The sequence below is a fragment of the Miscanthus floridulus genome, chromosome 13, assembly GCF_019320115.1.
Source record: "Miscanthus floridulus cultivar M001 chromosome 13, ASM1932011v1, whole genome shotgun sequence".
Lineage (NCBI taxonomy): Eukaryota > Viridiplantae > Streptophyta > Magnoliopsida > Poales > Poaceae > Miscanthus > Miscanthus floridulus.
The window spans coordinates 27,542,960-27,615,048 of record NC_089592.1 but is presented as its reverse complement, the minus strand read 5'-3'; the positions used below and the strand labels follow the sequence as shown (position 1 = coordinate 27,615,048).

Sequence of the window (72,089 nt, the reverse complement as noted above, 5' to 3'; positions counted from 1 at the left end):
TGCATGAAGAGTTAGTTGAGAGGCCTAAGTACCATAATGTGATTGGAACAAAGTGGGTCTTTCAGAACAAGCAAGATCAAGATGGAATAGTTGTAAGGAACAAAGCAAGATTAGTGGCTCATGGTTACACTCAAGTTGAAGGTCTTGACTTTGGAGAAACATATACCCCAGTTGCAAGATTGGAAGCAATTAGAATCCTGTTAGCCTATGCTTGTGCCCACAAATCAAGTTGTACCAATTGGATGTAAAGAGTGCATTTCTAAATGGATACATCAATGAGCTTGTGTATGTTGAGCAACCTCCTGGTTTTAAAGATGTGAAGAAATCCAACCATGTCTACAAGTTGAGAAAGTCTTTGTATGGTTTAAAGCAAGCACCAAGAGCATGGTATGAGAGATTGATGGATTTCCTACTCTCTAAGGGATTCAAGATGGGAAAGGTTGGCACCACTCTCTTCACCAAGAAGCCAGGCAATGACTTGTTTGTGTTGCAAATCTATGTTGATGATATCATATTTGGATCAACCAATCAAGATTTTTGTGAGGAGTTTGGAAAGATGATGGCAAGTGAGTTTGAGATGTTCATGATTGGAGAGCTTAGTTACTTCCTTGGTCTACAAATCAAGCAATTAAAGAGTGGCACATTTGTGAGTCAAGGCAAGTACATCAAAGACATGCTCAAGAAGTTTGGCATGGATGATGCTAAAGCCATTAGTACACCAATGGGGACAAATGGAAGTTTGGATAATGATGCTAGTGGCAACATGGTGGATCTAAAGATGTATCGGTCTATGATTGGAAGCCTACTCTATGTTACCGCATCAAGGCCGGATGTGATGTTTACTGTATGCATGTGTGCTAGATTCCAAGCCTCACCAAGAGAAAGCCATTTTAAAGCAACCAAAAGAATATTGAGATACTTGAAGCATACACAAAATGTTGGATTGTGGTATCCTAAAGGAGCAATATTTGAGTTGATTGGATATTCGGACTCCGATTATGCAGGATGCAAAGTTGAGAGAAAGAGTATGTCAGGCACATGTCAACTATTAGGAAGATCACTTATGTCTTGGTCATCAAAGAAGCAAAATAGTGTAGAACTTTCAACCACCGAAGCGGAGTACATTTTGGCCGGTAGTTGTTCTGCACAATTACTTTGGATGAAGGCTACTTTGAGTGATTTTGGAATTAAGTTCAAGCAAGTGCCATTGCTATGTGACAATGAGAGTGCCATCAAGCTCACTAACAATCTGGTTCAACATTTAAGAACAAAGCACATAGATATCCGACACTATTTCATAAGAGATCACCAACAAAAAGGGGACATTTGTATTAAGAGTGTTGGCACCGATGATCAACTTGTCGATATCTTCACCAAGCCACTTGATGAGAAGAGGTTTTGCAAGCTAAGGAATGAATTCAACATACTTGACTTCTCAAATATGTGTTGATGCAACCCATATATGACATGCCTCTCCTTCGAGCAAAGCAAGGTAAAGTTGATTGACATATCATTCATCCATTGCTAAGGACTTGTATAGTGCATCTAGTCATTCCTATCATGTCTTAGGCTCATTCATGAAAATTAAATGAATTTGATGCTTGTATGGTACCACTATTGCTTGTATGCTTGAAATGATCTAGTGGTAGCATATGACATGTTTGTGGGCTTGTGAACCTAGTGTTTAATCTAAAAAATAAGTTATAAGTGTTCAACTCAACATGGTGCATGATAACCCTTATTTGGAGGTGTGAAGAAGCTTGCACTTGGATCAAACCGAGTTAAATATCTTTTGCAAGTAATCTAGATTGAACCAAATTGGAAAAATGATCCTCATTTCACATGGTTTCACACAACCTATCTAAGATTTAAGCTCACCTTTTGTGGTCCTTGATGACAAAGGGGGAGAAGTAATTCCCAAAGATAAGCAAAAGGAGGAGAGAAACCAAAGATAGGAAGATAGGTGAAGGAAGGGGATCAATTAAAATTTTGAAGCACACAAGTAGGGGAGCAAGCTCATAAACTTGTATGTTGCATTTGTATGTGCATTTACATATGTTTGCTTGCATGGCACAAGTTTTTTTATCCATGCTTGTGTGGTGTATGCTAGATCGTAGAAAATGATTGATGAAATGAAAAACTAGCATGCATAAGATATCTAGATATAACTTGATCTTATACAAGTAGTACCAGAGCCTTGCTTCTAATGTTGATCTCACGAGGTATCTAGTTTGTCTTTGCTTTTCAAGTGATATCTAGCAATCATGGTGCTAAGGATGGTGTTTAAATGGCAACTCCGATTGGTATCATGCTTCAAAGGTCCATTCTTTACACCTTAGCATCATTTGGTAGCTATTACCCTCCCAAACTTCTAATCCATGCATATGTGCAAGATTTTAAATCCAAACTCTTAGCACATATGTAGGGGGAGCTAATACTACCAAATTGGGTTGACGAAACTTGTCCATAATCTTTACACATGGTAATATGCTTGGGCAAGCAACATGAATCAAAAAGATTTTATTGAATATCTTTGTAAATAGGTTGTCATCAATTACCAAAAAGGGGAAAATTGAAAGCCCTAGTTTGGTTTTGGTTAATTGATGAAACCTATGACTAACCTTTAATCTAAGTGTGTGATTTAGACAAGGTGGTCCAATCCAAGTGGTGAAGCTAGATGATGGCCATGACGAAGGTGATGGCCACAAAAGAGATGATCAAGTGCTTCACATTTGGAAAAGAAGAAAGAGAAAAATAAAAACGGGCTCAAGACAAAGGTATAATGATAGGAGCTATTTTTGTTTTACACTCAAGACACCATAGAGGGTGTGAGTGACTTAGGATCGATAGTTGTACTATAAAGTGGGAAAATCTTTGGCTAAATGGTTTATCAAATGCCACTAGGTGACATGATTCTTGCATATGTATTTAGGAACCTAGTGTGCTAATCTTGACCCTTGTAAAATGCTTTGAAAAATGCTAACACACGTGCATACAACTTCTACACTTTGTGGTTAGCAAGTTGGAAGCAAGGGTGAAGCGGTTGTGGACTTAGAAAAAGAAAAAGAGGAGAAGCTCCACGATCGGCCGCTGGCCGCAGGGTGACCGAACTTACCCTGGGCGTGTCTGGTCATTTATTAGCAACACGACGCAGTTGGCCGAGAGGGCCAAGGAGCGACCGAACGCTGCCTCCTGCACATTCGGTCACTTGTTCGATGCCAGTGGCTGGTGGCAATCGAGCACGATCGGACGTGCAGGGCGTGAGTCAGGTCACATTGACATACGGTGATGTCGACTTCGCAGGTGCGCGGTGAGAAGAAGAAAGATGATCGGACTCACGAGTACGTCAGGTCATCTTTGACCGAACGTGTCTGGTCAGTTTAAAATGTCTCTCGAACCTCTCTGGAAATGACCGAGAACTGAGGGCTTGTGCGTCAGGTGGCGCAAGCAGCGAGTTCGGTCGTCATTTGACTAACTACGTTGACCGTTTTCAATCGTCGAAAATCAACGCTCAGGTTTCAAAGCATGGACACATGGCAACGGATCCATGACTGGACGCTGGCTTGGGTGTGTCTGATTAACTCGACCGGCGCATCCGATCAGTATGTAGAACGGCCTCCCTTGGCCCTAATGGCTCTATTCATTTAGGGACGTCTATAAATAGTGTTTGCCTAGCTCCAAGGCAACTCTCTTGGCACTTTGACATACTTGACATCCTTGTGAGCCTAAGCAAACACTTCCCACTCATCTCCATCATTGATTCATCATCATCATAGTGAGATTGGGAGTGATTTCTAGTGCATTTGATTAAGTGATTGCATCTAGTGGTACTTAGGGATCACTGTGGCTGCAGATTTTTTGTTTTTCTTGGTGGTTGCCGCCACCTAGATGGTTTGGAGCAGTGGAGGAGCTTCGATATGTATTGGTGATTGTTCATGGCCAGGTCCGGTGATTATGAGGGGTCTTGCACCTTCCCCGGCGAAGAGCCGCAAGGTAGCTCTAGTAAATTGCTCGTGTCATTGAGTTACCTCACTTGTGGGTAGGTTCTTGCGCCGCCTCTTATGGTGGGCTAGGTGTGTGATTCTTATTAGCCGCCGAACCACCAAGTGTTGGTTGACACAATGGGGACTAGCGTGCTAGCAAGCACGTAAACCTTAGGAGAAAAATTGGTTGCCACTTGCCCTTTGGTATTCTTCCGGGGATTGAATTAGTATTCATGTTGTGATTGGTTCACTCCTCTACATGGCGGTATAATCACCCTACTCACTCATTTACATTCCCGTAAACTAGTTATAGCAAGCTCTCTAGTGTAGCTAGAATTAAGAGCTTGCTTTGTAGCTTAAGTTCATCTAGTGGAGCTTTTTAGTGTAGCAAGTGTGAGAGCTCTTTAGTGTAGCAAGTGTAGAGCTCTTAGTAAGCAGTGACTTATCAAATTGTGAGCCTAGTGATTATAGTAACTAGAATTGTTGAATAGATGGCTTGCAACCCTTGTAGAGTTAGAGCAAAATTGTATTGCGCCATTTGTGTTACTAACCAATTTGCTCTAGTGCTTTGTAGAAGTTTTAAATAGGCTATTCACCCCCTCTAGCCGTATTAGGACCTTTCACCAAGTAAACCCACTCAACTCCCAATTGTAAATAAGAGGGGGAGAAGTATGGCCATAAAGCAAGATTATTCTTACTAGCAATAGAAGGTATTCTTCTAAAAGAAGTAAATGCAGGTCAACCTATGGTTGACGACACCTTGTGGGTAAATATTGGTTATTACCCAGTGGATGAATGTCATCTACAAACCTAGCTTAGAGGTGCACATAATAATGATGCTGGGATATCAGAAAGCCCTGACTCTCATTTTGGGAAATCACAATGAGTCATTCAGGGTACTTTGAGTTTTGATAACAGGAGAATTATATCATAGAAAGACTACATGTGTCGACACATACTTCTCTAAATAAACTATAAACAATATTCCAAGTTGTCCAGTCAATAAGACCATGGCAGAATGCTTTGCTCACTCTTACTGGAACTTGTTGAGTGATGTAATACATGCAGAGATAGTCTTGCTCACCAGAAAAGAGGTGTTTTGGGCTGTGATGCCAACACCAAATGGTACCTTTACTATGGGTACAAAAGTGTTTTCGTCCAAGAACGGATTGTGAACAATGTGGTGGTGAGATCAAAGCAAGACTAGTAGCACAAGGGGTTTACGCAAAGCCTAGGCATTGATTTTCAATGCAAATTATTCTCCATAGTAAGTTATAAATTTCTGATACTATCTTTTGACTGGTAGTACAAAAACATCTATCATTGCAGTTGATAGTTGATAGATGTAGTGATTGCATATATTTATATGATCACTTGATTTGGTGTACTTGTGAAGCTTCTAGGAAGGAGTTCACATACCCAACCCTCATACATAAAATCGTAACACATATTGTGTATTGCTTAAGTCAATAATGGCTTAAAGTAGTTAAGTCAAATTTGGTACAATTGACTTTGTGTGTATTCCCTAAACTGAAGGGATACAAGATTGATTACACGTGGTGTTCATTTTGAAGTCCTTGATTGAATTTCATAGTGTCATATGGTGGTCAATAATCTTGACATCATTGTTGATGAACACATGTTAATAGTATGTAGTAATCTAAAGACGGAGTTTGAGATGGAAGATACGGACTAAACCAAAATTTTATTTTATGTTTATGATCCAAACATCTTCTCTTAGAATTTTGTACAAAAGCTATCTATATCCAGATCATATTGAGTGATTCAATATAAAGGTATCCTATGGCTGCTCTACCTCAGGATAGAGAAAGATTGTTTTATGCCATAGTGACTGAGATAAGATATTGGGACATGTGATCTACTATCTCTGTGCTATTTATGCACTAATAAATCTTGCGAAAGTTCCTGGCCGGATATTATTTTTATAATGATTTGCTATCTAGTAGCAGCGCTACTCTTACCCAATGTTGGTGGATTGAAGTTAAGAATATCTTTTGATATCTCAAATAGCACATGTGGTCTTGGTGTAATTCATGATCCGATTATGTGGATATAATGATTCTGGTTATCTATAAGATCCCCAAATTCTAGATCATTGAAATAGACTTTACATGAATATGGAAATACCATTTAGTGATAGTCTTTAAATAGACATTTAATGGTCAATTTCATTAATCATTCTGACATTTTATTGTGGCTTCACATGAATGTGTATAGCTTGACAGAATGATATATCACATACTGAAGTTATGTGGTGTTGATTCTATGAATCAATGGTCATTATCTATAAAGGTAATGCAACATGTGTTGTGTAGATAGAGACAAATTATACTTAATGCAATATTTTGCACTAAGATGGTTTTGTTCCACAGGTGATATGGGCATATAAATATTTGCAAACTAAGTCTTGTGATAATCTTGCAGAGATATTCACAGAATCTACCATACTTCACATTTCTTATGTGTTGAGTGCATTGGTATGAATTTACTTCAAGGTTTGCTAGTATCAGGGGGAGAGTCTCTCTGATTAATAACTTGTTGCAAACATCATATTGCACCCTTTTCTTTGTATGAGTTTTCCCATGGGGTTTCTCATATAAAGTTTTTAATGAGGCAATATCAACACAAGGTTATGTCATATCAGCGATTTTTTCCACAGGGTTTTTTGGTGGACGATATTGTGACATAAGATGCATTGTACTCTTTTCTTTGTGTGAGTTTTCCATTTATGGTTTCTCATATAAAGTTTTTGATGAGGCAATGTCAACATAAAGGTATATGCTATATCATCTAGTTTTCCCCATCGGGGTTTTTGGAAGATGATATTTGAAGCATATTGACCCTATGGTCAAGGTGTTTTAGACTAAGGCTTTGGGTTTATCTCAAAGGGTCTATTAACATTGATGATTGTATATCATGGTGTTTCTCCTTATTTTTTCAACTGGGTTTTAAGGAGTTTTGCCTGGTATACCAGTATTACTTTGGTTTTTCCTACAGGACTTTCCAAAGATTCATAATGATGCATAATAGACGAACAGTGAAGACTACAAGAAGTAAATTGATTAAGCGAGAGTGTTGAGAATCATTGTTCAGGGTTCAATTAGGGATTAATCCAAAGGGTGTCTTTTCACTCCTCTCTCTCTTTCACACTTGTAACCGCTCATATAAGCCCTGTATATATATGTACACACTGTTCATTGGAAAATACAACATAGATCATTTGCATCATTCGCTTGTCTCTCGTCCCTAATTCTAACACTAGATACATGATCTAGCGGTCTCGTCTCGGACCCTGATGAAAAATCTTCGTCTTTTGCTAGTGAACAATAGAGTAGTGATTCAAATGGTCGAGCAGTGGGCCGTGGGCGATAGGAAACTGGTGGTATATAGAGGCATTGTTTCGTCAAGTCTTGCTGACATCCTGTCTTGACCGTTGTTTCTCCGTGTCCATACAAGTCCGCATCAAGTACCAAGAAACATATTCGAAATTAAAGCTCAGTGAATTTTTCTGCAGGCTGATGTCGACGACTACTATGTTGTTTCAGAGAAAATCAGGATGACTCATTATATGTATATATACGTCGCTATTATTGAATATATGGAGAATAGCCCCTGATTACGACAACCGAAGAAATTCTAGTGACACTTGTTATATATTTAAATTATTATCGCACTGTGCTGTATTTTATATTAACCAAATGACCAGCTGATGTTACAATGTTGGAGGCAAAGGCATCGGCTTATTGAAACCTATAACACATAATAATCAACATAAAGTAAATGGGTAGCCATGCAATGTCTAAATAGCATATATATAGAGCATAGCATCTATGAAATTGGTGTTGACTTTGAACTTTTTCTGTACTCATATTCTGCTAGATCATCTATCTTGATCTTTATCAATCTCCAATGCAAAACAATAGTTTAAATAAATATTGAACACAACAATGAGACAGAAAACAATAGGGACAGAAATAAATAGTTTCAAAAAACCCCAAATAGAACAAGATAGATCACATGTTTAGAAAAAAAATAAATATTAATTTTGGAGTTTTAATTTAAAATGAATTAGTTATGCATTTTACACATATATCAAACCGGATCTTTATTATTTTGGAAATAGAAAACCACATTTGCAAACAAAATATTGGACCAAAATTTTTTGCTGTCAATCAATAGTTGAAAGGCGTCTTGTTCTGATTACCCTGGTGGAAAATTAAACTTAGCCCATGAAAGCTCTTTTAAACCACAAATCTTCTAGGACAAGTAGCCACACTAACCACAAATCTTCTAGGAAAAGTAGCCAGACTAAGGACAAGACTTGGACAGGGAAATGAAGTTATGACTCGGTAGTTCTGGAGAGTACTAGTATAAACTCAGGAGCAGGCTGCAAGTTAGTTGTAGTTATCTTCCTTTGCACCGTGCTAGCTAGTAGATTAGATTCTTCTCAAACATGAAGGCCATGTCTTTCTCCCTGCTGTGCACCATCTTCACTAGTGTCCTTTGCTTTGCAACCATTGCTGCCGGCGATGATGATCAATTTCTCTTCTCAGGATTTGCTGGAGCCAACATCACCCTTGATGGCGTAGCCACCATCACACCAGAAGGCCTAGTCGATCTAACCAATGCTCATGAAAGGTTGATAGGTCACATGTTCTACCCGACTGCTCTGCACTTCCGCAAGTCTCCCAATTCCACAGTGCAATCCTTTTCTGTATCTTTTGCATTTGGCATCCACCCAAACTACCGACCCAGCCATGGCTTAGCCTTTTTCATTGCGAAGAGCATGAATTTCTCATCCGCCATTGATCTACAGTACTTTGGCATCTTCAACACCGAAAATCAAGGCAACTTAAGCAACCACATCTTTGCTATTGAGATTGACACCATCTTAAATGTTGAGTTAAGAGACATTGATGCCAACCATATTGGAATAGACATCAACAATGTCATCTCAAACGAGTCCCACACAGCTGGTTTCTATGATGACAATAATGGTCTCTTCAATCCCTTGAATCTCACTAGTGGTGAAGCAATGCTTGTTTGGATCGATTACAGTGAGGAAACCGCACAAATTAATGTGACGATGTCTTCATTGTATATGTCCAAACCAGGAAGGCCACTTATCTCAACCATCTACAACCTCTCAACAGTGATCACCGAGGTTGCATACCTTGGCTTCGCATCTGGAGCTGGCAAGTCTAACACCCGACACTACATACTTGGGTGGAGCTTTGGTATGAATAGTCCTGCGCCAATTATTGACATAAGAAAGCTGCCAAAGCTGCCTCGTGTTGGCCCAAAGCCTCAGTCAAAAGTCCTCGTGGTTGTTCTGCCGATTGCAACTGGAACTTTGGTTTTCTCTGTAGGGCTCACTATTTTTCTACTTGTACGAAGAAACAAGAAGTATGCTGAGCTACGAGAAGATTGGGAGACGGAGTTTGGGCCTCACCGGTTCTCCTATAAAGATCTGTATTATTCTACAGGAGGTTTCAAGGCTAAGAATCTCTTGGGAGTTGGTGGATTTGGAAGAGTGTACAAAGGTCTGCTTCCAAAATCTAATGTTGAAATAGCAGTAAAGAGGGTATCACACGAGTCAAAGCAAGGCATGAAGGAATTTGTTGCAGAAATTGTTAGTATTGGCCGCCTTCAACATCGTAATATTGTGCATTTACTTGGTTATTGTCGACGGAAAGGAGAACTCTTCTTGGTTTATGAGTACATGCCAAGTGGAAGTCTGGACAAGTACTTGCATAGTCAAGACCACAAGCCCATACTCAGTTGGCCCCAAAGGTTTCAGATAATCAAAGGAATCGCATCTGGGCTGCTATACCTGCATGAGGAGTGGGAGAAGGTTGTTATTCACAGAGATATTAAGGCAAGTAACATACTGCTTGATAATGAAATGAATGCGCGGCTAGGTGACTTTGGTCTTGCTAGATTATATGACCATGGCCTTGGTTCACAAACCACTCATGTGGTTGGCACCATAGGGTACTTAGCTCCTGAGCTAGCATGCACTAGAAAGGCAACCCCGCTTACAGATGTATTTTCCTTTGGTATATTCATTCTTGAGGTCGTTTGCGGACGGAGGCCGATAAGGCAAAATGCACAAGAAAAAGAACTCATGCTGGTTGATTGGGTGCTTGAGCATTGGCACAACAGAACCATCACTGACACAGTGGACACTGCACTACATGGTGACTACAATGTTAGTGAGGCTTGCTTAGCGCTGAAGGTAGGATTGTTATGCTCACACCCATTTGTGGATGCAAGGCCGACTATGAGACAAGTAATGAAATATCTGGAGGGAGATGATGCATCACCGGAGCTAACGCCCACACATATGAACTTTGAAATGCTCGCCATGATGCAAAATGAAGGATTTGATCCATATATCATGTCATATCCTTCATCAATGACAAGCCATGGCTCAGTATCTGACATCTCAGCTACTCGAAGATGAGTACGTGCCAAGCTAGCGAGTTGATTATTGAAGGTACTGATGAGAGAGTCCTCATATACCTGTTCTACCTCATGTGTATATATATAGTAGGTAAAATCCCATATTTTCTGGTGCCAAACATGGTGTCAATTATGTAATAAACAGCTAGCTAGGAGTATAGGGAAGGGCTACTCTGTGTCGGCCATATATAGAATACCTTATTGTATATATATGGCCACCTAGCATTACCATAATGATTGTACTAATTTATGATATTGTGAATACATATATATTTACGATGCATGGGTGTTTTGTGTGTGTGTTTTGCTATATATATAGCACAACTCTATTCAACACGCCAGCCAAACTCAGCATCCAAATCTTACAGCCATAAAACCTACTCATGCAGTAGTAAAAGTTGGAGGTCTAGAAAATAAATTCATGAGCCAGCGAACTAAGCCCTCCTAACACTAGTAGAGAAACGACTTTTGATCCATTTTGAAATTTGGCTTTAGTCCCGGTATTTTTCGCACCCGGGACTAGAGAAACCTTTAGTCCCGGTTGGTAGCTCCAACCGGGACTAAAGGTCCCTGCCCAACGGCTATTGCGGCAGGCTTTTGTTGCAGGGGACCTTTAGTCCCGGTTGGAGCTACAAACCGGGATTAAAGGTTAACTTTTACTCCCGGTTGGACCCTCCAACCGGGAGTAAAAGTCTACTCCCGGCTGGAGGCTCCGTCCGGGACTAGAAAGGGACCTTTAGTCCCGGTTGCTGTCTCCAACCGGGACTAAAGATCGCCTCCTATATACCCCTTCTTCCTCCCCGAGCCCGAGCCACTTCGAGCTCAGTGTTCTTGCTTCATCGCCGGTCTCTCTTCTTCCTCATCTCCGGTAATCACAAGATTTCTTTGATTCCTCCATCGATTCTTCGGTTCTAAAGGTTACCAACTTTATACTCTCATGTTTCATCAGTGGCATATCTCATTTTGTGGACTAGATATATGTGATTTTTTATGGTGAATTTTTTTTTATTTGTAAGCCATTTAAGCTCAAAATCACTTTAAAGTTTGCATATTTGGATGAAGGAAGGTTAAAGTAGTTATTCAAAACTAGTATTCAGCTTTCATTTCTAGCATGCATAGCACATTTCATGGTTTAGAGATATAGAGAATTTTAGAGTTTTTTTAATTTTATTTGTTTATAAAATGAGAAATTTATATTATATTAAAAATGAGTATAGAGAGTAGATGGCAACTGCTTTCAGGTCCTCGGCCTCTCATCGGGTTCCAAAGCAATTGAGGCCGGACCTCTCTCTCATTGCATGCGGCAAGTGTGAGGAGAAGATTGTGATGCAGTACCGGGTGAGGAAGGAGTGTCCCAACAAGGGCCGTATCTTCTAAAAGTGTCCCGATCATAATATGAGTTATTTTGTCGTATTTGATGATTATGGTTAATTTATACTTATTTTCATGATGATTGTGATTAAAGTTCTAATTTTTTATTTTAATTTTAGTAGGATGGCACTGGATGTTCAGGCTGGTACTGAGAGGAAGAGTATGTTGAACACGTGCAAAACTCTCTTGCACAGGTGGCTACGGCGGTTGATGAGGCAGTGATCCTGCGAAAGAAGCCCATAGATGTTGAACAAACGCATGATCTGTCTGTTTTAGTTGGGATTGGTCACGAAATCCTTATGCTGCTAAAGTGCATTTTAGCTTTAGTTTTTTTAGTGGTAGTTGAGATTGTCTACATTGTAGCGAAACTTTCATAAATTAATAACTTGTGTGGTGGCATGCATATCATATAATTAACTAATTATGTTCTAGGTTTTAATATGGTATGTATGTCATGTAATGCAGATGAGCCAGCATTGGATGTACAATGTTGATCGCCGCTCCCAAGAGTTCATTGAGGGCGTGCATTCTTTCTTACGTGTGGCCGAGGCAAACAAACGCGATGGTTTCATGTGCTGCCCATGTGCCATATATAAGAATTTGAAGGAATATGCTAGCTCAAGGAGTCTTCATTCACACTTGTTGAAGTCGGGTTTCATGCCAAACTATATTTGTTGGACGAAGCATGGAGAAACCGGGGTTGTAATGGAAGAAGGTGAAGAAGAACAATGGGACGATGATGACATTATTGCTGAATATGGTGCCTTCAATGATACTACAATGGAGGAAGCTAAAGAAGAGGTAGGGGTAGAAGATGAGCCCGCTGATGATCTTGGTCAGGCCATTCGTGACGCACAAAGAGAATGCGAAAGTGAAAAGGAGAAGATCAAGTTTGAGCGCATACTAGAGGATTACAAGAAATTGCTATACCCAACTTGTGATGCGGGCCAAAAAAGTTGGGTACCACACTGGAATTGCTGCAATGGAAGGCAAAGAATGGTGTATCTGACAAGGGATTTGGGGAGTTACTGAAAATCCAAAAGAAGATGCTTCCGAAGCATAACGAATTGCCCGCCACTACGTATGAAGCAAAACAGGTAGTCTGCCCTTTGAGATTAGAAATCCAGAAGATACATGCATGTCCTAATGACTACATCCTCTACTGTGGCGAGGAGTACGAGAAGTTAGATGCATGCCCGGTATGTCATGCATCGCGGTATAAGATCAGGCGAGATGACCCTAGTGATGTTGAGGGCGAACATCCCACGAAGAAAATCCCTGCCAAGATTATGTGGTATGCTCCTATAATACCACGCTTGAAATGTCTGTTCAGAAACATATACCATGCAAAGTTGTTGCAATGGCACAAAGAAGACCATAAGGTAGACAATATATTGAGACACCCTGCTGATGGGTCCCAGTGAAGAGCAATCGATAGAGAATTTCCGGAGTTTGCAAATGACGTAAGAAACTTAAGGTTTGCTTTAAGTACGGATGGTATGAATCCTTTCAGGGAGCAGAGTAGTAGTCATAGCACTTGGCCTGTTACTCTATGTATCTACAACCTTCCTCCCTGGTTATGCATGAAGCATAAGTTTATTATGATGCCAGTGCTCATCCAAGGCCTAAGGCAACCTGGCAACAACATCGATGTGTACCTGAGGCCACTAATTGAAGAACTTCTACTTTTGTGGAATAGACTAGGTGTACGTGTGTGGGATGAACACAAACAGGAGCACTTTGACCTGTGAGCATTGTTGTTCATAACAATCAATGATTGGCCTGCTCTAAGTAATCTTTCAGGACAATCAAACAAGGGATATAATGCATGCACGCATTGTTTCGACGACATTAAAGGTATATTCTTAAAAAATGTCTAAAGGTCGTGTACCTTAGCCATCATTGATTTCTTCCTGCGAATCACCCCCTAAGAAAGAAAGGCAAGCATTTTAAAGGTAAGGCAGACCACCAGACCAAGCCGGGCAACCGAACTAGTGAGGATGTACTCATTATGGTCAAGGATGTGAAAGTAGTATTTGGAAAGGCACATGGCAGCGAACCTGTTCTGAACGACGCCGATGGTCACACACCCATGTGGAAGAAGAAGTCCATATTTTGGAAGCTACCCTATTAGCAAGTCCTAGAGGTCCGTAGCGCGATCGACGTGATGCACCTGACGAAGAATCTTTGTGTGAACCTGCTAGGCTTCATGGGTGTGTATGGGAAGCCTAAGGACACACTTGAAGCACGACAGGACCTACGGTGTTTGAAAGAACGAGACAACCTGCATCCAGAGAAGACAGATGATGGACACCATTACTTAAGTCCTGCCAGCTACACTCTTAGCAAAGAAGAGAAGGAAAGCATGTTTGAATGCCTAGCAAGCATCAAGGTACCATCTGGATTCTCCTCGAATATAAAGGGTATAATAAATGTGCCAGAGAAGAAATTCCTAAACTTAAAGTCCCATGACTGCCACGTGCTCATGACGCAATTGCTTCTAGTTGCATTAAGAGGAATTCTACCTCCAAATGTACGTCTAGCCACCGTGAAGCTATGTGCATTCCTCATGCAATTTCTCAGAAGGCAATCGATCTAATGGATCTAGCTAAACTACAAAATGATGTGGTTCAATGTCTTGTCAGCTTTGAGTTGGTGTTCCCTCCTTCCTTCTTTAATATCATGACACACCTCCTAGTTCACCTGGTCAAGGAGATTAGCATTCTCGGTCCTGTGTTCCTGCACAATATGTTCCCCTTTGAGAGGTTCATGGGAGTCCTAAAGAAATATGTTCACAACCGTGCTCAGCCAGAAGGAAGCATCACCAAGGCTATGGAATAGAGGAGGTCATTGAGTTTTGTGTTGACTTTATTCCCGACCTTGACCCGATTGGTGTTCCTAAATCGTGACACGAGGGGAGACTAAGCGGAAAGGGGACACTAGGGAAGAAACCATATATTGGTACATAGGACAATTATTTTAATAAAGCACACTACATAGTTCTGCAAAGCTCCTCCTTGGTGGATCCGTATATCAAGACACATAAAGAGTTGCTCCGATCCGAGTTTCTAGGGAAGTCTGAAGCTTGGATTACACGTCAGCACATGGAAACTTTCAGCGACTGGTTGCGAAAAGAATGTCAGGGTGATGAGAGTATTGATGAGCAACTGTATTTGTTGGCTAGGCAGCCATCGTGGCATATCCTCACATACAAAGGGTACGAGATAAATGGGAATACATTTTACACAATAGCCCAAGATAAAAGGAGCACCAACCAAAACAGTGATGTCCTCATAGATGCCACCGACCCTAATGGAAATAAGCAAACATATTATGGCCGCATAGTGGAGATATGGGAACTAAACTATGCACCTACTTTTAAGGTACCTTTGTTCAAGTGCCAATGGGTAAAGGCGACTGGAGGCGGGGTAGCAGTCGACAACCAGTATGGAATGACAACCGTGGACCTCAACAATATTGGGTACAAAGACAAACCGTTCGTCCTTGCCAAGGATGTGAATCAGGTGTTCTATGTCAAGGACATGTCTACAAAACCAAAGAGAGGGAAAAACAACAACGACCCAATCAATGTGCCAAAGCGCCACATAGTTCTTTCAGGGAAAAGAAACATCGTTGGAATTGAAGACAAGTCAAACATATCAAAAGATTATGAAAAGGATGACCGAATTCCACCCTTCACAGTGAACAAAGACCCAAGCATCCAACTAAATGATGAGGACACTCCGTGGTTACGGCGCGATCATAACCAAGGGATATACGTTAAGAAGAAGTTCACTACTATGCCCGCTTGATATATATAGTGATGTTTAATAGTGTGTATTAGAGGTATTATGTAATAATTGTGAATTCAGAGATGTTTATTAGGTGTTTTCTTTTTTCTATGTTCAGAATAAATTTGTGTTTGATGGTGGGATTTCCATGTCGCTTTTGGACAATGAGTGATGAAAAAATGAAAAGATTTACGTTAAAATGATGTGAAAACAAATTTCCAATTGAAAACAAAAGTTTTAATGATTTAAATTAAACACTACATTTTTGCATTAACGAAATAGTAATTATTAATGACATTATGTTTCAATATTTATAAGAAAAAATAAAAAACTTTAGGTCACACAATTTTCCTGTGTGCAATAAAGCAAAAGTAAATCCATATTCTTTTAAAACAATTTTATGCCTTGTATTTAATTTACTATACAATTAACAAGACTTTAACATTTTATAGAAATAAATATATAAGAGAACAAATGGAGCTTGAAACGGGCAGGAAGTAAAACTGCAGCCCAACTTTAGTCCCGGGTAGATCTACCACCCGGGACTAAAGGTGGGCTACATTTTTTGCGGCCCGCCAAAATACACCTTTAGTCCTAGCTCGTAATACCAGCCCACCAGCCGGGACTAAAGGTCTTTTTGTCCCGGGCGTTTATAGGAGCCGGGACTAACGGTCCCTCCCCTATATAAGGCGGTTGTTTCTTCTTCCTCCTCACTCTTCGTCTTTGTCGCCCATCGCCACTGCCACCGCCGCCGCCCTCGTCACCGTCGCTCGTGGCCACCTCATCGTCCTTGACCTCGCCTCCGCTGGACCCGACGCCGATCTTCTCCTTCCCGACCTCCGACGCGCTCTTCGACTGCGCGTGGTCTGAGCCGCCGCCGGACCCCGTGCGCCTCCTCCGCGACGGCTGGCCGGCCATCCCAACGTACTGTGTATTGATATATATAAATTTGTTATATATATATATATTAGAGAGTTATAAATTTGTATTGTTATATATATATATATATATATATATATATATTAGAGAGTTATAAATTTGTATTTTTATATATATAAATTTGTTATACATCTATATTAGAGAGTTATAAATTTATATTGTTATATAGCTAAATTTGTTATACATATATATTAGAGTTATAAATTTATATTGTTATATATATAAATTTGTTATACATACATATTAGAGAGTTATAAATTTGTATTGTTATATATATATATATTTGTTATACATATTAGAGAGTTTTAAATTTATATTGTTATATATATAAATTTGTTATATATATCACTTGCCAATAAATATTTCTAGAAAATAAGAAATCAAAGTTATGCTTTGAAGACTTGAATTTCGAGTATAGTTATTTAATTAATTTTAAGCACATGACTTGATCCATTTTATAGATATATGGTTTTTATTTTTTATAGATATATCTATTGGTGTAAAAGCTAGATGGCTGCCCCGAGAGACAACATGGATGAAGAAATAATGGATATTATCAACACCGGCACTCAATTTGTCGATGGTGACCAGCAGGATATAGATGATGGGAGTCAATACCTGGCTCTTGAAAATAAGCAAGAAAATATTTGCAAGAAAATACTGGTGAGGTATATATATTTATATATATATTTGAATATTATATATATATATATTTGAATATCTATCATCTATTATGTGTACACATGATATTTATTTATTCTTTTTTTATATGTAGCTTCTGGATCGACGACCACAACGGCGAAAAGCAAAAATATTCGAGGCCCGAAAAAGCCATTGGAGGGGCGCTACATAATATCGGAATTCAATATCGAGACAGGCGAACCACTTGGTCCACATGCAAGGAAATTCGTGCAACACTGTGGGTACCTTGTAAGGGACAGACTTCCGATCAGTGCCCGTAAATGGAAGCAAAATATCAATGAGCCTCATGTTAGTTTTGTCTCTGATCTTGATAAGAATTTAATTTAGGATGATATCCTTCAACATTTCACGTTGCAAGCGGATGATTATGATAATATCAACGATGATGAATTGAAGAAGCTAGTTCGAAAGTGGGCTATGAAGAAGATGGCCACATAATTCCAGACTAGGAAGAAATCCCTATACACAAAATACGTTAAGAAGAACCTAACGCCTAATTTAAATACTAGGGGCCCGCTCGTGAAGTTGAGGCCCTACTAGAATAATTTTGTATAGTACAAGACATCGGAAGAGGGTGAGGAATGGGTGAGAAGGAACCAAGAGAATGCCCGATAGAAGGTATACCACCATGGCATGGGATCAGGTGGCTACGCGACTGCCATTCCCAAGTTGGAAAAAATGGAAGCGGACATTCTTGCCAAGGGTATCACACTAGAATCACTCAATTGGCCCAAACGCGCGAAGAATTGGTTTTTCGCTCATGGGGGAAGACTGGACCTAGAGACCGGGAAGCTGGTTCATGGCCCAAAACTCAAAAGAGCAACACAAAGATTTTCTTATGCTCTACAAGCTAAAGCTATTGGTGCGTTCAGGCCTAATAGAGAGAAGGATGAACTGACGTATGCCATCGGGACTGCTGAACATAGTGGTCGCACGAGAGGTTTAGGACGGAATATTTCTTGGGAGCATGGTTGCCCTAACGACAAAGATACCTACAGAAGCCAGCAGAGAAGGAAGGATGAGGAAGCAGCGCGAATCAGCAGGTTGGAGGAATATGTTCGTGAGTCACGGGAGGCGTTGCTTCAAGCACAGGAGCGCAAAAAAGACATGCAAGCTAGAATACAGGAGGAAATTATAAAACAAGTGCAAATAGCAATGAGTGTCCAAAGGCAGGCATCAGATCCAGGAATCAACATTAATATTAGCCCCCCTGATCAGTTGAAAAGCAGTTGCGCTTCCACAGAGTTGCCAAATCAAGATGACACAATGCTACGTTTCCCCGTAGATGACATCACTGCACCGTTTACATCATGTGAGCTACATATTCCAAAAGGGAATGCCACAATCATGGTGGCGCTTAGTGTTTTTTCTCCTCCAGATCCTACCAAGACATCAAGAATCCATGGGGCAATAATACCACCTAGATATGTTAGCGTTTCAGTGGATAGAGTTAACAAAGGTTTTAGTGATCTAGCTCTTGACATTCCAGGAGGTGATGGGGAGAAGACTCTAGGAGAAGCAGAGAAGACATTCATACTATGGCGTAAGCGCTACATCATTATTCCTGGGGTCTCTAGTCCACTGCTGCTTCGTCAACTGCTAGACAATAGGTGCGGACAAAAGTGAACGAAACAATTTTTTCACTAATTTTCTATTGACATGCATGATTAATAATAACAATTTCTTATACCTATTTATTCTTTTTTGTACTCACACAGCAGGACCTCCGCCAATCTAAGTTCAATTATTCAATCTTCAGATCATCATAGTTCTCCGGGCAATGATTATGCAACGCCGCCACCGCCGCCACCTCCAAGGAGGTCTCCAATGCCTCCAAGGAGGTCTCCAACGGCTGCCCCACCTCCCTTGATGACCAAGAAGCAGCCAGCTCCTAAGAGGTCTGCCCCACAAATGAAGCCGTTGTCCCACCAGCCGACAAAGAAGAAAGCCTCCTCTAATCCAGTTATTCCCTAAAAATTGTCTTACAAGAAAAGTGAAAAAGAATTAAATACTGCAGTACAAAAAGATGTGAACAGTTTCTTCGAAAAAGTAAGAAAGCAACGAGAAGCGAGGGAGAACCCAGAGAAACCATACTTCTACCTACCTCCAGATCTTCTAAGAAAGAAGGTGGACCAGAAAAAGCGGGAATCTCAAAAGACCCTACCAAAATCGGACTACGACCGCTCTCTCACCAAGTCATTTGAGATGGCGCATAAAAAGACTAGAGCAGGGAAAGGTGTTGCACAACTCGGACAACAATCACAACAATCAGTCCCCCCTCTTGTCATTCGTAATGAATATGGTTCAAATTTAGACTTACTGGACGTCGATTTTGAGGACCTGGTTCAGTTTTACGAGGATACTGGTTTTGACCTTGCCCAGGTGCTCGTTGAAGGACCATCTGCTCCAAAAGTGGATCCTTGGAAGAAATTTGAACATGGAAAGAGTATATACAACCCTAAGGCCTTAGGTGAACTGGGTACATAAATGTACCTACTAAACAAGTGGTACATGGCGGCGTGTGAATGGAGAGAGATGACCTTTGTTTCTGTCAGAGTTAGAAACCAACATTACTTCCGTGGCGATGACGTTATATATGTCGAGTTTTTAGAATTACACCAACTATGCCACCTGGACTCTCTCAACAAAAGTCTCAATAGCTGCTATTGTTTGTAAGTGTGATTATTTTCTACTATTAAAGTGTATATATATAAAGCTACATGTATATATATAAATTATATATCCTCACACTATATTTTTATATATGCAGATATGAGATGACAGAACTTAGAAAGAAAAAGGATAATGATGTTGGTTTCGTTGATCCAAATGTCGTATTCAAACACCCTAATTCCCCGCCTGAATGAAAAGCTAAACTCGAGAAAAATCTCATGAGGTTCTTAGTGAACCAACAAAACAAGGACATACTCTTCTCCTACAACTTTAAGTGAGTGTTAAATAATTAATGTCGATCATATGGACATTTATTCAATTATTTGCTTACTAGTTAAGCTATCTCCCATATATATATGTTGACTCTAGTTAAAATCGATCATATTTGTGTATAAAAAACATATGCAGCAATTATTGGATATTGATGGTCATCGATATGGCCAATAGTCGGTTGAGCATCTTAGACTCATTAAGAAAAGAGCAAACATAGTACCAAGACATGATAGATATTATCCAAGGGTAATTTGGTCTCTCTAGCAAATATATATACCCCGATCTCTTAACTGCAACAATTATTAAAGGCCAAATTAATTTTTTATTTTATTGGGCATAGTGTTTTGAAAAGTTTCATTGAGGAACACCACATGAAACATTGCAAAGCGCCATTGGATGTAATCGCACACAAAGTAAGTACTAGCTACATTTATATATATATATATATATATATATATATATATATATTTCAATTAACACCATGCATGCTTTCAATTCACCGGATCTTTTTTCTCGTAAAAGTGGGTTCTGAGGCAAGAACAGGGGACCAACTACTGCGGACACTATGTTTGCGAGTTCATCATGGCATACTCAAAAAGAACTCCTAAAGAGATCCTCAAAGTACGTTATATAAATATATTCACAATTTCTTTTATTGCTCATATATATAAGTAATCACGTGACTAACACACACACATATATATATATATATTAATACTTTTCCATTAACTTTTATTGAAGACTCTATAGTTGAAGGAAAAAGTCATACGACGTGACCAACTGAAAGCAATTCAAGAGACCATAGCAGGATTTCTTAATGACCAGGTCGTAAACCACGCCGGCGAGTTCTACAATGACATGAACAAAACATGGAAGCCAAACCAGATAGAGTGAATTTGTTATCCCAAGGATATGATAGAATATACAATGCAAGCTTTATTTGTAATATATATACATATTATATGTACATAAAATAACATAAAATATATGTATATGCATGTAATATATACGTTAGTTTCATACTTTAGTTTGTACAAAATGTTCGAACATTATAAGCGTGTAGAATACGTATATTATTAGCAGCATAGAATGCGTATTTGAAAACCTATTAGAAAACCAAAACGAATCATCAATTGAAAATAGAAACAAAAAAAAAGAAAAAAAAAGAAAACCTTTAGTCCTGGTTGGTAATACCAATCGGGACTAAAGGGCCAGCCCACGTGGCCAGGCCAGAAAACCTCTTTAGCCCCGGTTGGTATTACCAACCGGGACTAAAGGTGGACCTTTAGTCCTAGGCGAGAAACCGGGACTAAAGGAGGGGCCCTTTAGTTCCGGATTCGTGCTCCCGGTTGGGAAACCAGGACTGAATGGGTTTTCCAACTGGGAATACAGCTTGTTTCTGTACTCCCGCAACTGTATAACTTTCATCCGCACATGTAAATTGTCCAAACCCTAAGTATTAGGGATTACAAACTGAAAGCGTCCCCAAGACCATAAAATATTCAAGTGGTAGCACCAAGACCACTTCAATATTAATGATCAAATAAACGATAAGCCTCCTCAGCAAAGTCAACTGGATTGTGACATAGTTAATAACCAGAGAAGACATGGGGCTAAGATTGTAGGGTTCAGGTCTTTTTGATCTAAAGTTAGATCGGTGTGTCAATCTCCACCAAATCGATAGTTATCTCCACCTAATGGAAGATCGGAACCTCCTCTCCATCAAGTGGTATCTGAGCTTTAGGTATACCATTAGGTTAGCATCTTACACTAGTTTGAGTGTTTTCGCCTTCGTCCCCTAGTCCATCACCATATTTGTTTCTTGTCCTATAACCATCCTCATAATAGCCTTTGCATAATTCATTTTTAGAGTTCGTCATGTTGAGTTTGTGTCCTAGGTGAAGATCTTGTTGTTGGTTTAGATCGTGTTTTCTTCTAGTTTGTGTGGATCCCTCCACTCACCGCCATCCCCTATCACCATCGGTTTGCATCTTGTGTCCACATAAAACCCTGATTCGGATTGCCTACTTCAAAAGAATTATATCGCATCCGGACTCGAAACAGGGTGAATTTTGTATCAATGGAGAACGCCAGAAAATTTTAGACCTATTTTATCCCAACACAGCTAGGTTTGCAAAAATTAGATTTGTGAAATTCGATCAGGAATGCTGAGTTTCTAGGCTCACAAGCTTTTGCATGCTTTTTCATAGCACAATCCTAATTTTGTGCAGGCCACATATTTTATCCAATTAAGATCAATTTTTTGTGGTTTGTTCATGTGTGCTTCTTGCTAAGAAAAAAATATCAAAAAAGCAAAAAAAATGACAAAAAAGGAAAAATAGTTAAATAAAAAGAAAAGAAAAGAGGAGCACATAAGGAACACCCAATAGCTCTGCTCTTTGTGGTGCCTTTTTCCCTTGTCCGTGTTTCTGTTGCTGAATTTCATACTTGTTTTCTTTCATACTTGCTTCACTAACTTGTTTGTCACAACTAGTGCTAGGAACACGTATAGGCCAACAACTAAGACAAGTGCTTTGCATATTTATTCAATATTGCTATCTGTTACTGACTTGTGTGCCACATAAACATATTTTTCTCTTTGTGTGCATACCAACCTCCACATATACTTCAAATTAGTACTAAAAAAACTCTTGCAATCTTGATGCCATGCCCTAACAGGTATTATGAATGATCCATCGGTTGTACCAGCCACTGCTTTGCTTTGGTAAGAACACTTGTAAGAGCAGATAAGACATGTGAGAGTGCGTGTCCACTTTCAACATACTCCCTTCATCTCTAAATAACTATTGTTTTTTGTTTTTATGCTGCTAGTTTGACTAGATTTGTAGAAAGTACGTGTAATATTTATATCTCCAAATAAATTTATTATGAAAATAGATTTAATTATCTACCTAATGAGTAGCACCCGATTTTAAAAACAAAACCAGATACACACCATATGTGAGCCTAGGAAGTCAAATCTCACATATAGCTATAAATAAGGGTAATATCGAAAGACAATGCTCAATATATAACGTACTTAGTATAATGGATATAACCTTAGACAGCAAACAGGGAAAGACAACTCCAATCTTCGGGTGAAGACTCTAATTCTATAGGGACAACTGACTGGTTGATTACAAGCCTAATTTCTCCAAACTCTAGCAATCTGGTACCCATCCAGAATTTTTATCCAAATAATTGAAAAATAAAGCAAGCGTAAGCACATGTCATACTCAACAAATATAACATGGGGTTCATGAGGCTCAAAAGGCTGACACTGGGTCAACTGCGATTAGCTTTTAATGAGTCATGATTTTAGCAATTGGGTTGCAACAAGTTTATTCACAAGCCTATATAAACACATGATCGGGTAATCATGGATAATGAATAGCATAAAAAGTTAACCATTAATGAGCATCTTTATCATCAGTATCATCAATGTTCATCATCTATTCCGTACAAAAAGATGTGAACAGTTTCTTCGAAAAAGTAAGAAAGCAACGAGAAGCGAGGGAGAACCCGGAGAAACCGTACTTCTACCTACCTCCAGATCTTCTAAGAAAGAAGGTGGACCAGAAAAAAGCGGGAATCTCAAAAGACCCTGCCAAAATCGGACTACGACCACTCTCTCACCAAGTCATTTGAGGCGGCGCAGAAAAAGACTAGAGCAGGGAAAGGTGTTGCACAACTCGGACAACAATCGCAACAATCAGTCCCCCCTCTTGTCATTTGTAATGAATATGGTTCAAACTTAGACTTACTGGACATCGATTTTGAGGACCTAGTTTGGTTTTACGAGGATACTGGTTTGGACCTTTCTCAAATGCTCGCTGAAGGACCATCTGCTCTGAAAGTGGATCCTTGGAAGAAATTTGAACATGGAAAGAGTCTATACAACCCTGAGGCCTTAGGTGAACTGGGTACACAAATGTACCTGCTAAACAAGTGGTACATGACGGCGTGTGAACAGGGAGAGACGACCTTTGTTTCTGTCAGAGTTAGAAACCAACATTACTTCCGTGGCGATGACGTTATATATGTCGAGTTTTTAGAATTACACCAACTATGCCACCTGGACTCTCTCGACAAAAGTCTCATTAGCTGCTATTATCTGTAAGTGTGATTATTTTCTACTATTAAAGTATATATATAAGCTACATGTATATATATAAATTATATATCCTCACACTATATTTCTATATATGCAGATATGAGATGACAGAACTCAGAAAGAGAAAGGATAATGATGTTGGTTTCGTTGATCCAAATGTCGTATTCAAACACCCTAATCCCCCGCCTGAATGGAAAGCTGAACTCGAGAAAAATCTCATGAGGTTCTTAGTGAACCAACAAAACAAGGACATACTCTTCCCCTACAACTTCAAGTGAGTGTTAAATAATTAATGTCGATCATATGGACATTTGTTCAATTATTTGCTTACTAGCTAAGCTATCTCCCATATATATATATGTTGACTCTAGTTAATGTCGATCATATTTGTGTATAAAAACATATGCAGCAATCACTGGATATTGATGGTCATCGATATGGCCAATAGTCGGTTGAGCATCTTAGACTCGTTAAGAAAAGAGCAAACAGAGTACCAAGACATGATAGGATATTATTCAAGGGTAATTTGGTCTCTCTAGCAACTATATATACCCCGATCTCTTAACTGCAACAATTATTAAAGGCCAAATTAATTTTTTATTTTATTGGGCGCAGTGTTTGGAAAAGTTTCATTGAGGAACACCACATGAAACATTGCAAAGCACCACTGGATGTAATCGCACACAAAGTAAGTACTAGCTACATTTATATATATATAATTCAATTAACACCATGTATGCTTTCAATTCATCAGATCTTTTTTCTCGTAAAAGTGGGTTCTGAGGCAAGAACGGGGGACCACCTACTGTGGATACTATGTTTGCGAGTTCATCATCGCATACTCAAAAAGAACTCCTAAAGAGATCCTCAAAGTACGTTATATAAATATATTCATATATTCACAATTTCTTTTTATTGCTCATATATATAAGTAATCACGTGACCAACACAAATATATATATTAATACTTTTCCTTTAACTTTTATTGAAGACTCTATGGTTGAAGGAAAAAGTCATACGATGTGACCAACTGAAAGCAATTCAAGAGACCATAGTAGGATTTCTTAATGACCAGGTTTTAAACCCCGCCGGCGAGTTCTACAATGAGATGAACGAAACATGGAAGCCAAACCAGATGGAGTGAATTTGTTATCCCAAGGATATGATACAATATACAATGCAAGCTTTATTTATAATATATATATACATATTATATGTACATAAAATATCGTACAATATATGTATATGCATGTAATATATACGTTAGTTTCATACTTTAGTTTGTACAAAATGTATGAACAGTATAAGTGTGTAGAATACATATATTATTAGCAGCGTAGAATGTGTATTCGAAAATCTATTCGAAAACCAAAATGAATCATCGATTGAAAATAGAAACAAAAAAAAGAAAAAAAAAAGAAAACCTTTAGTCCCGGTTGGTAATACCAACCGGGACTAAAAGGCCGGCCCACGTGGCTAGGCCGGGAGGCCTCTTTAGCCCCGGTTGGTATTACCAACCGGGACTAAAGGTGGCCTTTAGTCCCGAGCGAGAAACCGGGACTAAAGGAGGGCCCTTTAGACTCGGATTCGTGCTCCCGGTTGGTAAACCGGGACTGAAGGGGTTTCTCAACCGGGGGTACAGCTTGTTTCTATACTCCCGCAACTGTATAACTTTCATCCGCACATGTAAATTGTCCAAACCCTAAATATTGGGGATTACAAACTGAAAGCATCCCCAAGACCATAAAATATTCAAGTGGTAGCACCAAGACCACTTCAATATTAATGATCAAATAAACGATAAGCCTCCTCAGCAAAGTGAACTGGATTGTGACATAGTTAATAACCAGAGAAGACATGGTGCTAAGATTGCAGGGTCAGGTCTTTTGATGTAAAGTTAGATCGGTGTGTCAATCTCCACCAAATCGATAGTTATCTCCACCTAACGGAAGATCAGAACCTCCTCCCCATCAAGTGGTATCTGAGCTTTAGGTATACCATTAGGTTAGCATCTTACACTAGTTTGAGTGTTTTCGCCTTCGTCCCCAAGTCCATCACCATATTTGTTTCCTGTCCTATAACCATCCGCATAATAGCATTTGCATAATTCATTTTTAGAGTTCGTCATATTGAGTTTGTGTCCTAGGTGAAGATCTTGTTGTTGGTTTAGAACGTGTTTTTTTCTAGTTTGTGTGGATCCCTCCACCCACCGCCATCCCCTATCACCATCGGTTTGCATCTTGTGTCCACATAAAACCCTGATTCGGATTGCCTACTTCAAAAGAATTATATCGCATCCAGACTCGAAACAGGGTGAATTTTGTATCAATGGAGAACGCCAGAAAATTTTAGACCTATTTTATCCCAGCATAGCTAGGTTTGCAAAAATTAGATTTGTAATATTCGATCAGGAATGCCGAGTTTCTGGGCTCACAAGCTTTTGCATGCTTTTTCAGAGCACAATCCTAATTTTGTGCAGGCCACATATTTTATCCAATTAAGATCAAGTTTTTGTGGTTTGTTCATGTTTGCTTTCTGCTGAGAAAAAAATATCAAAAAAGCAAAAAAAATGACAAAAAAGGAAAAATAGTTAAATAAAAAGAAAAGAAAAGAGGAGCACATAAGGAACACCCAATAGCTCTGTTCTTTGTGGTGCCTTTTCCCTTGTCCGTGTTTCTGTTGCTGAATTTCATACTTGTTTCCTTTCATACTTGCTTCACTAACTTGTTTGTCACAACTAGTGCTAGGAACACGTATAGGCCAACAACTAAGACAAGTGCTCTGTACATTTATTTAATATTGCTATCTATTACTGACTTGTGTGCCACATATACATATTTTTCTCTTTGTGTGCATACCAACCTCCACATATACTTCAAATTAGTACTAAAAAAACTCTTACAATCTTGATGCCATGCCCTAATAGGTATTATGAATGATCCATCAGTTGTACCAGCCACTGCTTTGCTTTGGTAAGAACACTTGTAAGAGCAGATAAGACGTGTGAGAGTGCGTGTCCACTTTCAACATACTCCCTCCATCCCTAAATAACTATTGTTTTTTGTTTTTATGCTGCTAGTTTGACTAGATTTGTAGAAAGTACGTCCAATATTTGTATCTCCAAATAAATTTATTATGAAAATAGATTTAATGATCTACCTAATGAGTAGCACCCGATTTTAAGAACAAAATCAGATACACACCATTTGTGAGCCTAGGAAGTCAAATCTCACATATAGCTATAAATAAGGGTAATATCGAAAGACAATGCTCAATATATAACGTACTTAGTATAAAGGATATAACCTTAGACAGCAAACAGCGGAAAGACAACTCTAATCTTCGGGTGAAGACTCTAATTCCATAGGGACAACTGACTGGTTGATTACATGCCTAATTCCTCCAACCTCTAGCAATCTGGTACCCATCTAGAATTTTTATCCAAATAATTGAAAAATAAAGCAAGCGTAAGTACATATCATACTCAACAAATATAACATGGGGTTCATGAGGCTCAAAAGGCTGACACTGAGTCAACTGCGATTAGCTTTTAATGAGTCATGATTTTAGCAATTGGGTGGCAACTAGTTTATTCACAAGGCTATATAAACACATGATCGGGTAATCATGGATAATGAATAGCATAAATAGTTAACCATTAATGAGCATCTTTATCATCAGTATCATCAGTGTTCATCATCTATTCCGTAAATGTTCCAAGGCCGCTCGTGACCGTGAGCATGGCTGATATACCAGTTTTACACTCTCCAGAGGTTATACACTTTCACTGTGAGTCATAATTTACCCTTTCGCCCGAGGTAGCTAATCTCTTGACCCACTTCCAAGGAAGGTCAGCAGGGTTCACTATAAAGCCTTTCAAAGGTTCGTGTAACAAGTTAGGGTCATTAGATTCACTCGGCAAATAGATGTAGGAACCCCCCTTCCCGATGGCACAATGACACGCAGCCTATACACAAGGGGACAGAGGTTGTCCTATACCCAATTCATCAAGTCATTCTTATGCCAATAAAGGTAAGCACTAACAAGCTAGAAAATATCCTCATACTGAGCTAAATCCAGAGCCATGTAGCCCTCATAGTTGTACTATAAGTCTCGGATGATCACTTAAAAATAAGTCCTTAAGGAGAGAAATCTAGAGCACCATAAAACAGCCCAATGCTCTAGCCCCCTGATTCCATGTTGCTAAAAAACATCTTTTAATGCCTAAGGACTGCAGGCACTATTTAAAGAAAAGGAAGGTGCTCTTTAGCAAAAGTGCAGGGACAACGGGTTCTATATCGTAGATATGCAGGGGCTTCTGTGCAAAAAAGCAGCGGCAGTCGGCGGTTGACCTGGTCTCCGGTGACGTGGCAGAGCGGGGTTGGCTAGAGTGCATGAGCCGAATGCGCTGTGCTGTGGACTGGTGACAGTGGACCGCGTCCACGGGTCTTGGTGGACCGAAGGGGTATGTTGGGTTGGGGATCTAATCATGGCTGTCTATTCTTGGATGGACGACTGAGAGAGGTTAGTGGGGATGGGGTTGCCGGACCAGCTCTTCCAGGCGGTGGCACCATGGTCGGTGACGACCAGAGCTCACCGGAGCTCGGTGAAAACAACGCAGAGGCCATGGTTAACCAAATGAAGAGCACCGAAAGACAGAGCGGAGGATGGCGTGCTCACCTAGGTGTTTATCATGGACAGAGAAGGCTTGGCGATGTCGTGGGGCTTGAAGAGGAGGAGGACGACTTCCTGCATACCACGGCGGCGATGTGAGAGCAATAGAGACTGAAAGAGAGAGAAAGAGAGTATTGGGGGCTTCATCACCTTGAAGCAGGGCTCGACAGCGGGTCACGAATGGCGGTGAATCGACAGGTGGCGTCAATGGTGACGTGCTCTGTTCACTCATGAGATCCAAACTATAGGCGGCCGGCAAGCTAGGGCTTAGGGTGGTGCGTAGATGGGTAAACCGGGAGCATGAACAGGTCTGGGCCTCTTATAGGTGCGACCGGCGTGGGGATTACGCCAAGAATCCTTGAGATTCTTGGGATTTGGTGGCTAAATTCCATCGGCAGGAGTCCGGCTTGGAGATGGGAGGAGGAAGAAAGGGATGGTGGCTGACTGGTGGGGGCACGGCATCAGCGGGTGAAGTGGTGGGTCCCGGTTGTCAAATAGAGAGAGAGGGGAGGCGGGGATGCATCCGCGTGGGCCTCAGCTTCGCTTGGGCCGGGGTGGCGCGTTGGGCCTGCGAGGAGTGGAGGGGGTGAGCAGGCTGGGCTATGTGGACCAGAGATGAGAGAGGGTGGGTTTTCTCTTTTTTTTTATTTTTTTCAAATCCTATTTCAAAACCCTTTTTAAAAGCATTTGAATTCATTTATAGTTTTAGATAAATCCACACATTACAATAATTCCAATGCACCAGCATGTATGCACAAACAAGTTGCTACACCTTATCATGAATTTTAATTTAATGAAAATATTATTCTCCTATGTTTTCATGATTAAATCATTTGATCTCTATTTTGAATGAAGAAAATTTTAGGGTGTTACATATTAATTGTGTATCATAAATATTAGTATTTTTTATATAAAATTAATCAAAGTTATTTCTCGGAAAGTGAGAACAAAGTTATTTAGGGACGGAGGGAGTATATATAGTAGTTGATATGGACAAAACCTTTGTGTCTTCTTTTGTCTTTTGCTAACAATGTCAAACAATGAGTTTCTTTTCAAGAGTGAATTGCAGGACATCATGCACCAGTTGTGTACAAGGATGGATGAAATAATTACAAAGTTGGGCAATGTAGCATGCTCGCGAATGTCCTCCTCTAGTGCTGTAATGACATCATCACCGCCACCTCCCGCATGTCCTAGGAGTTTGCACAGCGAGTGCTGAGTTCTCAAATAGAGAAGGCGGAGCAAAACAAGTTCAACAACTTATTCCAGACACGTTGTCGTGTCATCATCGATGGCGAGAGTTGCAGAAACCTTGCAAGCTTAGAGTTGGTCGAGAAGCTTGGCTTAACCACATGGCCACAACCACATCCATATTACATCCAATGGGTAAATTCTTGTGATCAGATAAAGGTAACGGAAATTGCACACCTTAAAATTTTTATTGGTACTTATAAGGATAGTGTAGTTTTTTATATGGTACCAATGCAAGCATGACATTTGTTGCTAGGAAAGCCTTGGATTGATACAAATAATGTGGTCCACAACATAAATTCCTAAGAAATATTCTTTCAAATATAATGGTACCAAAATTACACTTAAACCTATGACGGCTACTAAAATTTTAGAAGATGATCTCCAAAGGGAAGTGAGAAGAAAGAACAATCTTTTAGAAAAGAATGGGTTGTTCAGTTGCTGTAATAAATTCATCTAAATCTGAACCTTTACAAAATGAAGATATTGCTTTGTCTCCTGTTGGAACTGATATTTTGTAGCATGTATCCAAAAAGAGGACAATGTGATAGAAAAAGAATAGGTAATTGTCTCAGTAAGAGGTCTCTTGATGTGCTGAATTTGTCCACTAATGATTCCAACAATGCTATACTAAAACTTTCTCCTGATGTACCTTTTCATAAGTAAATTTTCCTGCTAATCTTTGTGATAAAGAAGAGTTGTGTGACAGCACTTTTGTTATTCCCGTGCCACAACTTCAGAAGGAAATTGATTCTTTTGTTTTTGACAGAAATGATTGTGTTGAAAACAAACAATTGCTTCCCATTGCCACTGAAAAAGATGAGCTAAAGTTATTGTCTTCTTTAAATATTTTGGTTTATATTGAGTTTGATAGAATAGAAATCTTTATATGCTAATTGTCATAGTTGTCTAAACATACGTATCGCATTGTTGATAAATATGATTATAAAGGAAAGTATATGGTGCATCGAGTTTACATTTGTTCAAATCTGAAATCTCCTTTTATAGTGCAATAATATGATTAACTAGAGGATTGCAATAGCTATAATCATGTCAAATCAAATTCCTCTAGTTTTGTTTAAAAGAAACAAGTTTAATTTCAAGAAGGGGAGCTCTATTGGTTACTACTTACAACATATCCTCTAACTAAGACCAAACTGAGGACGGTTTGCTGTTAAGAAGGGGAGGATGATGAGGACATGACCCCAATGGATATGCCCATGAAGGTTAAAGACAGCGTGAGCTCGTTCCTATGTTTCACAATGACATAAGTAAGGAATTTGTCGCTACTTGATATTGTTGATTTTAATATGCTTAGGAACAATGATGATGATGATGATGTAAACTTAGGAAAGACACTTCCTATGGCCTCTATAACGAATGGGACATGGATAATGCACAAAATCGATCAAGCTCATTGAAGCCCAACATTCGGTTGATCGGCAGCCCAAGATGCTTCATAGGAAAGGTTGTAACTCATCCATCCGGAGTGCAATTGAGGTCAGTGAGGATTTGATGGAAAGATTGTTTGATAATCTTTCAAATGGGTCTAGTCCCACTTCAATATCACATTGCTAAGGTATTCAAATCATTATGACAAGTTGTTGTTTCTGCCTGGTGCTATGACATCGTTGTGGGCTTGTTAATCACCCTTGGGACCTTGACCTAAGTCAGAGCATGCCACAAACATATGGAGAGCATCCCAAGGATGCCTAAGGACATCATCGTCCTTGGCCACCACCTAAGGAGGCCAGCAAGGGAGTCCAAGCCAAGTTAGAGTCCCAATCCATATCAAGTTGGAGTCCATATCGGACGCCAGGAGCAGCCCGCACTAAAACGGACCCTGTAACATGTTGGGATTCCTTAGGGATGCGAATAGGGGTCCTTGGCCACCCCTTAGACTATATAATCAGTATCCGCCTCTCATGTTAGGGTTTGGATTTTGCTTTAGATCAATCTATCTTTGAGCAGTCACCATAATTGGTTTGTGAAACCCCATATTCGAGATCTTAAGCATATATCGACAATTGTCACTTTACTTGAGTTGTGTTTTATCTTGTTTTTGCTTGTGTTCTTCTATTGGTAGCAGGGATTAGCCTTCTCGGCGAGGTCAACTAGATTGTGACACGGTTGATAACCAGATCGAGGAGACGAGCTGCTAAGACTGTAGTGTTTGGGTCTTCTCATCTGAAGCCGGATCGGTGTATCAATCTCCATCAAATCGATAGTTATCTCCACCTGATAGAAGATCGAGAACCCCATCCCCATCATAATGGGTTTGTGTTTCTTCTAAGTCAAGCTATATACATGCTAGGTTTCGCCAAATTTATTTGAAGAAAGAAGAGCAGTATCTACGACATCAAATTAGTATCATTGGATACATTGGGAATTATTTTCCATAAACTACATGTTTGGATGTTGTTAATGTTAATAACCTTCTCTATAAATTTGGTCGAACCTAGCATATTTCACTATGCCAAAACAGTAGAAAGAACATACCTAATTTAGTGGCATAGAAACAACACATCTCTAATCATAGATGCATCTAGACCAAACGTGTCTCTAATGTCTTAGCTCTGGAAAATAGATATTCTAAGAGCCATGTAACAAACGCAGCTCTAGAAAATGCATCTATGACAAGTGACTGAGGGACCTCAATAATATGGGACTATATCATAAAAGCGTCTAAAACAACACACATCATCGGTAACATGGGTCACAGACCCAAAAGTTTTATGAAGTGCAACACACCACCACAAAGTCACGTCCGCCGCCCCTCTAGACTCTCTGATTTCCACCCAGTCAGCCTATGGCCCCTACCATCAGCCCTCCTCCTCTTCTCCCCATTCCTCGATCAAGCCTCGTAGTCCAAGCCACCTACCGCTTCCCACCTCCACTCCACCTTTCCACTACCTAGGGACAGATTAGGTCAGGACATGATGATTCACGAGGTGGCACAGCGATTCCAGTGGCGGGCATGGCGATTCATGGGGCGGCATGATGATTTTGGCGGCAGGTGCGATGATTCTAGTGGTGATGCTAGCTTCAATTCTATTCGGGGCACTTCAGATCTAGTGGCATTGCGTCAGTTGCTAGCCAGGAGCACGGTGGATCGAGCAGCGGTGCGACCTCTCCCTTTTCCTACAACGCGCGACCCCACCCCCTCCTAGCAGCATTCTCCCCTCCATCTCCCCACCATTGTCCTTTCTTCATCGAGTCATAGGTGACGGTGGAGTGCCTTGCGAACCGCCCGTCTTCCCATAGGCTGCAACGTCAAGATTTGAGCAGGACGAGTTGGAGGAGCACGTCGGTGCAATAGCTCCAGATCTGAAGATACCAGGTGGCGAGTAGACGAAGACTCCCAATGAGGTGGACGACCCTGATGTCAACGATGTTGACCCCACCGGTCGCTAGATCCAAGTACATGTTGCGTCGTCCATCATCCGCCCCTTCGTTTGCGCTGCTATCATTTCTCTTATTCAATCTTGACTATATCATACACTATGCGATATAGTGTAATTCCCTTCTCCCTCTAAACGCATATGTGATGAGGAATAATCACAGACATGGTTTGTTTAGATGCGTCTGTGATGAGGGGTTATCACAGACGCAAATGCAGTGATGCGGATTTTACGCGTCCCTGATGACTGTTAAGCCACGTCTAGGACAAAATCAGATCATTTCATTTCTGGATGGATGGAGTATTTAACAGAAAAAGGTCTTTTATCAATGAAGACTTTTATCTAACTCCTAGCTAAATACTGTTCCTGACTGGCCCAGATTAATTAACTGGCAAGGGTTGGTACATGTTCTGATTCTTCATTCTAGCATTGAAAATTTCCGCTCATAATCAAAACCAGACTGACTCGTTCTTTTTTTTAAACGAATCAGGCAGGAGAACTGCCGATTATATTAAAAAGCTGATGAAGTCCAGACTGGGTAAAATAAAAAAGAAACAACTACAGGCGGTTGAATTGGACCATCAACACGCACCGAACTCAAACTCAAGAAAAACAAGAAAAAAACATCTCTGGCCTGTCGGAATGGGACATCGACACGAGCCACGAAACACACGCTCGACCGTCTCCTAAACATCCAAAAGTCGATCACCAAACTACACCCTGCACCGCCAACAACTGGACGAAGAGTCATTAGGACGAGAATGCCGTCGTCACCGCTTGCACGGTCGTTGCTGACGCTATCCCACACCGAGGTAGCCCGCTGCTGAGCAGGGCTAATCGCAGTAGTCCGATGCAAGCCATAGGTGCCTCTGGCGCTCGCCAAAACTAACCCTGTCCACCGCCAAGCTGCCTCATCGAAGATAGAAGTGTGCCACACACATGTCCTCCGACTGTCAGTTAGATCGCCTCCTTGCACCAGAAATAGCCTGCCGCGTCACCACGCAAGTCACCTCGACAACGCATATCTGCTGGCCACCACCTCCCACGTCGGCCTCCTCGCCAACTCCGTGGGCGCCTTCCACGTCGGCCTCCTCGCCAACTTCGTAGTCGCACTGGCGAACGGTCACACCAAACTGCCGCTCTTCACTACCAAGTAGATCCGAGACCCTCCTATCGCTGCGCCAATGCCCTCTTCCTAACCGCCTTCCTCCGCCATGGACACCGCAAACTTGAATCGTCAACTAGACCTCCACCATCCTCGTCACGAAGCAGGCCGCCGCCGTAGACTTACCAAGCACGAGCTTCCAAAACAACGCCTCCAAGGAGGGACACGACGCTAGTGGCGCCGCCTTCGCCTGACCTGAAGGTCAATGTTTTCACCCGTGGAAGCCACGCCACGCAAAACGAAGAGGACCATTCTATGTCGCTTCCAAGGAAGAATACGGCGCCCGAAGGCGTCGCCATCATCGGCCCAGGAGGGACAATGCTTTCGCCATGGCGCCTCAGCCTCGTGCACGACAATGCCCATCAGCCATGCCAACCACCAACCACGGACGGGAGAGTGGCAGCCACCGCCACCTGCATGCAGCGTCCTATGTTCGGCCACCGCCGGCAGATCCCCGATGTGTCGCAACCCCTCGGGCCAGCCAGGACGAGGAGGAAGCGGTTGCCGGCGAGCACCCCGCAGCCCGCCGTAGGGCCCATCAGCACAGATTCGGCGAAGGGGCAACAGGATCCACCTTCCACAGCGTCGGATCCGCCCCTTCCGCTGAGGACTGTGTCGCCGCCGCCGCCATAGTTGACGCCGCCCTGCGAGCGACGTGCCATGGCAGAGGGGAGGCGCAAGCGGAGAAGAAGCCCGACGTTGTCCTCGTGCAGCTGCCTCCTCCCGCGTTGTCCAGGGCCCACCCGCAGCTCCACGCCGTACCGCGCCCAGCGGGGTGCCCCCTTCGCGCGCCGCCGCTCCCCGGCCAAATCCATGCGGGGGGATGCCGGATCTGGCCACCACTGGGAGGAGAGAAGGAGGGAAGGAAGGAAGGAAGGAAGGAAGAAGAACCCCGCTACCACCATCCTCACGGCTGCGCGGCCACCGGCAGCACACTCTGGCGGCGGCGAGGTGGCACGCGGAGGGAGGGAGGAGAGGTTGGCAGCGGTGGCGTTGCCGCCCGTGTCGCCCAGGAGGGACGACGCAGGGCCGGGTTCAATCTGGGAAATATCTAGGGTTCAGTGACAATGATGCATAGCACAAATAATTAACACCTATAATTACCGCAAATGGCGGTATAGTCCCTGGTCCTGGCAAGTCATTCGTCTGTCGATCCGTTCTTGACTTGGTGGATAAGGAGTCGGTAAAAACCAATATTTGTGGACTCGAACGAATCGTGAAGAGAACGCTAACGTAGTTCTCATGATATTGACATTGGGTCCAGTGATCTGATGAATATATCACAAAATTACCCGAGATGACGGTAGTCCTGGTTCTCAGTAGTCATAAGTCCGTGCACCGTGCTTGACTAGATGGACAAGGAATCGGTAAGTACAAAAATTTGTGGACTAGAGCGAAACGTGAAGGGAACGGTAACGTAAATATCAAACTCATGATATTGACATAAACGTTATATCATCTATACGAAGTTTTGGCCATTCGAGCTTGCCGGGAGGCAAAGCCAGTTGAGAGCGGATTAGCGGCTAAGCTAGTTTTCCAGACATATGGGTTCATATTAATTAGCCATTTTATCCAAATAGACCCTAAGTCACAAAGGAATTGAACTGATGAAAACTTTGTGTAGATGCCATGTAGCATAGATGTTGACACAGTGCACTCAGGCTAGCTTGCTCATCACATTCAGGCTGCGTTTAGTTTCTAAAAAGTTTCCCAAAAAGTGATACAGTAGCCATCACATCGAATCTTGCGATACGTGCATGGAGCATTAAATGTAGACGAAAAAAACTAATTGCACAATTTGGTTGAAAATCGCAAGACGAACGTTTTGAGCCTAATTAGTCCATGATTGAACACTAATTGCCAAATAAAAACAAAAATGCTACGGTAGCCAAATTTTCAAATTTCGCGAACTAAACACACAGACTCAGTCATGGTGAAGGAAAACCGCTGTAACCCGGTAACCTTTTGCGTTTGAAGAATCTTTTTTATTTTTTGAACCAGGAGATTCCCCATTCCCATTCATTTGAGCGGAAATACATACTGGGCACTGGGTTCGAGGCCAGGTGGCCGAGCTCACGACTGGAGCGTCTGACCAAACGAGCGACTCCATCAATAGTTTTACTGCTCCCCAGTGGCCCACAAATGTTTCATTCTTCGATATACGATTTCTTTGGGAGAAGAACCCACCAGAAGTCGCAAAGTCACGCAATTTTTCATGCGCGCACGGTCACAGGGGCCTGCAGCCTCGGTGTATCTCCTCTAACAACTCCATCCATAAGTCATGTGAGTCAATACATCATATATTCTTTCTCCTTATATTATCTTCATCTAATTTTGAAATGAGTATTTAATACCTTAAACGAATTCAAATAAAAAAGATTTCAACTGCAAACTTTAGTTTCGGTTGTTTCTCGTTTGAAAATTCTAAATTTAAAATGTGAGAAATTCAAATGTTATTTTTCTTAGATAGATGATTTCAAATGAAGACTTATCTTATACAAAGTTGTATAACTTTTCGATATCTAAACATTTCGTTTTGGTCGTTTCTCTATCTAAGGTTGTTTGAAAAATTCAAATTACTGTGCAGCTCGTATTTTTAGAGGTGGCTCTATTTTCAACCACCTCTACAAATTGATTTTTAGAGCTAGCTCTAGATCTTGATAGCTCTGCAAATCAATTTTTAAAAGGCTCTAAAAATAGAGCCGCCTCTAGAGATAGGGTAACTGCCTCTACAAATGTATTTCTAGAGACTGCTTGGTTCGGACAGATTTGTACACGATTATATATTAAGCTGCCTCTATTAAAAAAAAGAGTCATGGCTATAAATCAAATATGTAGTCCACGTTCTCTTTAGAGGTCTAGACACACGTCAACCGATCGGTGCATGACTTATGGTCAGGGAGATGGTAAATTCAAATACTAGTGGAAAAATGAGCGCATCTCACCTAGGTGCAAGACTTATGGTCAGGGAGAAGGTAAATTCAAATACTAGTGGAAAAATGAGCGCATCTCACCTAGTTACACGTTTTATAGTGGAATCATCTATCCAACGGAGTTCAAAACACATCAACATGACGCAAGTGCTTGTATTTTCTTTAGTTCGTTTTAATATGACATTATTTATGGTGCCTGTCAATAGCGAGGTATTTGTCGTGGCTTTATCAAAATATCGAGATGCTCATACGAATGAGTGTGTGCACGTATGTTCATAGCGAAGACCGATGAGTGTATATACATATACATAAATATAAGAGTCCGCATCTGTACTATGATTGTAGAAAAAAAAAATCCAAATATGTGTGGACTATGAACGATACGTGAAGCGGAAGTTAACGTAAATATCAAGCGTTAATGATACTGACAGAAACTTTATAGAATCTATGCTCAGCTTTGGCTATTATATGGAGCTTACCTGGAAAACAGGGACCTGTCACTGTGGCTCTGAGTGCGACAGCAAGTTTTAAGTCAGGCGTTTAATCTAAATGCAAAAGTGTTAATGGTGCGGATATTATTCTGATACGATGATAACATCGTAGGCATCGACCTCAACACGACAGATGTCTACTGCGCTGCTCCCATTTTTCCAAGATTGCTCTAAATTTTAGTTGACTGACAGAGGAAATAGAGAAAAAAATTTGGTCTTTGGTGGTAGCAGTTCTCGTGTGGGAAATTTGTTGAATGTTTATAATCTTTTTTTTATCTGTCTAGGCAACAACCGAGTTTTTTGGCCACTCCTGGCTCCTGATTTTTTTCCCATGCATTTACAATACTTTTAACTATAATTACAATGTCTTATTACTATATTTGTAAAAAAAAATCAGTATAATTTATTGTACAAAGTGATGTAATTTGGGGATAACACAACTATATGCCAGTTTATTCAAAAAAATTACAAATTATTTCAAAGGATTGCAAATATCAAAGATAGATATATATATATATATATATATATATATATATATATATATATATATATATATATATATATATATATATATATGTCAGATTGTTCATAAATTTTCCCAAATATATGTCAAATTGCAGATATCAGAAAAACTTACAAATTGTTCCCTTCTAGCGGAGGGACCAGTGGCCAGCCTGAGGCGGCGGTGAGGGAGCCGGCCGGCCTGGGGGCAGCGGCGGAGGGAGCAGCGGCCGGCCGCGCGCGGTAAGGGAGCAACGAAGGGATGTTGGGGCGGCAGCAGAGGGAGCAGCGGCTGGCCTTGGGTGGCGGGGGAGGGCGCAGTGGCCAGCCTGGGGCGCACGGCAGAGGGATGCTGGAGAGAGACAAAAATCGCTTGCTGGGTTCCTCCAAAACAGCCGAACGTCAGTTAGCAATCCTCTATTTTTTAATAAAACGCTACACTTACTTATGCAGGCTACCTTCAAGGAAAATACTGGATGCATTTTCTGGTGTTGGTACAATATGAGGATGCAAGCGAGACACTTTGCCTAGTGATCAATGCGCTGGGGTTGTTGCCTGTGAGTTGTTTCTGCTAATTAACAATGAGTCGAGAAGTAATATTAGGCTGTGCTTATGATTTTCCTTTAAGCATCTATGCCCTTTAATTTTTAGTTGTTTTTTGATTGGTAAAGTAGCTAAAAATGTTATAGTCCCTCCATTCGAAATTGTAAATCAATTCTATCTTTTCTACATACATAACGCTTTACTAAGGGCATGTTTGGATCCACCTTGTGAAAACAGATTAAACATGAGCTAATTGTAGGCTAATAAAGGCTAATGAACTCTAACAACCAATTAGGCCTCGCCCTCATTAGCTCTTATTAGCCTAGAATTAGCTCACATTTAGGCTTTCTAATTGGTATAAGAAACATGTGCTAATTATTAGCTCCCTAATCCAAACACCCCTAACATCTGTACATAATGTATATCTACATGTATAGCAAAAACTATGTATTTAGAAAAAGGAAGAAAAATTTGCAATTTAGAACGGATCCAGTAATAAATTGGCTATGTGTGGGTGCTAGAACAGGAAGAGACTCCTTTTTCCTGAAAGAAAAAAAAACTCTTCTTGTGTCGTGCTTCTATTTTTAGAGGCGGCTCTATTTTCAGCCACCTCTAAAAATTGTTTTTAGCGGCTCTAGATTTAGCCAGCTCTGCAAATTGATTTTTAGAGGCTCTAAAAATAGAGCCACCGCCTCTAAAGATAGGGCAATCGTCTCTAAAAAATACATTTCTAGGGACAGCACGATTTAGATCTATTTATAAAGACAGTTGTAGATTGAGTCGCCTCTATTTAAAAAAAGGAGACGTTTCTAAAAATCAAATCTGTAGAAGTAGTAGGGGATGGCAGTCCAGATTCTCTCTAGGGGGTCTAGCCACACGTCAATCGGTCAGTGACGACTTATGGTCAGGAAGATGGTAAATTCAAATACTAGTGGAAAAATGAGCGCCTCACTTTTTATAGTGGAAGCTATCCAACGGAGTTGAACATATCAACTTGACGCAAGTGTGTGTATTTTCTTTAGTTCGATTCAAAATTTTATGACATTATTTATGGTGCCTGTCAATAGCGAGATATTTGTCATGGCTTTATCAAAATATCGAGATGCTCATACCAATGAGGTGTGTGCAAGTATGTTTACTCTTATATATATATATATATATATATATATATATATATATATATATATATATATATATATATATATATATATATATATATAGGGAGAGGCTATTCAGTAGCCGGCTACAAAATAAGTTATTCTGTAGCCACCTCCATTTACTATAATTTTATATACTAATTTACCATAATGTCAATACATATTTACGATAGTTGGGTTACTATAACACATGGGGATATTTACCATAACGTTATATTAAACCACTTAGTAAGGAGTTACTATAATCTCGTAAATTAACATAGTAATTATCATAACTCAAAGTGGCTACAGAATAAGTTATTCTGTAGCCACTTTGAGTTACGATAATTACTATGTTATTTTACGAGATTATAGTAACTCCTTACTAAGTGGTTTAATATAACGTTATGGTAAATATCCCCATGTGTTATAGTAACCCAACTATCGTAAATATGTATTTATATTATGGTAAATTAGTATATAAAATTATAGTAAATGGAGGTGGCTACAGAATAACTTATTTTGTAGCCGGCTACTGAATAGCCTCTCCCTATATATATATATATATATATACAAATATGTGTGGACTATGAACGAAACGTGAAGCGGAAGTTAACGTAAATTCAAGCATTAATGATATTGACAGAAACTTTATAGAATCTATGCTCAGATTTTGGGCTATTATATGGAGCTTGCCTGGAAAACAGGGACCTTTGACTGTGACTATCTGACTGGGACAATAAGTTTATTTTAAGTCAAGCGTTTAATTTATCTAAATGCAAGACGAGAAGTGTTACTTGTGCGATATTATTCTGATACGATGGTAACATCGTAGGCATCGACCTCAAGTCCACCGCGCTGCTCCGATTTTTCCAAGATTCCCCTAAATTTTAGTTGACTGGCAGAGGAAATAGAGAAAAAGATTTGGTCTTATTTGGTGGTAGCATTTCTCGTGTGGGAAATTTGTTGAATGTTTATAATCTTATTTTTTAGATAAAACGCTACACTTACTTATGCAGGCTACCTTCAAGAAAAATACTGGATGCATTTTCTGGTGTTGTTACCGTATGAGGATGCAAGTGAGACTCTTCGGCCCTGTGTGCTTCTCTTATAATCCGTCTTTTTCGGCTTTGGTTTTTTCAGTCGGAATAGTGTTTTTCTCTCACAACAAATCAGCCGGAACAGTGTTTTGGCTTGTTTTTTCAGCGAAGGGAACGAAGCCTTCGCCTAGCTAGTGATCAAGGCACTGCAGGGGTTGTTACCTGAGATGTTTTTGCTAATTATGAATGAGTCGAGAAGCAATATTAGACTGTGCTTATGATTTTTCCTTTAAGCATCTATACACACTCTAATTTTTAGTTGCTTTTTTTTTATTGCAAACCCAGGCTCTATGGCCTTTCTATTAGAATCGTAGGCTCGACAACATCGCGAGCAAACAAAGTCATTACAAATTCTAGGAGGGGGCTTGCCCAGACATGGCATTCACCCGGGTCCCAACTCAAAGCCAGCTTTGCTAAATCATGTGCTATTACATTACAAGCTCTAGGCACAGAGATAATCTTACTACAAACAAAATGCTCGTTCAACAACGCACGAGTGTCCCTTAGTAGCATACCGCAAGTCGTGAGATCCATGGAGGACGTTTGGAGAGCTTGCTGAAGAACTGTCGAGTCCACCTCCACTTGCACACGCGAAATACCTTGGCCTGTAGCTGCCTGCAATGCCTGAGCACACGCTGCAGCTTCAGCAGTGAGCGCATCTGGGATTGATCCTATGTGACCAGCACCTGCAGGCATCGCTACACCATCATGGCCACGAACGACGAAGTTCCAGCTACCCTGCATTTTTAGTTGCTTTTGATTGGTAATAAATTAGCTAAAAATGTTATAGTCTCTCTGTTCCAAATTATAAGTCAATTTTATCTTTTCTACATACATAGCGCTTTTACTATTATCTAATCATATTGTATATCTACATGCGTAACAAAAACTATGTATTTATTAAAAAACGAATAATATTTACAATTTAATAAATGCGCTATATTTGGGTGCTGGATCGGAACAGGAAGAAACTCCTTTTCCTGAAAGAAAAAAAAAAGTCGCAAAAAAGAAAGAAAGAAAAAAAAGAAAGAAAGAAAAAACTCTTCTTGGGTCGTACTCTTCTGTTTCCAGCGTACTTCCGTGCCTAGAATTAGCATACTTTCCGTGCACCAAATGCGGGACCTACCAGATTTTCTCAGATTGACTGGATCTAGCCATCCTATAAGATATTCTATTGACAGTACGACATGCAAGGTTAGAAACGGCACACACATTACATGTCATGTCTGTGGTCATTTGGTGACGCGGGGATTTAAGTCACCTTCCGCAAGGCTTTTCTAGCTCTCTAGATATTTATATTTTTAGCTCAAGAATATATGCGGGGACATAACTTCTTACGGCTCGTTTGGTTCTGCTAATTGGAAGCAGCGAATGGGAGTGTAGGGACCGGAGTTTAGAAATCTTTTGTTTGTTTTATGAGAATGGAAGTTTTGGTGGAAAGAGGAGGGGGAGTTTAGAGGGCCAATTCCTACTAATCAATTCCTTAGAGGAGGGTTGGGAATTGGGTGGGAGTTGTGTTTTTAATAAAAGAAAAGTAGATCCTCAACGTCTATCATGATTTGCCTTTTAGTTTTTCCCTCAAAGCCCTCACACCAAACAGGGAATATGAATTCTCTCTTCAATTCCCTTTCTTATTTCCCTCCACGAACCAAAGGATTGGGATTAAAAATCAATTTCCCACATTAATTCCTTCTATCAACTCCTACCACTAATTCACATACCTCTTCCCACATAGTTGCCAAACACACCCTTAAAGCTTTGTATGGAACAAACCCAACACCACAAGCTTGTATGGAACAAACCTAGCAACACAAGCCGGAATTTAAACAGGTTGGAAGTTACCAACCTCTGATTTAAGTTCTCAGTTTTTTGAAGTTTTCAAGTGAACTTGGATGGAGAGAAGATCTAAACCAAATTTGTAGGAATCGATGAGATTTAAAACTTTTTAGTTCAAACTATTTTATTTGCATTCATCTAGGTTCTCAAATATTCATTACAATATTTGTTAAAGTGAATACAAAATAATTGTATCGATATCTTGGTCACAAGTGACTTTGAGGTGGAGTGATAAGAAAGCAACGCGCCCGTATTTCACGTGAAATCACGTGGCTTGCGACACACGGCCATAGGGGCTGCCTTGTGGGCTTCTCCCAAGGTTGAATGTTTTTTCTATTGTTTGGCCTGATTGCAATTTTTGTAAAATGGTTTCTAGAGCTAGCTAAATTTTGGTCCACCTCTAGTAATCGATCTTAGAAGTGGTTGGGTTTTGACTACCTCTACAAATCTCTCTCTAAAGGCGGTTGGACAGCTGCCTCTAGAGACACAAAGTAGCGGCGGGTGAAGAACTCACCTCTACAAACTTATTTATGTGACTCCAAAATGTTTTCACTAATAATCCATGTTTTTTCCTACCAACTATCGATTACACCGTACAACAAACCCTACCTATCGAAGACTGAGCCGATAAATCCTTGTGATTAACGAAGTCACCACAGACGCCTCGATGTCGACGAAAACGTCGCCTACCACTGAAAGCATAAACGCCGTTAAATCCCACTAGGTTGCAAGCCATTTCACAGCCTACGCTTAACGTTAACAGCCTATGCTTTTCGAGAGGGCCGCATATTGAAAACCACGTGACACCGGATGCTTTGACTGTGATGTCCTGTTGCGTATAATAGACATCGACCTTGCTTGACCTTTCTTATAAATCCATGTTCATAGCAACCATATCTACAAACTACATCGGTGCATTTCTTACCGAGTCATAAGAATACCTCTTCCTTCTTTGTTCGAGTTACAAGTTACCGTCATGCTCGACGTGTGGAACACACCTTTCGTCGTGTGCCTTCTCCTCTCCCTCAGCTCTAGCCTTGTAGCCACCAATGAGTCTCAAGTGCAATTTGCCTACTCCGGGTTTGGAGGTGCTAACCTCTCCCTCGCCGGAGTTGCTGCTGTAAGACCAGATGGGCTCCTTCAACTGACAAACAGCTCCGATGTTAAAGGTTATGCATTCTACCCGACCCCTGTGCATTTTCTCAAGTCACCCAATAGCACGGTGCAGTCCTTCTCCGTCTCCTTGGTGTTTGGTATCCAATCTGACTTCACCGATGTAAGCGTCGATGGAATGACTTTCTTTGTTGCTCCCAGCAAGAACTTTTCGAGTGCCTTTGCAAATCACTTCCTTGGCCTCTTCAATGACCAGACCGATGGTAGCCCTAACAACCACATCTTTGCTGTTGAACTAGACACTTTCCAAAACATTGAGCTCCATGACATCGACAATAACCATGTTGGCTTTGACATCAACAGTTTAATCTCAATAGAAGCCAAATCTGCTGGATTCTACGATGACCAAACAGGTAAATTCAAAAATATGACACTCAGTAGTGGTGAGCCAATGCAATTATGGATCGACTACGATTCAGAGACCATGCAAATCAAGGCAACCTTAGCTCCCCTCAACGTAACAAGACCTCAAAAACCATTGCTTGTTTCCACCTTTAACCTCTCTAGTGTGCTTATGGAACCATCATACATTGGCTTCTCAGGTGCCACTGGACCACTCAATACACTATACTATGTTCTTGGCTGGAGCTTTGGTATGAACAGTCCTGCTCCTGCAATCAACATCACCAATTTGCCAAAGCTCCCTCAAGGCCATCGCAAGGGTCGGTCTATAGTGTTGGAGATCATCCTTCCAATTGCCACTGGGTTTTTTGTCCTAACAGTAGGTACAACCATAGTTATTCTCTTAAGAAGGCGATTAAGGTATGCTGAGCTGCGGGAAGATTGGGAGGCAGAATTTGGACCACATAGGTTCTCATACAGAGATTTGTATCAAGCTACTGATGGATTCAAGAACAAGAATCTCCTGGGCAACGGAGGATTTGGCAAAGTCTACAAAGGTGTTCTGCCAAAGTCAAAATTCGATGTGGCTGTGAAGAAGGTGTCGCATGAGTCAAGACAAGGAATGAAGGAGTTCATCACTGAGGTTGTTACTATTGGTCGCCTTCGACACCGCAATCTCGTGCAGCTCCTTGGCTACTGTCGGCGTAAAGATGAACTCATTCTTGTATATGACTACATGGAAAATGGTAGCCTTGATACATATCTGTATTCTGAGGATGGAAAGCCCGTGCTAGATTGGACCCAAAGGTTTTGTATCATTAAAGGAATCGCTAGTGTCTTATTTTATCTACATGAGAAGTGGGAGAAAGTTGTCATCCACAGAGATATTAAGGCAAGCAATGTGCTTCTTGATAATGAAATGAATGGAAGACTGGGTGATTTCGGCTTAGCAAGGTTATATGATCATGGTACTGATCTACAGACCACGCATGTGGTTGGAACCATGGGCTACCTAGCCCCCGAGCTGTTACGTACCGGAAAGTCATCTCCTCTAACTGATGTGTTTGCCTTTGGTGCATTCCTTCTTGAGGTAACTTGTGGGCAAAGACCAATCAAGCATGCTACTGAAGATAAGCATTTTTTGCTAGTCGACTGGGTACTTGAGCACTGGCATAGTGGTTCGCTCATGCAAACAGTGGATAGAAAACTCCAAGGTAGCTACAACGAAGATGAGGTCAACTTGGTGCTGAAGCTGGCCCTCTTGTGTTTACATCCATTATCTACAGCGAGGCCTAGCATGAGACAAGTGATGGAGTATCTTGATGGTGAGATGCCACTACCAGACATAGCACCAACACGTTTAAGCACCAGCATGCTATCCATGATGCAACACAATGGATTCACTCCATCAATCCTCTCCTATCCTGATCTAACGACCAGTGTTGGCACATTCTCTGGTTTGTCAGGAGGAAGATGAAGTTGATTCTGTTCCATATGTGTATGTACACCTATGACTATATGACTACTTATATAGTACAAAATATACTAGTCGGTAGTGTAACTTATTTGATGAACGAACACCACGCGAATTACTGTGCTATCCTCATATATGATCAATGTTGGATCGCTTTTTGTTGTGTTATATTAGTCGAATTTTGTTGTGTAAATTTTATCCAGTAGTTATGGTGTGATTCATGTAACAATGTGGTATGATTCCTCTTTCCAAAGGATGAAGCCGAATATCTTTCTATTACCTAAAAAAATATAAAATGTTATAAATGGTGAAATAATCTATGTGCTTTAACTTTTCCTGAGTGGACAGTGGAGAAACATATAAGATCGTGAGGAATTGCAAACAAATATTAGAGTATACGAGTCCTATTGAAACTTTCAAGATTGAGAGGGAGGGGGTGAATTAGGTCTATAGAAACTCAAACTAGAGATCATTTCCACTACGGGAAATAGGGTCTTTGCCGAGTGCAACTTTCTTTGCCGAGGGCTAAAAATCGGGCACTCGGCAAAGAGCTATTTTGCCGAGTGCCGCACTCGACAAATATATACACTCGGCAAAGAAGGATTTGCCGAGTGCAAACACTCGGTAAAGGCCCTTTTTGCCGAGTGTGAGGCACTCGGCAAACTTTGGCTCTCGGCAAAAAACGGCGTCGGGTAACGGCCACCGCCTGCCGTTCAGGTTTGCCGAGTGCCAGACCCTGACACTCGGCAAAGGACTAGGGCTGCCGGTTTGCCGAGTGCCAGATCGGGGCACTCGGCAAAGATTTTTTCTTTTTTTTAAATCTAAACCCTAAGCCGCACTCCATCGTATTTTAAAAAAACAAAATTACCACTTTGCCGAGTGCCGGGCGGAGAGGCACTCGGCAAAGATTTTTTTAAAAAAAATTGGCACGCTCTTTGCCGAGTGTCCTCATGAACACTCGGCAAAGGGAACACTTTGTCGAGTGCCTACCATGTGGCACTCGGCAAAGAGCATATTTGCCGAGTGTCAAAAGATGACACTCGGCAAACCAATTTTTTTTTGTATTTTGACCTCCAAACTTTTTCTGTAGTCCTCTTACAGTACTTGGTACTCCATGTCGAAATTTGGTACATTTTTTGAACTGTTTACTATATTTATTTAATTTATTTCATTTACTTGAATTTTTTCGAAAAATGCAAATTTGAACTGCACGTGCATCGAATAATGGAATTTAATGATTCAAAAAATGATATTCATGGTATTGAGTGTAGTGTGAGGCCGTATCCAGGAACGGACCTGAAATTTCGAACATCTTGTTCACGAAACATGACCACGAACTTGCGGACGAATTATTTTTAAATTCTATAAAATGCAAACGAAGTCCAGAAATCATGAAACTTGTCAAGATGTCATGATATCGTATGTGGAGGATGTGATAAAAATTTGAGAAGGTTTGGTGCAAGTTATCACGTACGATGCTTACAAACCAAGACATCTCCACATGAGTTTCGGCATCACCTCCACCTTTCTGATGAGTAGCATTAGTTGTATTTGCATTTGTTGTTCACTTCGTGATGGATTTCTGATATACTTGTCATGCACTAGTGGTATATTTGGATAACTGTGATATATGCGATAGATGTTTGGATTGATGTATGTGGTATATGTGATGAATGTGATATATGTGATGGATATGATAAATATGTGATGCATATTTGGATGGACGTCAGATATATGTGATAATTTGTGTTTGTCGTGATGGAATGTAAAAAATGAAAAAAACATTGTTTTTGGTCAGTTTGCCGAGTGCAATAGTCACTGCACTCGGCAAAGCTGGAAAATGTAGCAACCTGTTTCCCAGTTTTACCGAGTGCCATGACCATAGCACTCGGCAAAGATTTTTTTAAAAAAATTAAAAACTTTGCCGAGTGCCACCCGTCCGGTGCTCAGCAAAGAAATTTTTAAACAAAAAAAAATTAAAAACTTTGCCGAGTGCCATCCCGGGCAGCGCTCGGCAAAGAAATTTAAAAAAAAAATGAAAAACTTTGCCGAGTGCCATCCCGGACGGCGCTCGGCAAAGAAATAATTTAAAAAAAATTAAAAACAAAAAACTTTGCCGAGTGCCATCCGGGTTGGCACTCGGCAAAGCCGCCGTCACTGTTTCCTGGTCCGTTTTCTTTGCCGAGGGCTGCCTCGGCACTCGGCAAAAGCTTTGCCGAGTGCCCGACAAATGGCTCTCGGCAAAGGCTGTTTTGCCAGCCATTTTTTTCCCCGAGTGGCCATTGCCGAGTGCGGCACTCGGCAAAGCCTTTGCCGAGTGTATTTGGGGCTTTGACGAGTGCTGCAGGCACTCGGCAAAGCGCCTGAATCCAGTAGTGTTCAGACCACATTAGAAAACAGTAAACTAAGTTAGCAAGATATCCACTTATATTTTTCTAATGTTGTATTTACACACAAAAATAGCTTTCCAAACTAGAGCTAAACCTATCAGACAGTTTCTACTAACCTAGGAAAGGTAAATGTCACACAAAAACAAACACAAAGTAGAATATTAAATGAAGTAAGGAAAAGATCAAGTAAAGAAAGGCAAACTTCTGAGAAAACGAAGATTTTACCCACCGTATTGGTTGCTAAAGCATAACCCTTGGTTCACATTGGAGCTCCACTGAGATACACTCTTATCCATCAAGACTTCCCCTATCCAAAGTGTTGGGTTCACCATAAAGCCTCCCGCTAACAGAGGTAAGTGTCGCAAGCCACTAAGGATCACACTACTACAATCAAATTTACAGTGAGTAAAAAATAAACTCAAAGTAGAGGCACCATCTGTCGATGAAATCTAGTTGGCAGTCTACCGAGGGGAATACCCACGGTAGTAGATGATCGATGGAGGTGCGTGTAATAGGAACCAGATGGTGACACAGGCGCAGAGACAACGATATAGATAGGTTCAGGCCGTCAGATCGACGTAATACCCTATGTCCTGTGTCTTTGGTGGATTGTATTATGAGAGACAAGACAATATGAGATGTTTTCAAGGGGGGTCCCTACCCGCCTTATATAGCTGGGGGGTAGGGTTACGGGTCGGTTAGATCAAGATCTATTCGGTTATATGGTAAGTATTTGCAAGAAATACGATATCTATCAAATCCGAACAGATCCTTCTCTATCTTCAAGATTCCTTCCTGAAACTGTGTGGTGCATGCCAAATAATGCCTTGCACCACACGCCTTTATCTGGTGCGCTGGACCGTCCCTGATGGTGCGGCCCTTGTCCATTGCCATGGGTACCTAGGGTTATACCTCCCACAGCTAGTCCCCGAGCGCCTTGTATCCATTGTGCAACGCCGTCTTGAACAAGTCTGAGCAGTTTAACTTAGAGCTAGATAGTTAATGTGGTAATCCAATCAGTTTAACTGGTAATCTGATCAACAAAATTAAAGGCTGACCAGTTTAACTGGTGAACCAATTAGTAGAAAACAGGTGCCGACCAGTTTAACTGGTTAACAGGCCACAAACTTACTCAAGTAAGGCTTGCCATAAGGATGTAAGGAGCTCAAGTTTAAATTAAAAATTCTTCACCTTAGGTGAAGTGTACATACTTAGGCTTCATTGGCGAAGTTAGATGATTATGATCCATGACTTAGCCAATAAGGAGGATCTTAGTGTTGATACATGCACCACAAGGTGCAATGTATACATTGTAGTCCCCGAACCTGACAGTAGGTGAAAAAGACACCTGGTGTCAGGATCAAATAATATCGACGACTGATAAAAAATGGGGACTTAGTCCACCTTAAAATTTGATATACGCACCGCAAGGTGCAATGTATACATTATAGTCCCCGAGCTTGACAGTAGGTGAAGAAAACACCTGGTGTCAGGATCAAAGAATACCAATGACCACTTAGTTAGAATAATCAACTCCTAGCTTAGTGAGCACACAGTTAGTCCCCAGCTTAGCTGAAGACCAGTAAGAGGTAAAACTGTACACTCACCGGAAGGTGAAGTGTACACACTTAGTCCCCGAGTCTGCTGTAAGATAGAGAAACATCTTGTAGCAGGATCAAGGAACATCGTTAATCTTATGGTCAAATAATCTATTCCCAGCTTAGCTGAGAAAATTACACTCACCGCTAGGTGAACTGTACACACTTAGTCCCCGAGCCTATTGTAAGATAGAGTAGCATCTTGTAGCAAGATCAAAGAATTAAGTGTAAGGGACAAAGTCTCCGTGCTTAGCACTGGACATTGGAGTAAATATGGAGAGTGATTAGCACTTAATCATGGAGAAAAAATGGAGAGTACTTAGCACTTGACCGCAGAGAACATTGGAGAGTGCTTAGCACTTAACCATGGAGAACATTGGAGAGTGCTTAGCACTTAACCATGGCGGAAACTGGAGAGTGCTTAGCACTATACCATGGCAGAAATTGGAGAGTGCTTAGCACTATACCGTGACGAATATTGGAGAGTGCTTAGCACTTAACCGTGGTGAAAACTAAAGAGTGCGTAGCACTTAACCATGGCGAAAATTGGAGAGTGCTTAGCACTTAACCGTGGCAAAAATTGGAGAGTGCTTAGCACTATACATGGCGAAAACTAGAGAGATAAATCGACGAAGCAGGACTAGCTGTTCAGTATGCCCTGGGGCCCATTGAACCGGCCCAATAAACATCCTCGGGGAAGTTGGAGGGACGCGAGGGACGCGGCGCAGAGAATGTGAAGAGACACGGGTGGCGCGGTGCGGCACAGCACAGCGTGGTTTCCACAAAACCCTAAAGTCGAAAGGTCGGGGTCGAACCATATAAATACAGACGCCGCGGCGCCCTCCCTTCATTTCACCTGGCACTTCTTCTTCCTCGCAAACGCAAAGCACTCGGCGCTTCGCCTTCTTCACACCCTGCTACAGCCTCAACACAACCGCAACATTTCCACAATCAGGTCTGAACCTTGTGCCATCAAATCAAAGCCACCTACATAACCAGATCTAATCCATGGCGAAGGGGGGAAGAAACGTAGCCGCTCGAGCCCAAAAAAGTCAGGCAGGGATGTAGTGGAGAGTACTAGCGAGATCCACCGTGACCTAGAGTGGGTCAAGTCGACCATCACCCAGGAGACCCTAGAAGGAATGGTGATCAAGGGCATCCTTCAGGACCAGGCAACCGTAGGATGGCGCCCCGCTGCTGGTGAGGCGTTCCCGACCCTCGACACCAATGAACTTGTTGTATTCGAGGCGTATTTCATTCGTGGATTTGGGATTCCTATGCATCCTTTCCTGCTCAAACTTCTTCGTTATTACGGCATCAGCCTTTGTCATCTCAATCCCAACATCATTCTTCATATCTCGCTCTTCATCAACCTCTATGAAGCATTCCTCAGAATCGCTCCGCACTTCAACCAATTTTTGCCACTTCTTTTGCCTTAAACCCTTCTCTGGGTCAGTATCTCCCAAGGTGGTCGATGGAGTTTATCTGTAGCTATAGGATGGCATGGTGAAGGAGTACATTCAAGTGCCCCTCAACACATCATTAAAGGGATGGGTTGCTAGGTGGTTCTATATCCAAAACGCTAAGCCAAGCGTACCAGACGACATAGACCACCTAGCAGTGCCAAGCGCAAACTGGTCGGCAAGACTGAGTGGTTCAGAGATGACCCAGGTTGATGAGCTTCTGTAGATTCTAGGGCAGATCTGAAACAATCTTGATGGAGTTGGTGTAGCCATCAACTTCATCTATCGCCGGATCCAGCCGAGCAAGGATAGGTTCCACCCTACGTATGAATACACAGGGGATGAAGATACCGCTTGGGAAGCCCCTGAGAGAATAGATAAGGGTGACGCCTATGCCCGTGCCCTGGAGCTCTTTTCAAGGAACACCAAACTGAGTAACTTGGGCCAGCAATAGGCTTACAGCACCACGAATCTGCCACCACCGGTAAGAGTGTATCAATTGTAGTCCTTTTAATATCAAATCTTGTTGGTGCTGTAATGTCTTCTTTAAAACTGGTGGACAGGATCGTGTTGTGTATGTCTCCAACATGCCGGATGAGACCTGGCCGGAGGGTGTAGATACCAGTCCGACCCAAGCTCCGGCAGGTCCGCCGTCGAAGAGCAGCTCATCGTCCTCATCTAAGGACGTGGTGGAGAGACCCCCAAGCATCAGCGAGCGACACACGGGAAGCAGCCAGCCCATGAAGTGCCGGTAAAGAAGAATAAGAAACCAAACATGCTGCCACCATGCAGGGGTGTTGGAATTTCGTTTAGGGAGTGTGCGGCGTGCCAGCGAGTCATCGCCAACTGGTAGGATGATGATGAGGACAAAGGCGAAATGCTGTAGCAGCGAGCTGCACATAAGCCACTACGACACCTACCACTAGGACCTCCGATTAGTCTGCCTGAGTAGCAGCCGACCGAAGATCTACTCGGGGGGAAGTCCCTGAGCCTAGACAAGGTGCTCCGATAGGGAGGGCCTCCGCGGCGAGTCTAGAAGCGTCGGAGGTGAAGCGGACGCCTCTGGTGTTCTCAAGGTTCATGCCTTCCACTGAAGGGTAGGGGAGCTCCAACCATCCCCAATGATTCAGGGCTACACGACGGCGATCTGACGTGTAAGTGTTGCTGCCATAGACTTAGTCCTAGCAAAACCATAGTTGAATTATTAACAATATGATATCATTTTGCAGGGAAGCGCCGATTGAGGAGGTGCACCCAGTCGGCGCCGGCCATGTGCGATGACTTCTGGTGCTTGGGACACCGGTGCGGGACAGCCTAAAGAAACACAAGAGGCACCCGAGGACTAGGCTAGTCCCCGAGGTGGAGTCCCCCAGAGCCTGGAGCCCACAATGGAAGACATTGTCGCTGAGCCGACCAGTCGCCCAAAGCCAAGAACCAGTCCCCGAGCACAATCGCTAGTGATGGGTCATGGCAGATCTATCCGACCACATGCCAGTCGGGCGACAAGGCAAGCGAGGGAGTCCCCCGAGGTGATTGAAGAAATTGAGCAAGAAGCGCCAGATACCCGAGATCCTCCCCCTCGGCTCCTGCGGACCTTTGTGTGCTATGGAGACACGATAGAAGTCTTGGAGGATGAGGAGGCGAGTGAGCAGGTGAAAAGGCTCAAGGCGACACTAGCATCAGTGTCCATCCAAATTGAAGTAAGTTAGTCCACATGAGCAATTGAAGTTGTAGATTACATCTATTAACTGTTGTTTGCCACAGGAGTTAATGAAGATCTCCGAGAATCGCACACGCTAGCTGGAGCTGGCGGCTTTAGCAATTGTCGAGAACCAGAGGCTGTGTGAGTCGGTGGTGATACTGGAGAAGATGTTGGCTAGAGCATGTAACACCTCGAGTGTTAGCCTTACATAACTTGACTTGCATAACATGAGCATGATCATCACGCATTCATAAACAAGCATTTACAATTGAAACATTTGATTGAAACATCTGCAACATTTGCTTGTTATCGCATGTTTCATTAACATATGCAACCTTTCTCGTTATTTCATGTCTCCATGTGTATATGCATATGATCATGAATGAAAACATGTACTTGGTAGATGTGAGTCACAAAAACATGTAACCACACTAGGGTTAGCAAGTGGAACATGGTTCATGAATGTCATTTTCCATAATCAAGCCTTTAAGGCATGTTTCATGTGATTACTTTCAATGGCCCTATGAGTGACTACTACATGAAATGATTGAATGACCTTGCAAATTGCTTAAACATGTTTAGAGTATCATCATGAACAACTTTGGTATTTAGGGCTAGGGCTAGTTTGGTCATTAAGCCATGCTTTGATGTGTATCATCATTTAAAAGTGACATGTTTGACCAAAGTTGAACTAGGTGTTAGAGACCTTGCATGGAGGAGATTACTAAAGCAAAGTTGTAGTGTTTGACATAAGGAACAAGTTTTATTTTTAGGTCATGGACTGATTTAGCTTCTAACATGCTTGAATGGGTCCCACAAAAACCAGCAAAATCAGGCTTTCAACACTTAACGAATTTTCTAAGTCTTTGATTGACTGACAGACTGACAGGCCTAGGTTGGGGGTGATTTTTCTCAGTTTCGGTTGAGAATTGGAGCATGATCCTTGAACGAAAGTTATAGCTGGTACATTAGACTTCAACCTTGATGTACTAAGTTTTCGCTGAAAGCCATTGGTAACGAAGTTGTCATCGTTGCAATACTCGCTGTCAGGCTAATACGCGCGCGACTGAATCAACTGACGACGCCGTTCAGTGGCCGACCGTCGGTAGAGCCCGCACGCCGCGTGTCCGTGGCGATGGCCGCGCGTCGCCAACGCCCTGATCGCGCAGGCCACGACGCGCCTGGACGCGGCCTTAACCCTGCCAGCGCCTGCCCGAGCCATCCCGCGCCCTCATTTCGCATTTCCCGACCTCTTTTCCTCGCCGCAGCAGCAGCCGAGCGCCTCCTCGCTCCGCCATCGCCATAGCTGTGCGCAAGCTCACGACGAGCTGTCCATTCTTCACCGCAGTAGCACCACTAGCTCCCCTGCAACCTACTACCTCCTCCTGTGTCCGTTGGTAGCGCTTGGTAAGCCACCGCAACGCATATGAGCTCGCCGGAGTTCCACCGCTAGCCCGTCTCCGTGGCCACGTCGCCACCGTCCACCCCAGGCTGCGTTAGGGCGCTAGACAGCTCCGCCGCAGCTCGGTGATGCCCGGCGTAGCGTTCGATCGAGCCACCATAGCCCCCACCGGCGTACCGCCATTGTCTAGCTCCGCCGTGCCACCATGAACGCCGCCACCGTACTTAGCTCCGTTAATAGGCTCGGTCAAGTAGGTCACTAGCTCTAGAAATTAGTGGGGGTCATGTAGCGTAGATGTCATCGCCGGCAAAGCTCGCCGTCGACGAGCCGTAGCCGCGCAGTGCCGAGTAGCGCCGCTGCTCTGTTCATGGCTCACTGGCATGTGGGGTCCCCTGTCAGGTGGGTCCCATCGGTCAGCGACAGAAGAAGAGAAAGCTAGTTCATTCTTTTCAGATTTAAATCCTAATTTCATGTGTTTTGTTATTTTTGTATCTTCAGTTTGCTGGCTCCAAAAATTATAAAATAAATTTGTGAGTGTTCCTTAGGAAGTGTAGTATTTAGGAAAAATATGTTCTTGACTTGTACAGTAGAATTGTTTGGAGATTTAAATAGGGATCTGAAATGTGCTTTTGAATACATTCAAATTTGTTTATTTTATATCTAGAGTTCCTGTGCTCCAAAAATTATGAAATTTTTGTGGTAAGCTACTATTAGCTAGTATGATCTCTGGTAAAAATTTGAAAACCAGTGCATGTGTAGATTTATAGTTATAGATTTTTCTTTTATGAATAGTTAATCATTGCATGAATTTTTATAAATTATTTATGAGTCCAAAATTCATGAAATTTGTTGGAGGTAATCCTAGTACCATATGGATGCTAAGAAAAATAGGAAAGCTATTGCTTGACACTTTTCAATAGGATTTTCCATTTATGCTATTTCAAGCCTTGCTTCCTTGTCATTTTTGTGTAGGATGTTCTACTTAGTAAAATGACATGAAATTTTTATAGTAGTCCTTTGATAGCATTAGTAAGGCACTGTAAATTTTTGAGAATTTATGAAGTACATCTGATATGTGTTTATTATTTAACCTAGATATCTAAATAAAATAATAAAGGCATTTAAATAAATAGTTTGAACTTCACCATTATATTATCTTAAATGTATTTGGTATGCTTACACTATTGGTAGATTCTATGTGGTCAAATTTGGAATGATTACATGAAGTAGAAGTAGCGTTACTTTATATTGCATGTTGAATAGTTTCCGGACAGATTCTGTAGTTTGAGGAGTTGCATGTCGAAACTGATGTGTACTGTAAAAATGGTTAATAACAAAGTTGTAGAGAAATTGATAAGCTTTCCAGAAAGTCTAGGATCACTGAATTTGGATTAGTAGAACTCCAGTTATGAGTAAAACCAGTAGCTACTGTTTTGTGGCATAATCGATGCATTGTGAAGGTAGATGATTAACTAATCGAGAAGAGATATGCACCTACTCAATAGACATGATGCACTTGTTAACATTTATACATTCGTAATACTTAAGCCATATTCATGCATCTAGGATCGGAGGAAGAGATCACGTTGCTGGAATTCGAAGAAGTAGAGGAAGGGAATCAGTAGGAGGATCCGCAAGCCGCAGCTCCCGAAGGCATGGAGCAGAACCCTAAAGAGCTTCCGGAGTGTCCTAACCACCGCCCTACTTCCTTTCTATGAGGCAAGCCCCGGAGCATTATAAGCCTCCCAGTAATTTACAAATGTTTACTTACGTACTTATGATTGATGCATTAGGTTATAAGAGTTGAATGAAACCACTTGATGCATGTAAATTCCTTGTCCAGATGCTAACCCTTTAACCGATATAGGTCCAGTATCGAATATATGCTTAGCCATGCTTAGACTGGTAGAAGTCGGGTGATGTCCTGTCACCTGCGAGATATAGGGGGATACCGGAGCACGGTTGTCTATATCTGCTATCGTGGAACAGAACCATGTGGTAAAAGTAAATCAAGACTGGACAGGAGGTCGATAGAGAAGCAACAAGACATGGAGGTCTTGGGTGTGGATCTATCCCCGTCTGTGTCGGTTAAGGACCGTACCGTTGTTGGAACTTCTGACAAGATTGAACGCATGCCTCTCACTTAGCTATAATTAACTTGATAAAGGAATCATACTTGTACAATGGGTCAATTGCCTTTTTCGCAAAATGTTGTCAAGTTACATCCACTTATACAGCCTTGCATAATCCTTGGAGTCATTTTATTTTTGGTTCATGACGGGTAAGTCTAGCTGAGTACCTTCTCGTACTTAGGGTTTATTTTCCCATTGTTGCAGATGGCACTGTGTATCATGGTTATTGCAAGAGTTGCTTCTATCCCGCCGTGGATGAGGAGTAAGCCTTGGGCAGGCTTCTTTATTAATTCCTATCCTTGCTTTTGTGGACCGTGATCTTACTTGGCACTGTATCAAATTATGTTGGAAACTTTAATTTCAAACTTATTTGCTTCCGCTTTATTTATCAAACTCAGTTTGTAATAACTTTTATTCGTACTCTGATGATGAAATGTATCTGCGAACTTTATGTAATATGTGGCATGTATGTTGAATCCTGTACGATCTTGGTTGTTGTAAATCGTTTATCGAGACCCGTCGTGGTACTCGACGGACTACCGGGTTTATATGGGTTCAAGTATGATAGTGCGACCGCTTGCGGGCTGCCATTATACTTGTATTCTTATAAATTGGTCGGTTCTACGACAGCTGGTATCAGAGCAAGATTTAACGTTAATTATCACAAGTGTATTTAAAACAAAAGTTTTTGTTTTCCAAAAACCCTTCTCTAGCAACTAATAGTTATATAATAGGTATTTGAAATCTAAAGTGTGCCAATGATCACTTTTCTTATGCCCAAATTAAGGACTATTAGGTGGCTATTTAAGTACTAACATGGGGGTTTCTACTTCGTCGTCCATACGGCGTGCTATTGTATGGATGCCATTCACTTGAGTGGTAATGTATGGATCAATTGCCTCTACGCCAAGGTAAGATGATGAGTGTATGACCGCAAGAGGTAAGCGTGCGGTCGGGAAGAGTTAGCTTTGGTACGGCTATGTATGCATGCTTGCATGTGTATATGGTACGTATTTAATTGTGGGTTTAAATTATTGTCGGGTAGATTGATACGGAAGTATATGTATGGGTATACATATATAAAAGTATTTACAACTACATTCTGCATATTTCATTATGGGTTTAGGGCTGAGATGAAATTTTATGCAGGTACACTAACAATGAAACGTGTAGCTCGACTAGTTACGCTATTTATGAGAGAACATATGTATGCCACCATGTCTACCGTTAGAAACAATGTTTTCTTAAGTTTGTGAGGACGTACGGAACGAGCATGCATCATGATAATTACCATTCACATAACTACATTGTTCCTCCCCTTATAAAATTCTTACTCAGTTATATAACACTTATCCATTATGGCATTGTCTCATCAAAGGGTACATGTTAATGGTGCAGATGGCACACACCAAGCAGACTGCTCGCAAGTCCACCGGAGGCAGAGCTCCCAGCCGTCAGCTTGCTCCACGTACCCATCAACGTCACACATTCCTTGGAGAGTTTGGGATGCCTACCCTCTTGTGGAGAGTGCTCAGCTATGTAGGCTATCCTGATGGAATGGAACCCCGCTACTTCTGGGCAAATGAGTAGTTGGGAGAAGGTCTCTTAGTTACGGTGGAGGCCGTTGTTCGTCCCCGAGGTGACGATTCGGAGTGGATAGGTTGGTGTTATGAGTCAACTGGTAGGACTACTGAAGAAGCAGCTGGTAGGGCAGCCTTTGGGATCATGAGGGATATCATGGATCGTTTTCCTCAGGAGCTGGCAGCCGCTTTGGCTAGAGTCTTTCCAAGGGGTAACCCCTCCACTGACTCATGGCAGCAGGCAAGAGGAAGATCTTTGGAGATTGGTGCAGCAGAAGGGCAGAACAGTGATAACCCTTCCATGAGCATCATGTTTGCAGTAATGAGAGTGTTAGATGGAGTAGAAGGTAGCCTCAGACGTGTGTCTGGTGCTCTTAGTCATGCCCGCGAGGACCGACGTCAGCTTTAGAGGGAGCATGACGCTGAGATTGAGAGGCTCACTGAAGAGATGACTCGGTTAACTCACCAAAGGAATGCGGCCTAGACTAAGGAAGATGTTCTGAGAGCTCGACAGTTTGAGCTGGGGCAGCAGCTGGCCAATGCAGAAGAATACAACGATAATCTACTTGAAGAGGTTCATCGACTGAACAACCAGCTCCACCCTTATGTCCCACCTGGAGCCGCAGAAATGGATCTAGAATGGGACGAGGAAGAAGAAGAAGTAGAGCCTGAAGAAGAAGTGGAGCCTGAGGAAGGAGATGATCCTGCGTCTGACCTCGATAGTGATCATGATGAGGATTAGATCGCTTAGCACTTAGTGGAAGGTCTAATGTATCACCTTTATTCATGCAATGGACCTGTAGTTCGAGTTTGGCATTAGTAACCCGACTATCATGTAATGTTGTTTAATCGCACGTTTGGTTGAACATCAATGCAATTCCAGTCCTTTGTCGGTAATCACGACTTAAAATTTGCATGCGTTATGAGCGCGATAAGTGGTCTAATTGGTGATGTCATGTTGCGAGAATGAATTATTATGCCTCTATTTTTATTATGCTTTTGAGAATTTTCTCCAGTAATTTTAGTTTGGCATGAGTACCTAATTCATCTACAATCTCCTGACATCAACCAATAATCGCTTATTGTTGCAACTTCGCAGATGACGCGCACCCATGCTGGAGCTGGTGGCAGCCAGGATGGCAACCATGATGACTTGCCACCCCCACCGCCGCCGTCTGCTCAGGAATTCTTTACCCAGTTCCTGGGGAGCCAGAGGACAATGGAAGAAGCTTTGCGCCTTATCGCGCAAAACACTACTCATGGCCACCCACATCAACCAGGGGCCGAGCCAAATCAGCACAGTACATTCAAGGAGTTTCTAGACACAAAGCCTCCGATCTTCAAGGTGGCTGAGGAACCACTGCAGGCCGATGAGTGGCTGAATACCATTGAGCAGAAATTCCGTCTGCTAAGGGTCATGGAGCATCTGAAGGCAGAGTATGCTTCTCATCAATTGCAAGGACCAGCAGGGATCTGGTGGACACATTTCCTATCATCTTTGCCTGCTAATGCCCGAGTGACCTGGGAACAGTTCAAGCTAGCTTTTAGGGGACACCATATTCCCCTGGGCCTGATGCACATGAAAGCGGCCGAATTTATGAGGCTCACTCAAGGAACAAAGTCACTCATAGAATATATGTACGCATTCAACAACTTGTCAAGATATGCTCCCTGTTTTGTGGATACTGAAGAGAAAAAGATAGAGAGTTTCAAGCGAGGTCTGGGTACCAAACTTATGAAGACCATGGCCAATTCTAGGTGTGCCATGTACAATGAGTTTATTAGTGATGCCTTGACCCAAGAGAACCACAACACCATGCATGCAGTTGCTAAAGGTCGCAAGAGGGCATATGAGGCCGGTGCATCCGGATCTTTCTAGTCGAAAGCGCTTATCACAGCTAGGCCACAATTCCGTCCACCCGCACCCAAGTTTAGGCCTCCACCACCGAAAGCTTAGAATAATAGGCCACATAAACCATTCCGTAAGGCATTCACTATTGCCTTACCAAAAGGAAATGGCAATCAGGATAGCTCCACCGGATTCAGAAGTAATCAACCATGTTTCAACTGCAACCAACTAGGTCATTGGTCCAAGGAGTGCCCCCACCCCAAGAGGAATGGCAACCCAAATCAGAACAATCAGAGGCAGGTGAATGCCAGGGCACGTCAAGGACAAGTGCATTATACCGCTGTGGAGGAAGTGCTCACTGGAGAAGTTGTCACGGCTGGTATGTTTCTCGTCAACAAGCATCCTGCTGTTGTTTTATTTGATTCGGGAGCTTCTCATTCATTTATGAGTCAAGCATTTGCATCTAGACATGATCAAGAAATAATTGAAGTAAGCAAAGGGGGTTTTAACATAAGTTCAGCAGGGGGAACTGTTACTACCAAAAAGATAGTCAAAAATGTACTCATCTCCATACAAGGGAGGGAGTACACAACAGATTTGATAATATTGCCTGGGTTATCGATAAGTGTAATCTTAGGCATGAATTGGATGAAGGATCATGGTGTTCTTATTGACACTAGCACCCATACTATTATGTTGAGAGAAGCCATGGGAGGGAATGCTTTTCTAGTACCACTCTCCCGCGATTTCAAACCCCAACATTTAGCCTGTGCTATCCAAACCACCACAATATGTGATATCCCTGTGGTTTGTGAGTTTCCGGATGTATTCCCAGAAGAATTACTAGGTCTACCACCGAATAGGGACGTGGAATTTAAGATCGAGTTAGTGCCAGGTACCGCACCCATATCCAGAAGGCCCTATAGAATGCCACCCAATGAGTTAGCAAAACTTAAGGTTCAATTGCAAGATCTGTTGGACAAGGGTCTTATCCAACCTAGCTCATCTTCGTGGGGATGTCCAGCCTTGTTTGTGAAAAAGAAGGATAAGTCACTGAGAATGTGTGTAGATTACAGACCACTCAATGCTGTGACCATCAAGAACAAATATCCATTACCCCGCATTGACATCTTGTTCGATCAGCTAGCAAAGGCAAAGGTATTCTCCAAAATTGACTTAAGATCAGGCTACCATCAGATAAAGATCAGACCGGAGGATATACCTAAAACTGCTTTCTCTACTAGGTACGGCTTATACAAGTATTTGGTTATGTCTTTCGGGCTAACAAATGCTCCAGCCTACTTCATGTACCTAATGAACTCGGTATTCATGCCCGAACTTGACAAGTTCGTGGTCGTGTTTATCGATGACATATTGATTTATTTAGAAAATGAGTTAGATCATGAAGAGCATCTGAGGATTGTCCTATCCAGACTGAGGGAGCATAAGCTATATGCCAAGTTTAGCAAATGTGAATTTTGGCTGAGTAAAGTACCTTTCTTAGGTCACATTTTATCAAGAGATGGAATCTCTGTAGACCCATCAAAAGTACAAGAGGTCATGGATTGGAAAGCCCCAACTTCGGTTCATGAAGTTCGGAGTTTTCTAGGATTAGCAGGATACTATCGTCGGTTTATTCCAAATTTCTCAAAAATAGCTAAGCCTATGACCAGACTACTTCAGAAGGATGAGAAGTACAAATGGATACCAGAATGTGAAACAGCTTTTCACACCCTCAGAACTTTGTTGACTACAGCACCTATGCTAGCACAACCAGACATTGAAAAGCCTTTTGATGTATTTTGTGATGCATCGGGAATAGGTTTAGGATGTGTGCTTATGCAAGAAGGAAGAGTAATTGCATATGCTTCTCGGCAATTGAGAAAATATGAAGTCAACTACCCTACACATGATTTGGAACTTGCAGCCGTTGTCCATGCATTAAAGATATGGAGACATTACTTGTTGGGCAATGTATGTCATATCTATACTGACCACAAAAGCCTCAAGTATATCTTTACCCAGCCTAAGCTGAACTTGAGACAATGAAGATGGTTAGAATTGATTAAGGACTACAATTTAGAAGTGCATTACCATCCGGGTAAAGCTAATGTAGTAGCAGATGCACTCAGTCGGAAGTCCGATTGCAACACTATGGAAGCCTTGTTGGAAGATGGATTCAACTTGTTACATCTTGTTGTACTACACAATATCACAATCAGTTGTTCACTTGAGGGCAAAATCATAGAGCTACAGCAGACAGATGTAGGAATAAGTCACATCAAGAGGAAAATGCAAGAGCAAGAAACCAAACATTTTAGATTGGACGAAAGAGGTGTATTATGGTTTGAGGACCGGTTAGTGGTACCAAAAGACCGTGAGCTAAGGAATCAAATTTTAGATGAAGCTCACTCATCCAAATTGTCTATCCATCCGGGTAGTAGTAAAATGTATCAAGATTTAAGAACCCATTTTTGGTGGACTAAGATGAAGAAAGAGATCGCAGCCTATGTTACTAGGTGTGATAACTGCAGTAGAGTGAAAGTCGTCCATATGAAAACTGCTGGATTACTTCAGCCATTGCCTATTCCAGGATGGAAATGGGAGGAAATCAGCATGGATTTTATCACAGGCCTTCCAATGATGCCACAAGGTCACGATTCAATATGGGTAATTGTTGATCGTCTCACCAAGTCGGCACATTTTGTACCAGTTCACACAACATATCATGTGGGGAAATACTCTGAGTTATATGTTTCCCAGATCGTGAGACTGCATGGAGTACCCAGGACTATAATCTTAGATCGAGGACCACAATTCATAGCTCGTTTCTGGGAGCACTTACACCAGGCTTTGGGAACCAAGCTAATCAGAAGTTCAGCATATCATCCGCAAACTTCAGGACAGACAGAGCGAGTGAACCAAATCCTAGAAGATTTACTTAGAGCTTGTGTTATATCTTCAAAAGGTTCATGGGAGAAATAGTTACCTTTAGCTGAATTCTTCTATAACAACAGTTATCAAGCGAGTATCAAAATGGCTCCATTTGAAGCCTTGTATGGCAGAAAATGCATAACTCCATTGAATTGGATTGAGCCCGGTGAAAGGAGATACTTTGGTATTGACTTTGTCAATGAAACCAAAGAGCAAGTACATATCATCCAACAACATATGAAGGCAGCTCAATCAAGACAAAAGAGTTATGCCGATAAAAGAAGAAGACCACTGACTTTTGAAGTGGGTGACTACGTATACTTGAGAGTATCACCCATGAAAGGTGCAAAAAGATTTGGGATGAAAAAGAAGCTTTCACCAAGATATGTAGGGCCATACAAAATTTTGGAACGAAAAGGAAATGTTGCGTATAAGTTACAACTTCCACCAGAGATGAGTGCAATATTTAATGTGTTCTATGTTTCACAGTTAAAGAAATATCTTCGAGTACCTAAAGAAGCTATTGCACCCACCAACGTGCAGCTTCAATTGGATTTGACCTATGAAGAAAAGCCAATTCGAGTATTAGAGGAGATGGAGAGAGTGACAAGGAGTAAGATTATTAAATTCTATAAGGTGGTGTGGAACAATCATAGTGAACAAGATGCTACGTGGGAAAGAGAAGATTATCTACGAGAAGTTTATCCCGCCTTTTTCCAAGAATGGTAGGTCTTGCAAATCTCAGGACGAGATTTTTATAAGGGGGAGGGGCTGTAACACCTTGGGTGTTAGCCTTACATAACTTGACTTGCATAACATGAGCATGATCATCATGCATTCATAAACAAGCATTTACAATTGAAACATTTGATTGAAACATCTGCAACATTTGCTTGTTATCGCATGTTTCATTAACATATGCAACCTTTCTCGTTATTTCATGTCTCCATGTGTATATGCATATGATCATGAATGAAAACATGTACTTGGTAGATGTGAGTCACAAAAACATGTAACCACACTAGGGTTAGCAAGTGGAACATGGTTCATGAATGTCATTTTCCATAATCAAGCCTTTAAGGCATGTTTCATGTGATTACTTTCAATGGCCCTATGAGTGACTACTACATGAAATGATTGAATGACCTTGCAAATTGCTTAAACATGTTTAGAGTATCATCATGAACAACTTTGGTATTTAGGGCTAGGGCTAGTTTGGTCATTAAGCCATGCTTTGATGTGTATCATCATTTAAAAGTGACATGTTTGACCAAAGTTGAACTAGGTGTTAGAGACCTTGCATGGAGGAGATTACTAAAGCAAAGTTGTAGTGTTTGACATAAGGAACAACTTTTATTTTTAGGTCATGGACTGATTTAGCTTCTAACATGCTTGAATGGGTCCAACAAAAACTAGCAAAATCAGGCTTTCAACACTTAACGAATTTTCTAAGTCTTTGATTGACTGACAGACTGACAGGCCTAGGTTGGGGGTGATTTTTGTCAGTTTCGGTTGAGAATTGGAGCATGATCCTTGAATGAAAGTTGTAGCTGGTACATTAGACTTCAACCTTGATGTACTAAGTTTTCGCTGAAAGCCATTGGTAACAAAGTTGTCATCGTTGCAGTACTCGCTGTCAGGCTAATACGCGCACGACTGAATCAACTGACGACGCCGTTCAGTGGCCGACCGCCGGTAGAGCCTGCACGCTGCGTGTCCACGGTGATGGCCGCGCGTCGCCAACGCCCTGATCGCGCAGGCCACGACGCGCCTGGACGCGGCCTTAACCCCGCCAGTGCCTGCCCGAGCCATCCTGCGCCCTCATTTCGCATTTCCTGGCCTCTTTTCCTCGCCGTAGCAGCAGCCGAGCGCCTCCTCGCTCCGCCGTCGCCATAGCCGTGCGCAAGCTCGTGATGAGCTGTCCATTCTTCACCACAGCAGCACCACTAGCTCCCCTGCAACCTACTACCTCCTCCCGTGTCCACTGGTAGCGCTTGGTAAGCCACCGCAACGCATGCGAGCTTGCCGGAGTTCCGCCGCTAGCCCGTCTCCGTGGCCACGTCGCCACCGTCCACCCCAGGCTGCGTTAGGGCGCTAGATAGCTCCGCCACAGCTCGGTGATGCCCGGCGTAGCATTTGATCGAGCCACCATAGCCCCCACCGGCGTACCACCGTTGTCTAGCTCCGCCGTGCCGCCATGAACGCCGCCACCGTACTTAGCTCCATCAATAGGCTCGGTCAAGTAGGTCACTAGCTCCGGAAAGTAGTGGGGGTCATGTAGCGTAGATGTCATCGCCGGCGAAGCTCGCCGTCGACGAGCCATAGCCGCGCAGTGCCGAGCAGCGCCGCTGCTCTGTTTGTGGCTCACTGGCATGTGGGGTCCCCTATCAGGCGAGTCCCACCGGTCAGCGATAGAAGAGAAAGCTAGTTCATTCTTTTTAGATTTAAATCCTAATTTCATGTGTTTTGTTATTTTTGTATCTTCAGTTTGCTGGCTCCAAAAATTGTAAAATAAATTTGTGAGTGTTCCTTAGGAAGTGTAGTATTTAGGAAAAATATGTTCTTGACTTGTACAGTAGAATTGTTTGGAGATTTAAATAGGGATTTGAAATGTGCTTTTGAATGCATTCAAATTTGTTTATTTTATATCTAGAGATTCTAGGCTCCAAAAATTATGACTTTTTTGTGGTAAGCTAGTCTTAGAAAATATGAGCTCTGGTAAAAATTTGAAGACCAGTGCATGTGTAGATTTATAGTTATAGATTTTTCTTTTATGAATAGTTAATCCTTGCATGAATTTTTATAAATTATTTATGAGTCCAAAATTCATGAAATTTGTTGGAGGGAATCCTAGTACCATATGGATGCTAAGAAAAATAGGAAATTTGTTGCTTGACACTTTTCAATAGGATTTTTGATTTATGCTATTTCAAGCCTTGCTTCCTTGTCATTTTTGTATAGGTTGTTCTACTTAGTAAAATGACATGAAATTTTATAGTAGTCCTTTGATAGCATTAGTAAGGCACTGTAAATTTTTGAGAATTTATGAAGTACATCTGATATGTGTTTATTATTTAACCTAGATATCTAAATAAAATAATAAAGGCATTTAAATAAATAGTTTGAACTTCACCATTATATTATCCTAAATGTATTTGGTATGCTTACACTGTTGGTAGATTCTATGTGGTCAAATTTGGAATGATTACATGAAGTAGAAGTAGCGTTACTTTATATTGCATGTTGAATAGTTTTCGGATAGATTCTATAGTTTGAGGAGTTGCATGTCGAAACTGATGTGTACTGTAAAAATGGTTAATAACAAAGTTGTAGAGAAATTGATAAGCTTTCCAGAAAGTCTAGGATCACTAAATTTGGATTAGTAGAACTCTAGTTATGAGTAAAACCAGTAGCTACTGTTTTGTGGCATAATCGATGCATTGTGAAGGTAAATGATTAACTAATCGAGAAGAGATATGCACCTACTCAATAGACATGATGCACTTGTTAACATTTATGCATTCGTAATACTTATGCCATATTCATGCATCTAGGATCGGAGGAAGAGGTCACGTTGCTGGAATTCGAAGAAGTAGAGGAAGGGAATCAGCAGGAGGATCCGCAAGCCGTGGCTCCCGAAGGCGTGGAGCAGAACCCTAAAGAGCTTTCGGAGTGTCCTGACCACCGCCCTACTTCCTTTTTGCGAGGCAAGCCCCGGAGCATTATAAGCCTCCCAGTAATTTACAAATGTTTACTTACGTACTTATGATTGATGCATTAGGTTATAAGAGTTGAATGAAACCACTTGATGCATGTAAATTCCTTGTCCAGATATTAACCCTTTAACCGGTATAGGTCCAGTATCGAATATATGCTTAGCTATGCTTAGACCGGTAGAAGTCGGGTGATGTCCTATCACCTGCGAGATATAGGGGGATACTGGAGCACGGTTGGCTATATCTGCCATCGTGGAACAGAACCATGTGGTAAAAGTAAATCAAGACTGGACGGGAGGTCGATAGAGAAGCAACAAGACATGGAGGTCTTGGGTGTGGATCTATCCCCGTCTGTGTCGGTTAAGGACCGTACCGTTGTTGAAACTTCTGACAAGATTGAACGCATGCCTCTCACTTAGCTGGCCGGATAACTTGTTCCGACCGCGAAGCCGAGTAATTCAACTTAGGTCAGGACCTGTTCTGTTGTGCGCTCCTTTTGGGGAACGATCAGACTGAGCCCAAGGGCAGGCTTGGCCTGAGCATCCTGGCATTTGGTGTTCCAGATTGTGCGGCGTGGTACGGACCCGCGAAATGTGTACTTGAGTTGTACCAAAGGTGACCTAAGGCTATCGTGGCTGGTAGACCTGGGTTTGTGTTAGGAATAAATTCCCAGCTGGTTGAAATCGATTTAAATCGCCGTCTCTCCCGGATAGTGAGAAACTTGACTAGCTCCAACATCGTAGTAACTATGTTATGAAACATGATGGTTCGAATGAATATGGAATTACAATACCTGCTATGGTTACTATTGTATGCTTCTAAATGATATACCACATGTTTGGCACAGGATAGTTTGCGAATCTAGAAATGGATAGTTATAATTAACTTGATAAAGGAATCATACTTGTACAATGGGTCAATTGCCTTTTTCACAAAATGTTGTCAAGTTATGTCCACTTATACAGCCTTGCATAATCCTTGGAGTCATTTTATTTCTGGTTCATGACGGGTAAGTCTAGCTGAGTACCTTCTCGTACTCAGGGTTTATTTTCCCATTGTTGCAGATGGCACTGTGTATAATGGTTATTGCAAGAGTTGCTTCTATCCTGCCGTGGATGAGGAGTAAGCCTTGGGCAGGCTTCTTTATTAATTCCTATCCTTGCTTTTGTGGACCGTGATCTTACTTGGCACTGTATCAAATTATGTTGAAAACTTTAATTTCGAACTTATTTGCTTCCGCTTTATTTATCAAACTCAGTTTGTAATAACTTTTATTCATACTCTGATGATGAAATGTATCTACGAACTTTATGTAATATGTGGCATGTATGTTGAATCCTATACGATCTTGGTTGTTGTAAATCGTTTATCGAGACCCGTCGTGGTACTCGATGGACTATCGGGTTTATATGGGTTCAAGTATGACAGTGTGACCGCTTGCGGGCTGCCATTATACTTGTATTCTTGTAAATTGGTCGGTTCTGTGATACAGCACACGGCAACCGGGAGAAACTACGAGCACAAGTGTCACAACTAGAGGCGAAGAACTAGGAGCTGACGAATCAGCTAGGCGACGCCATTTATCGTTAGAATGGTAAGGCCTTAGGCCCCATGGCGTAATGCTTTTATGTCCACAGTTTACCTAGGCTGACAGTAAATCTTGTCGGTGTAGAGCTTGAATTTGAGGCACGCCTGGTGCGTGAGGCCAATGCAGAGACGGAGACCAAAGCTCTGCTAGCGCACGAAGCCAAGGCGCTAGCGGAGAAAGAAAGAGATGAAACCTAGTCGGCAAAAGAAAAACTCGTCGAAGAGCTTAAATATAAGTTATTCCTCATAACAGCACTCATCTTGCTGTGAGGAACGTGTTTAACATGGTGGCCCTTCTCATCTGTAGTGGTCTAGACCAATGCCTAGACATAGTTCCGTTACTTAGAGCTCTGACTTCAGGCCAGTAAAGATAGGATGAAGACCATTGTCGATGGGTAAAACCCATACTAGACTTCATCGACCCAGAGTTGCTGGAGCCTGACAGGCCGCTGCGGTCGGACGCCATCATGGAGAGGTGCAAGTCGGAGCTAAAAAAACTTCAAGCAATATGCTCATGGCGTCGCTTGTTCTACCATGGGCCATGCACTGGCAGTTGTCTGATCGGTCTACCCCTCAGTGAAGCTCGAACTAATCGACGGTGACTATGCCCGAAATCTGAGCGACGAGCAGATCACCACGTTGGAGGAGGAGGTATCCGAGTCGACGATCAAACTAGCGGATGACTTGGAGCTGTTCAGCGATGCTGGCAATGAATTGTGATTGATTAGAATTAGATGTAATACATGTCTGCACTACGCCGCACAGTTGTAAATGAAACATTATGTTTAATATGTATAAAGTGTTAATATTTAATATTAACAATGCAATGCCATTTAGTCCTTTATCTTGTCACCAACCCTGGCTATTCCACACCCCATGGCGTAAAGTTCTTAGGTCTCATGCACGCTTAGGAATATAAGCATCACCGAGGAGCCGCTGCTGACCGCCCATGATGCAGAGCGCTACTGCCCATGCATGTTTAGGTACTGAGTCGAGAACAGGGCTATTTCTGGATAACGCAAATGAGAACACGGCTGGTCAGTGAGTCGAATGGTGATAGTATGCGTCATCTTAAAGATGATAAACATGGAGAAACAAATAATTGGAGAAAATTTATGGAGAAAAAACAAATGAAGAAAACATCACCAAGAAAATCATTATTGAAATACATATATACATAAAGGGGTACATATCTTTGTAGAACGTCTCAATGATAGAAACGCCTAAGGTGTTCGATGCGCCAGGAGTTAGGGATGTCTACGCCGTCTTGATCGCAGAGCCTATATGACCCTGGTCGGTCACTGCCTTGACAATGTATGGACCCTCACAAGGTGAAGATAGCTTGTGCATCCCTTCGGTCTTAAGTTTCCTGCGAAGCACCATGTCGCCGACCGCAAAGGATCGCTCCTAGATGTTGCAATTGTAGTATTTACGCAAACTATCCCAGTATTTGGCCGTCCGAATACAGGTGACCAAGCGTTCTTCCTCAAGTTGGTCGACATCATCTTGTCGTGCCTGATCGCTCCTCTCTTCATCGTAGTTCTCTATCCTGGGTGCTCGGAAAATGACATCGGCAGGTAATGCTGCCTCTGATCCGAACACCAAGAAATAGGGGGAGACTCTAGTGTTGCGACTGGGCTAGGTCCTTAGTCCCCAGACCACCGTTGGCAATTCTTTGAGCCATTTGCCTGGATGTTTCTGGTCCTTCTCGTATAACCTCTTCTTCAAGGCATCTAAAATCATGTTGTTTGCTCACTCAACCTGGCCATTAGCCCTGGGGTGCACGACCGATACATACTCAATAGATATGCATCGATCCTCGCAGAAATCCCAGAAGTCGCTATCTGTGAATGTAGAACCAAGGTCGCTGATGCTACTATTCGACAGCCCAAACCTATGGATGATGTCGTCAAATAGCTCCGCTACTTTCTTTGTTGTAGACTGGACGAGCGGCTTGTACTCAATCCACTTGGAGAATTTGTCAATAGTGATGTAAACCCATCGGAATCCACTGGGGGCGTTCTTGAGTGGCCCAATCATGTCTAGTCCCCAGCATGTGAATGGCCAAGAGGCGAGAATCGTCCGTAGAGCCTGAGCTAGAATGTGGATCTGCTTGGCGAAAAATTGGCATCCCTCACACCGTCGGACAGGTGTTTTGGTGTATGCGCCTGCTGATGGCCAATAGAAACCTGCTCGGAAAGCTTTGCTGACCAGACTTCTAGAGGCTGCATGGTTGCCGCAGGATCCGGCATGGATTTCTTGAAGTAATGCCACTCCTTCTTGGGAGATGCACTTTTGAAGCAATTCCTCCTTTGCATTTTTCCACATCAGCTTGCCATCGACTAGCACATAATGCTTGCTACGTCGAATGAGGCACTCCATCTCGGTCTTGTCAGCTGGCACATCTACAGTGTCAGGTACTTGATGAAAGGCTCTTGCCAATCACTTCTCGGCACGGGAATTACCAGGACCAACTTCTTGGCGGGTGAACATTCTTGAACTTCTTGCTCCTACTTAATGGATGGTGTCCGAAGATCTTGTACGAAGACACCGGCTGGGACCTCGGCTCTGGCCGACCCTAGCTTGGATAATTGGTTAGCTGCCTGGTTCTGATTTCGTACGACGTGGTGGTATTCAATACCATAGAATTTGCCCTCCAACTTTCTGATATTTGAGCAGTAAGCATCCATCTTGTCACTAGTACAGGACCAATCTTTGTTGACCTGATTAATGAGAAGCGCGGAGTCGCTGTATACCAAGAGGCATTTAATGCCAAGCTCAATGGCAATTCAGAGACCATGGAGACAGGCTTTGTAGTCGGCGGCGTTATTGGAGGCCGAAAAATGAATCCGGAGGACGTATTGGAGTTTGTCCCTAGATGGGGAAACAAAAAGGACACCTGCCCGAGCACCATCAACAAAAGCTATCTATATCTAGATCATATTGAGTGATTCAATATAAAGGTATCCTATGGTTGCTCTACCTCAGGATAGAGAAAGATTGTTTTATGCCATAGTGACTGAGATGAGATATTGGGACATGTGGTCTACTATCTCTGTGCTATTTATGCGCTAATAAATCTTGCGGAAGTTCCTGGCCGGATATTATTTTTACAATGATTTGCTATCTAGTAGCAGCGCTACTCTTACCCGATGTTGGTGGATTGAAGTTAAGAATATCTTTTGATATCTAAAATAGCACATGTGGTCTTGGTGTAATCCATGATCCCATTATGTGGATATAATGATTCTAGTTATCTATAAGATCCTCAAATTCTAGATCATTGAAATAGGCTTTACATGAATATGGAAAGACCATTTAGTGATAGTCTTTAAATAGAAATTTAATGGTCAATTTCATTAATCATTCTGACATTGTATTGTA

General features: G+C 41.9%; 2 protein-coding genes across 2 annotated transcripts; both read left to right on the top strand.

Moving 5' to 3' along the window:
- Nucleotides 1–8,416: 8,416 nt before the first annotated feature.
- On the top strand, nt 8,417–10,733 carry LOC136500435 (L-type lectin-domain containing receptor kinase SIT2-like). The gene has a single exon (XM_066495778.1). It carries the CDS (start codon nt 8,458–8,460, stop codon nt 10,468–10,470), a length of 2,013 nt encoding a protein of 670 aa, XP_066351875.1. The 5' UTR covers nt 8,417–8,457; the 3' UTR covers nt 10,471–10,733.
- Nucleotides 10,734–44,276: 33,543 nt separating this feature from the next.
- Nucleotides 44,277–46,657, top strand: LOC136500434 (L-type lectin-domain containing receptor kinase SIT2-like). The gene has a single exon (XM_066495777.1). It carries the CDS (start codon nt 44,340–44,342, stop codon nt 46,353–46,355), a length of 2,016 nt encoding a protein of 671 aa, XP_066351874.1. The 5' UTR covers nt 44,277–44,339; the 3' UTR covers nt 46,356–46,657.
- The last annotated feature ends 25,432 nt before the right edge of the window (nt 46,658–72,089 follow it).

What these genes read in the sequence shown, in the direction of transcription:
- LOC136500435 (XM_066495778.1), top strand. Translation starts at nt 8,458, where the DNA reads ATGAAGGCCATGTCTTTCTCCCTGCTGTGCACCATCTTCACTAGTGTC.
- LOC136500434 (XM_066495777.1), top strand. Translation starts at nt 44,340, where the DNA reads ATGCTCGACGTGTGGAACACACCTTTCGTCGTGTGCCTTCTCCTCTCC.